This window comes from Callospermophilus lateralis, unplaced genomic scaffold (assembly GCF_048772815.1).
Source record: "Callospermophilus lateralis isolate mCalLat2 unplaced genomic scaffold, mCalLat2.hap1 Scaffold_45, whole genome shotgun sequence".
Classification (NCBI taxonomy): Eukaryota; Metazoa; Chordata; class Mammalia; order Rodentia; family Sciuridae; genus Callospermophilus; species Callospermophilus lateralis.
This window is the reverse complement of record NW_027514398.1, coordinates 2,041,594-2,113,682: the sequence shown is the minus strand read 5'-3', so window position 1 is coordinate 2,113,682 and position 72,089 is coordinate 2,041,594. Positions and strand designations below refer to the sequence as shown.

Sequence of the window (72,089 nt, the reverse complement as noted above, 5' to 3'; positions counted from 1 at the left end):
TTTATATCATTGTAAAGTATTTGTCAGCTCCATGTAGAATGGTTGTGAAAGATTTGTCATAATATCACATGCAAACTTTCCTAAATATCACCTCATTTTTTCTCACAAACATTTCTGAGATGTTATTGGGATGCATATATTGTCCACATTTAATAGACAAGGAAAGGAGGTACAGAAAATTTAGATGCTTTGCTAAAATTTGTGCAGTTAGTAAAGGATAAATTAAGATCACAGTCAGGTTTTTGTCATTTGGTAGATGTTTAGCTCATGTTTATATTGTCAGTGAAACTAGTTTACTCTCTTGAGAATCCAAAGCAGAAGGGAAATGTTGTATAGAGGAAAAAGAAAAAATAGTCACATTCAATAACTTAACATGTACTTTGCTTAGGGTCTTATTCAGTATCATGTCATATATTTTGGCAAGATCAATTAAACTGTACATACGCTTTCCGAAGAGCTTGAGAAATTCTTGTTTGCACTCCAGTGCACAAGGCATATTACTTTGCAATACATGGACATAATGTAGCTCTTTATGAAGGACAAAGTTATTTCACAGTTCCAAAGGCCACACTCTTTCTTTAGAACAGTGACTACAGATTGAAAAATGCAAAGACTTTGCTCTTCATAGTTATTTTTCCTCTCAGTTAATGGCATAAATTGCTGAACTTTTCTGAAACTCAACCCATTTCTTGACCTATGACATAGAAGTGACTCGAAAACAAGGTATCTGGAGGCTTGAATACATAACAATGTTCTTATAGAGGTGCAGACTTTAGGGCACATGCGTAGAAATCTTTCTGCACAGGTGCAATGTTTAATTTTTCAGCAAAAGCCTGAACAGGGCACATTACATTACAAGTGGTCAGGAAAAAACATATTCATAAAGAAAAAAGGCATGTTTGATGGTGGGGCTGTGTGTGTAGCAATGTTGCCAGCAAGCGTGCTTACCTACCCCTTACTGAAACTCATGTTAGCTATTCAGTGGAATCCAACTAACTGCATATGTTCGAAATAATATTTTTTAAAAGCTGTTTACACAAAAATTTTCAAGTTTCAGTTGTTTGGTTTAAAATATAATTTTATAACTTTGAAAATGCCATATTTGGTAGATTTTGGCCATCTGTGTTTCCATATCATAAATTCATATATATATACATGATTTATTATAGACACATATATACATATCAAGTCTTTCTTAAGATTATCAAAGCTTATTTGTCAGACACTTGGAAAATATGTGTCAATTCTCAAACTCAATAAGGACAAAATGGCTAAAATTACCATCACAGGCGAAATGGTATTGGCCAAAGAATGAGAAGGAAATCTCCATCCTTCAATTTTCTTTCTGCCTTCAGGGAACCTCTGATTTGATTTCAATCAAGAACATAACATTCAGAATAGACTTATTCCATGTAACAAACCTCAAATTTCCCCCTCCTATCTCTTTCACCTAGTTGTGACTAAGAATTGGGATACTATAATTGCTTTTAAAATTCTGTCTTCTCCTCTTACATATATGATCCTGAAAGTAAAGGGTATTTATCTTTAAAAGAGATCATTCTTCATCAAATGCTTCATTTCTTTGCTTCTGAATATCTGACTAAGGATGTTTTACTCTAGAATTACTCATCAGGTACAGTATGGCATACTGTTTTGGGGGAAATTAAAGCTAACAACAAAATAATTAAAATGTTTTTCTGGCCCTCCAAAAATTTAGACTTAAAAAAAAAAAACTCCCTTCTCCTTTTTTTCCTTTTGTATTTCATGTTGATCCTTAAATATTATGACTAAAATATTGAGCAAGTAAAATGAAGACATGTAAACACAAACTTCCAGAAATCTATTGATCATAGAGTGGTAAGATATGCATACTATAGAAACAGAGTGCTGTTGGCATTAAATAGAAATTTCAGTGAAAAAAAAATAGCATACTAAAAATAAAACTCTAATGATCGATCATATCTCTGCCTACCTTTCATAATTTTACAGATATACTGAGTCATTAGCATATAATGAATTACCCAATTATTATGTGTACTGCTGTTTTCAACTTTTGCAGATTGTCACTTCGCAGTTTTGAAATAAGCTGCATGATGTGAAAGGCTCTTCCTGTGACTGGTCTGCTAAACTGATATGCTTCCTGACTTACTTAGGCTTTTCTTCTGTTGCAACTCAATGCTAATAGCATGATCCATGCTTTTGCTTTTAAAAACCATTTACAGAGCAAAAGGATTCTTTCAAGTGTTTCTTTATGTATGCCAGTTTATTTATTTTCTATTTTCCATAAAGGATTTCTAATGTGCTTACACTAACATTTGCTTTTAGCCCAGAGAAAATTTTGTTTTTGTTTTGTTTTAAAAAGAGAACTGCCTTTCTTCACAATAGGATATGAATGGCACCTGATTTCATTTTGATTCAATATCCAAATATCATCTTAAAGGATTTGTTTCTAAAAGAGCAAACAAACTTCAGGATAGGAAGATATTAAATGGATGCTGTCCAGTATATCAGCCACTAGCCAAATGAATGATTCAGCTGTTGCTATTCCATACTGGGAAATTGAAGACTTAATATGAAATGAAGGATGTATAGTTTTTTTTCTTAACTTGTATATTGATTATATGATGGAAATTCACTATTTTGAACATGTTGGCTTAACTGAAATATTTTACTGAAAGTAAGTTTATCTTTTTCTTTTTATTTTTTTAAAATGTGGCTACTAGAAAATGATGTATGTGGTCTCCATTCTACTTTGATTAGATAGTTGTGTTTTGACAATAGATCAACCTATGATATCTTTTACATATATCATCTGATATTATGTTTATTTTAGATTTTTTTAGAATGATGCTATTTATTCTTTATATTTTTAATTATGAAAAACTCTTGGAATAATTTCTAGCTTTTTAAAATATGTACCACTCCAGCTGTATTAAAGTTGAAATGACATATAAAATTGTAAATTTTTATGGTGTAAAACAGTATTTTGATGTGTGTATACATTATAAGATGACTAAGTGAAGATACTTAACACATTATTTAGCTCACTCTTTTGATAAAATAATTAAGATCTACATAGCAATTTTCAGCTATACATCGCATTATCAACTATAGTCTGCATGCTGTACAATAGATTCCAGAACTTATATTCTAATAAAAACTTTTTTCTTTTGACAATATCACTCCCATTTCCCCCACCTCCTACCTTCTAGAAACAACCATCCTATTCTTTGCTTCCATGACTCTTATTATTTTATATTCCACATACAAATGAGATCATGCTGTATTTATCTTTTTTTTTTAATTTCACGTAATGTAATGTCGTCCATTTTGTTGTCACAAAAGGAAAGGGTTAGTTTATTTTTTTGAGGTCAAATAATATTCCATAGTGTGTATGTATCTTTATAGCTATTGATCTGTTTATGCCATATTTTCTGTAGCTATTTGTCCTTGTGATGAACATTTGCATTAATCTCACTTCATTTATTCTTGGGACATTTGAAAAACTATTTTGAGAATAATGACTAATAGGGAACTAATAGGCCAGGAGAGATACTATTTTGCTACATAGAATTTTTAATTAATTTTTCTTTAATAATATTTCTTTTCTCTCATTAACTTCTTCATCCTTCCTTAGATTTTTCCATATCTTCATATCCATATGCTGTATGGTCTTAAAACAAAAAAACTATATAATAGTTTAAGCATAGTAAGTATCAAAAGCAGATTCCCAGGCATATTCAATGTTCCAGCAATTAAATCCCTAAACTGTATAATCCTATTTATCTGCTGTTTCCTGCTTTTTGTCCACATGCCTGTGGGCAGAACATAACAATTACTTGGAAAGATTAATGCAAAGTTATTCCCAGGTCAGGTGTCAGGATGAGCCTGGTGACTGGAACATCATTGTAGTGCTAATAGTCTAGATTTGTATCTTTTTTTTTTCAATCAAAAATGTGCACAGAAAACTTTTCTTCTTTCTACAGAGAACACTTAGATGAATATACTATCTGTCTGTAGCCAAATTTTAATGAAAGTTTTAACTTAAAAAATAGCAAATAGACAATACCAAATAGGAAAGTATTAAGAAGGGATACTAGTCATTTATCTTTAAAATTCCCAAGACTGGGCCTGATACGTTAGAAATAGCTCAAAGAGGACAAATAATCAGTTAAATGTCTATGTTCATTATTTTCTCTAGCAGACAAATGTATTCTGTATTTCCACACAGACTCTGATCAAGAGTATAAAAGGAAGTTAGAGTCTCTCACAGAATAAATTCCATGACTCTCTGTGTACCACCCTGTCATTACATAATTGGAAAACATGACTAGGAGTATGATATCCAGGGTAGTATTATTATATGATGTGTTAAGTGGTATTTTTTGGAGAAACATGCAATTATTAATAAAATATCAACACAGGAAGGAAAACTTTATAAAAATATATGCCAAATCTTCATTTTCTCAGATCATATCCAAAGTCAGATCTATATTAAAGACATTACATCTGGTGTAGATATTTGCTTTTATAGCAAATTTTGGTCTGTGTTTGAAAGCATTGTAAATGTTTTTCCAACTTCCTAAGATTCAAAAATATACAAAATTTGCAAACCAGGAAAGGAAAGGTGCTTCAGTTAAAGGGAAAAAAGAGTTCGTGAATTATACACTTAAAATATAAAGATAAAATTGGAATTCTAGACCAGTTTCTTGAGGGGGGAAACAGAAAGGTCAAAAACTTCTGATGACACCAGAAAAAGGCAATCCTTTTTGTAAGATCTAAAAGATGATCCTTGCGTCCATGAATCTCAGTTAACAGAAAGGTCAGTGGGTAGTTTACGACTGTCTCAAGGGTTTTAGCTACATGATGGCAGACATCCACGTTTCAAGATATTTTTAGAATTGGTATAGGATAGAAAAAACTTCCAAATTAATTATAGATTATTTCTCTTTCCATCTGGATAACTGTGGCATCATGAAAACAAATATTATATAACAGACATACTTCCACCATGAGTTTTTGTACTCATATCTTTGCAAGAAAGTAAAATTATTCTGTTTCAAATAAAGTTAGTTGAGTGAAGGTTATTAATTTTAGCTTATCTTCCCAGAACACCATTCTAAATGCACAATAGAGCTAGAAGTTTATTTTTGCCCCAATTAAGTTCCTTTTAGACATTGATTACTAAGAGTTTTTTTTTTCTAAATAAAGCAAATGATGTCAAGTCATCTTATTGAAGACATTATTTGGATCCCCCAATCTAATTAACTTGCATTTTTTTGATAAACATCTTTATATCTCTCCGATATTTAAAAAGTATTTACAAAAATATTTACATATTTTGTGAATATTTGTTCAATGTACACATATTCATGATAGAATTATTCACCAATATCAAAGGGAAAATTTTGATGACTCCTCTTATATTCTTATATTTCCTAAAAGATAGTCAAGTACAAATAGCAACTAGGCCTTCTGTATATTTTCCCCAAATTTCCTTACTATTCTCTACATATTTCTGCCATGGCATTTGTTACATAATTTTATTTACTGTTAATGCCTGTTTAACTGTGAAAAATGTGTCTTATTCCATTTTATATCTTCATTGCACACCATGGTGCTCAGTAAATATTTGTAAATTGAACAATAATTACTCCATAATAAAACAGAATACTGAAGACTGAGTAGAGAAATTTTGTCTACCTCTGAGTAAGGTTCTTTGTATCTAGTAGTCTATTCTGACAGTTTTGTCTATAAATGCTGAATACTTTTTCAATTTGATGAACTCTGCTTCCTGATCCAAGTGTTAATTCATATTGATTCTTGCTACTTTCCTTACACACAAAAGAATGACCCAACCCCTAAAACAGGCTGGGACACATGTATATAAGAAATGGATTCATTTGGAAACCTTTAATTATAAAATTCTTTAGGATACCAAAAAACCAACTATACAAATTTCAACACTGTGGGTTACTATACACAACATTCTAGTGTGATAAACTGTTAAACATAGTATTTGTAATTAGCCAAATTTAAAAATTTTTAAGAATCCAAATAACTTCTTTTTTGGTGTTGTCTGAAATCATTTATTTTTATTGTTACATAAGATAATATCCTTAGAGTCAGAAGAGTAGAAACGGAATAATTAATCTTTATTGTGGAGTAGGCTCCTGAAATAACAGCAAATATGTCTGTATTTGTATCAAATGAATAGAAAAGGTAAAAAAGAGGTTTTGTGATTATAGATAAGGAGCATGTCAGATAACCTGAAGAAGATAGAGTATACAATGGTAAACAAAACTGAGACAAACTGATTTGATTTAAAATTTCCTTAATAATAAACATAGCCCTGTATTATATTATAATTATGGATCTATTAAAAGATAAAATTGACAGATAATTATTCTCTGTATTGATGATTTTGTGATTAAGATATATTTCAGTTGTCTTCTCAGATGGATTAAAAATGTGTGCTTCCATAGCATCTTAATCCCAAAGTCATTATTGTCAGATATATTTAGTAAGCATGAGAGATGTATAAGACAACAAGGAAAACTTGGTGTGAGATAGAATTTAAATGAAGACTTGATGTTGAATTTAAATGAAGACTTATAATACACAGTCCTAAACTATCCGAAACACCAGTCTTAAAGCTGAATATTTTCTTCATAATTACATTTAATAATTATTTATTGAAGTTTTAGACAGCACCAGTTGAACAGTCTTCTGCCTAATCTGATCAATTAATCCTGTGGAGTTTCTCTATACTCTGAAGAAATCTGATGATGCAGAATGTTAGATTTTGAAAATGTGGTTAGTTCTTCTAGGATGATTTTCATAGTAAGAAAGAAGTTTAAGTAAATTTGGCATTAAATTCTCTCCTCCTACAATTAAAGACTAGGCATGGTTCTCTGGAAAATCACTCCATTTTTCTCCTCTCTTGAATATTTTGCAACAGAACTACAATGAAGTATTTTGAGCATTTAAGAACTTGATACAATGCCTCATTCCTCATATCCAAGTCATTTAAATTCCTTCCTCAGTGCCTGTTTCTCACCAGATTGTGTCCAAGTTTAGCAGTTTAGTCCAAAAGTTCAGTTGGTCAACTGAACTTTTGACTCACATAAATGATTTTCAGTAAATGTAATTAAATTTATATTAGCAGATTAAACCAGGTCAGAGACATTTCCATTTCAATTAATAGAAAATAATATTTGGGTCTAATGATTGAAAAAATATTTCCACCTTTTAACTAGAACATTTTTTGGTCTTAATTGGAGTACATCAATTTACTTTTAGGCTTCCAGACTATCTGTACTGAAAACAGCTTCAGGTTTGAATTTTTAATCCCCCAAAGAAAACAGAGTAAAATAGGATAGCATGGGTTGTTCTTGCCCACAGTTCTTTTCTGTTTGTACTATGTTTATCTTCATATATTGAAACTGTTCCCTTTCCTGCATTGAAATGTTGATGTGCGAAACAAATTGAATTTCTCTTTCTTCCACGTCCCTATTGCTTGGGACTAGAGGTTTCTCCTAATTTCTGTGTTCCTGTTGTTTATAAGTACATTTTTGACTTGAGGGAATTATTTAACATTGCTAAATGCTAATATTTTAACATTTTTTTTGTTTATTTCCAAGTTTATTCCATATATATTTTGAGTTGATATTTAAGTAGATTTATGTAAAAAGTGGCTGGATATATGAGTTTATATTTTTATATTTTTAGTTCATATTTTTTAAAAATAACCTCAAAAAATTTTTCATTTTTTTTTAGTTTGCCAAATAATATATGTGGATACTTAAAAAGTCACAGTGCACGTATTCAATTAATGTGACAAATTGCTGGATGCATAAATTACATAAGTATATTTTCCAAACTTGGTTCTTTATATGCTAATACATTGCAATCTTTTAAATGCTGATTTCAGATGAGTCAAAATTGACAATGATCATTTAGAAGTGATTTTGTATTGAAAAATACAGTTCCATGTTTCTTGTTTTTGGTTTTGTTTGTCCTTGCATTTGCTTTATTGGGGGATGCTTAAGTCATAAATTAATAGTGAGCTTTTGTATACTAACAAAGAAAAGCAAAATAACTTTTGTTAGCTGGTGAGCATATTTGATTTTACTAACATCTGCCTTCATTTCTGGTCATTTCTCTGCTCTCCAACCATGTGCTCTCCTTACATTTGATCTTAGAGGACTCCACACTCAGCCTAGGGAAGCAGTATTTCTAAAATAAGGATTTACACCACTACCAGCTAATTAACCTGGGCAGCTTGTTAAAATGCAGGTTTCAGGGATAAACACAGACTTAATCAACCTACAATTCTTTTAAATCTATAGGTTACTCTTACATATATAAAGATTTAAAATACCAGTCTTTAGGCATCAAAAGGATGAGGGAGAGATTTGTTACTGGGATAACAAAGAAGTTGAGCAACAGTCAAAAATTCAATGACTTTTAAAAAGGGCACCATGAATATTTGAAGTCAAATATCCTTCACATGCAAACCTGTAAAAATATTTAATGGAAATTAAGTGATGTAGTTATATATAATTTGTGAAGAAAACCTATGGCATTATAGGAAACATATCTGTAGTTTTTAAACCTATACCACATATCAAATGTAACATGTTTTATTATATATTAAATAAAATATAGACAGCATAATAACTGAAAGTTATGTGTAAGAATTATTATGCAGAAGACTTTTAAAAGATTTCAAATATTTCAAATATTGGGTGCTATTTTGAAGATAAAAATATTCTTACTAATTTAAAGAAATTTATGTGAAATAAAATTTTAAACCATACTCTCTAAAATACACATGCTAAATTGCTTTTGAGCTTATGTATTAAAATAGATTTATTATGAACTGTTCTGAACTAAGTTACTTACTTAAAAATGAATTTTGGAAATATATGTGGAAAAAGTTTTCCCTGTGTCTGTCTTCACTGCAATCATGTTGGTTATAAGCACCTAGTCCCCCTCTACTTTTATTATTGTGTGCCTACATTTTTGCTCTCCCCATCTTTTCTATACAGTGCAATGATCTTAAACATACAAAAGACAAAAATCTTGTAAAACAGATCACATTGTATTTTATTGATTAAAATTGTTATTTTTTATTATGGTATTCTTCCAAATTTATAACTTTTACATTTTTCAAAAGACTATCTCTTTTGATATGTACATTTTTAACTATATATAAATATGTACAAATATGAACAAAAATATATACATATACACATAAATATATACAGTTGTTTTTTTAACTTTTAAATAGAGTTAAAAATATGAATTCAGTAGAAACTACACCACAAATTTTGAATATTGATATTTTTCCAATAATGTGCATCAGGATGCACTTGTGATACTATGTGTGGCAGGAAGCTTCACCTCCAGTAAGCTATACAATCATAAGGTAAACAACAGGTACTGCACAGGGGCTGTGCTGCCAGTGTGTTTTGGATACAGGTATGCAATACTTTGATATAAAATAGGCTTCCATTAGATGATTATTTCCAACTGCAGGCTAATGTAAATGTTCTTAGAATATTCAAGGTAGATTAGACAAAGCTATGGTGTTTGGTAGATTTGGTACGTTAATATGCATTTTGACATATTTTCAGATTATAATAGCTTCATTGGGATTTAGCTCTATCATAAGTTGAGGAGCATCTTTCTTGTATGCACGAATGTAAATATCTATCTCTGTCTATCATCTTTCTATCTATATTTTATGTTCACAACCATATTCTCAGCATTTAGCATTGCTATTAAAGCATGGTGACTGTCTATGTGTGAATGAATGTAAGAATTATTACTTTAGATATACAGGTGCAGAGCTATAGATAGCATATAAGTTTAACCTTATCAGTTTGGCATTTTAGTCTTTTGACTCAATGTTTTTACTTTTTCTTTCTTTTTTTTTTTTTGTAGTGTAGCTTGGTTTTATTTATGTCCACAAATATTTCAAAAAAATTACAAAATACTCAAATGGAGAGAACACAGAAGTCACGATTTCTGGGTGTCTACTCTGTATACACTGTGTTATCTCATGGCAAACTACTCATATATACATTTAGCTTCAAGATATATATAATCGTAGCAAATCAGAATATACACTCTGTTCTGCTTCTGCTGCAGTGAAATGTGAAGCTCAACCTTGACGACATTGAATAAGACACATACAAAACACAAAAAGCAAAACCGAACTTCAAATGAAAGGAAGGAAAATCCAAAAGAAAACCAAGTGGTCGGGCTTCAAAGACACCACACAGGTCTGGGGCCTCCTAAACAAACTCTAGGTGATCCGGCAAGGGCTTCAGATTGTGGGTTTTAATGGAAGAATCGCAGTGCTCCACCTTGGGATATGGGGAGAAACCCGAAACATAACAAGAAAACACCTTCAGACAGTTTTCAAGTACAGACTTCAAAGTACTTCACTCTTTCTCTTCTTTGGAAAAATGGGAAATAAAGGAGATAAACAAGTTAAACCGAATGGTAGGAGTTAGGTTCTACCAAAGAAAGGAGGGGGTGGGGGAGACAAGAGCAAAAGAGGAGTGTCAAGGGAAGGAGAGGGCACCCAGCAGGAAGAGGCCTCTCAGAGCCAGAGGAAGCCCGCAAGGCAGAGCGCCTGGGTGGTGTGTCACCCACCCAAGAAGGAATAATGCCTGCATAGCAGCCAGTCGTTTGATGGCAAAGGGTTAATTTGAGTTTGCCTCCCCCTAAGGAACTAAAATTGAGGCAGAAATGGAATGAGAGAATATGAAACAAAAAAACTACAAATATTTATCAGTTAAAACAATCCTATCTGTCCCGACTCAACACCCAACAGGGTTTTTGATAGAAACTGGAGAGGGCCTTGCTGCAAGTCTCAGTCAAGCCCCTGACTTGCCCCTTGTGGCCTGGGTTCTGGGTGCACATTGTCCACTGACCCACCGGTAATTCTGAGATGTGCACCACACAATGGGCCTCCAGAGTTTGAGAGGATGGGAAGGGGTCCTGTCCTGGCAGAGGTGTGGTCCACAGATGCAGGTCTCCCACCCTCTGTCTTGCAGGGATGGCTCTGCTTTGGAAGGGGCCAACCTCCTACCAGTGGTACCTCCAGGCAGAAGCCTACTTTCCCAGTCATATGTGAGTCACCCTGCATGGGGCCAAAAGAGGCAGGCTGCCACTCATAATCATGTTAAGGGCCCCCAGTGTTCCTCACTCAAGCAGCCTCAGTTTGCAGTAATGACGACTTGACTGGGTCCTTGCAAGGACATCCAAATGGTGATGTCACAAAAGGGCAGATTTTGAATAGATCCCATTGGGAGGCATATGTCCTGGCTCTTTCATGTGCTAAGTTATATGGAATCATTTTCTTGGATTTTTCTAGAATGTTTTTGTAATCTTCAAAGTATTAAAAAGGCAATTTATCCAAAACAAATGTGTGTGCATAGAACTCTGTAAGGAAATCTACCATCGGACACATGTAAACATGTGCTTTCTATCCCACAGAGACTGGACAATGATGACACCAGGGAACAGAAAGCCAACACAGAACTCCCACACTCCTGTACACAATGAAAGAGGCTCGCTGTCAGACATCTGCGCCGCTGGCAAAGCACGTGCGGGAAAAAGACGGAAGTGAAAATCAAAGCAGCAAAATAGTCTGTAACATTGTCCCTGCAAACCCCTGGACGCTCACTGCTGTGACCAAACCTAGTCCAAGCTTCTGCCTGTTTGTAATTAGTTAACACCCATCTGCTCCCATTAATTAAAGGGATAATTATATATAACTTTTTATTAAAAAATCAACTCTGTATTCTGTCAATTGCTGGTAGGAATTCACAATTAGTGACATGGCTGGAAAAAAATAGATCAGAATAGTAGTTTGTGGAAGGAAAAAAAGGCTTTTCTAAAATTATTTATTTACAGACATAAAAAGCCATGCTGCAGAGCTTTCTCAAATTATGAAAATTTCCTACAATGTATTAAAATAAAAGATTTTTTAAAAATTATAGCTCTTGGATTCCAAACTCATATGCCACCTGTCTGCAAGCTCCATGGGTTCTGGCACCCACGTGTCCATCGTGTCTGCACACAGTGAATGGTGTGAACGGATTCTAGCACCTACTGAGAAATCAAGGGAAGAAAACTAAAGCCAAACCCCAGGACTGCAGGGAAGCTCTCTGGACGCTCAGTCCAGTCCAGGACTCACTAAGTTAGGGGGTGCCAAACACTAGATGGCACAGCATCTCATGCTCATGGGGAGGCTGTCCCAGCAGGGGGTTGGGGAGGGTGCGGGGTGGGGGGTAGGGGAAACCAGCCAGGTGAGGGCCAGCAGTCAGGGGGTCAACCAGGGGGTGAACTGGACCTGCCGAACCTTGGTGGAGGGGGTCCTGCTGGTGGAGGTGGAGGTGGGAGTGGATGTGTGAGTGCTGGTGATGGTGTGGAGTCACATTGAACATCTGAAGTCGTGCCAGGGGGTCGCTGGTCAGTGATGCCATGCGCTCAGCATGGATGCGCTCAGCTGCCAATCTGTCAGGGTAGCTCATCTCGGGCCGCAGCTGGGGCCCTGCCAGGGCCAGTCTCTCCGGCTCCAACGGGTTCAGGCCGGGGTGGAAACAGGCAAAAGGGTGGGGACAGGCAGCAGGGGGGATGGTGAGGGCACTGTGCCGGGGGACGTGCTCCATGGGGTTGGTGGCAGGGTGCAAGGGGTCCAGCTCTGCGGGCTTCACCTCAAAGCCTGGCTTCATTCTCTCACACAACTCGCGCTCCCGGATTTCCCGATCCCGGAGCTCGCGCTCCAGGATGGTGGGGTCCACATTGTAGAGGCCGGGCATGTGGTAGGCCAGCAGCGGGTCAGTAGGGTTGAGGGGCATATAGAAGGGGTGGTTGCGGTTGGTGGGTGACATCAAGTGGGGGCGAGCATACTCGCTCAGTGTCCGGAGAGCAGGTGTGTCGGGGACCAATGTATGGGGGTCCGCAGCTATGGTAGTCGGTGGTGGTTCAAAGGAGGGCCGCATGTGGCCAGGACCACTGAGCTGGGGGTCGCCAAGGCGGCTTTCATGTGCTGAGTTGGGTGCCTTAGCAGCTCGCTCCGCCTCCCGCTCCCGTTCCCGCTCGCGCTCTCGCTCCTTCTCTTTCTCCTTCTCCTGCTCACGCTCCTCCCGGGCTTTCTGTTCAGCCTCCCTCTTGGCCTTCTCGATGGCCTCCTCCCTCTTCTTGGCCAGTTTGGACCCAGCCAGGGGCATGAAGTACAAGTCTGTCCATGCACATGAATTGTAACCTCGGTCCAGGTGTTTGTAGAACCTGGCAGACTGGCTGGCATGGCTGGGGGTGTCCACCACAGTGGGCTCAGGGGACGGACTTCTTGGGGGAGGTGGGGGGCTCTCAGGCTCCTCAGCATCATTGAGAGCCTCCTCTTTGATCTGGACAGTGGGAAGTGAGCAGGGCGCCCCTCCTGGCACACTGCCTCCTGAAGAAACTGTAGCAGGGCAGGGTGGCTGGGTGGACGTACTGGGTCCTGCAGGTGGGGTTGAGGTGGTGGGGCAGGTAGGTGGGGTAATGGGAGGAGGGCCTCCAGGGAAAAAGGGATGCTGAGCAAAGGGGGCTGGGTGGCCACCTGGTGGAGGCTGGCAGGGGGGTGAGCAGCAGCAGGAGGGGGCAAGCTCTGGCTCTGGGTCAGCCCAGGGGGCTGGGCAGGAGAAGAGGGCAAGGGCTGGCTCTGAGGCATGAACTGCAGGGGTGGGGGGGTGGGCTGAGGTTGGGTGGTGTGTGGACAAGGAGCTGAGGGGCTTCAGAGCCGGTGGTGGTGGCATGTTGGCATTCAAAGAGAAGGGTGAGGGCCCTGACAGGTGAGGTGGGTGCTTGTGGGCCTGTGGGGCTGGAAGCTAGGGGATGGTGTGGTAGGTGGGGGCTTGATGTGAGGCATGGCCAAGGGTGCTGATGGCAGAGGCTGTTCCCTTGGGGGCTGCTGAGGTTGCAGTGCTGACTGAGAGGCTGGGAGCTGCAGGGTGGTGTGAGGGTGAGCTGCTGCTGGGGAGGTCCCCAGAGGCGTTTGTCCTTGGGAGGCCTGAGGAGGGAGGCCAAAAAGCTGAGGAGGGCCTGGGTGCTGTAATAGGGATCCAGCCTGCAGGCTGTGAGGGCCAGGCGGACCCTGACTGTGCAGGGGGGGCTCGGTATGAGGTGGTGCAGAGGCCTGGCCGGCCGGCCCATCAGAGGCTGCAGTGTGGGATGTGGTGAGGGCAGCCATGGCGGGTGCAGGGAAGTTGCCTGCTGGATGTGGGCATGGGCCACAGGTGCTGCTGGAGCCTGTGGCTGGTTAGGAGGCTGCGAGGCTGCAGGGGAGCCCTGTGGAGGAAGCGCAGTGGCAGAGGGTGTGGGTCCTGTGGCAGGAAGCTGGGGTGCTCCTGGAGGGGCTGTGGGGGTGGCCCCACCAGGTGCCTGCAAGGCTGGAGGCTGAGCCTGCAGCATCTGCTGCTGGGCTGATGAGTCCGAGTCACTATCATTGTCCTGAGGGCTGGGGATGCTGGGGGACGTGCTGCGATTGTCCTGGTCGATGTCTTTGGGGTCACTGCTGCCCTCATCATTGACGCTGCGGCTGTCTGAACTCTCTCCCTCACCCTCAGAGATCGAATTAGGCCGGCTGATCTCCTGTGTTTTTGTCTTCTTGGAGCTGGTCCTCTCGGCCTCCTCCGTGTCAGAGGCCACCTTTTCCCGCTGGCGCTTGGCACTCTTCAGAGGGGACGATGCTTCTTCCTTTACCTTCTTGGCTGACTTCTTCACTGTTTCTGCTTTGCTGTCATTGCTGGAGGTGCTGGCAGCGCTGGGAGAGTTCGGGCCACTGGAGCGAATGTCTTCATTGATGGGCGAGGCACGACCATCAGGGCTGGCTGGCTGCTTCTTCCGACCACTGCGTAGTGTAGACATCGAGCCCCGACTCCGTCGCGTCCTCATGCTATGCTTCCTGCTGAGCCCATCGTCCTCCTCCTTGACGGGTTTGAACATGAATGGTGGGGGTTCCACGGGCTTCTCAATGGGTGGTAACTCACCGTACTTCTTGAAGTGGATGTGGCACTCAGTGCAGAGCAGGATGTTCTCCCGGCCCCCGTGGTGCCAATCTTTGGATGTGGTGGTGAAGCAGTGGCGGCAGGCGTATCCCTTCAGCTCCTGTTCACTGTCCTCACTGTCAAAGTCATCCTCACTGGCTGAGCTTAGGTCCAAGAATTCACTGGACGGGGGTCTGGAGGGTGTGTTGACTGGGGTGGATGCAGTGCGAGTCTTGATCCTCCTGAACACAGCCTGCCTACAGTGCCGACGATGGGCTCGGGAGCTGGCTGCTTCAGGGGTTTTCTTCCAGTAATAGTAGAAGGTGATCAGCTCCCCTGTTTCCTTATTGGGAAGCAGCTCCTTTCTAATTCTGAAGAAGTTCTTGCCTTACTGCCTGAGTCCCTTAACGAAGTGCTTCTCAGGGCTCAGAGCCGGTCCTGCGCGGCCTACCCCGGCAGCCACAGGTAAGCGCACGGGCCGGGGGCGGCGAGGGGCCCCTGCCTGTCACTCCGCAAGGCTCCACAAAGCGCAGGGCAGAGGCGGCTGCGGCCTGCTCGGCGTGTGACCGTGGAGGGGCCGCGCGGCGCGGGGCGCGGGGGGCGCGGGGGGCGCGGGTCTGGGGCCGCTGCCGCTGCCGCTGCCGCTGCCGCTGACGCCGCCACCACCACCCTTCTTTTTTTATTAAACATGTTCTCTCACTCTTTACAGATTATTTTAACAGTTTGATCTCCTTAATTCCATGTCTTCCTTTTCTACCAATGCCACTCAAGAGTGATTCAACACATAGGTGCAGTATATATTATGTCACTCATTATTTAAAATTCCTATTGTCTTCATTTTGCCTTTAAAACTAATCTATACTTTATAACATAGTCTGTATTCCAATGTTTCCTTTATGCTTCAAATTCACCCCATTATTTTCTTTCTTGAAATCTACAGTTATGTCAAGATTTATTTTCCTGTTTCATGTGAACTATGTGTAAAAAAATCACCAGACTTTTTCCAAATATGCTGTCCTCTTCCTTGTCTAACTTCTCCTTACTTTATGTGTTAGACTTTATTATGTTCCCAAATTTTCCCAGAGAAAACTCACAGGTCCAGTATTGTTGTTATATAGATCTCAACACTGTACCAGTATAGCGGTGACTATGAAATCATAGGTGCTGACTTAAACATACTTCCATCATCTCATAAGAAGCTAGATCTCAGGTGAAGGTTTAGACTTGTAGGCAGTATATCTTCACTTGGATGGTTACATTTGATGATAACTCAAATATAAACATAATTTATTTAATATTACATTAGCAATTAAAGGAATAAAAACATGTCATGTGAGTTTAGTGACTTACTGATGAAAGGGAAATCATAGACTCACATTTAGAAAAGATTTCATTTTTTAATTTCTATAAATAATGTTTCTAAGCACTTATCCCAAAGCATTACTCATATGGTGATTACAAACTCTATTAAATGAAAAATTCTGCACATCAACTATTGCATTAAGTCCTACCCCCACTAAGTTCTATTTCTATGAAGACGAAGGTGTTATTATTTTTAAAATTTGACAAGTTTTCCAGGAAGTGTTTGTTAACTTAGGTAGCCTAAGTGTTCTGGGAGAGGAGTGGATGACTGGGGAGGGTAGGAAGGAGTGCTTTACTGCAGGATGGCTGATGGGTAAAAGATTGAAGGCAAAGTAATTAGGAAAATTAGGTGGGAGGAGAGGTGCTCCTAGGGCAGTCTTGAGATGAATCTCTTAGTGCTATCCCCATTTGTACACTGCATAATGGATTTCTATTTACAATGAAATTAAAATACAATGAAGCAAATTTGATGTCTTCCAAGTTTGTTAAAATAGAGTCCCGCATTTACTCACACTTCTCACCTAAGTTGATGCAATGTAGAAATGCAAGAAAATTAGAGTAGGCTTATATTTTCTCATTGAATTTCAATAGGAAACAAAGAAATAAATTATATGTGTGTGTGGGGGTAGGGAGTATATATATATATATATATATATATATATATATATATATATATATATTCACAACTAAGTTTTTTCTAATGATTAGCATAATCTGAAGATTATAGATAATAACTAGCAATAATAATTACATAAGAAAGAATTTTAATGAGTTTAAAGCAGTGAGTTAAAGCCTAAGTTTGACTAGTAGTATTTTTCTGTCATGGCCCTAAATTAATCTCTTTCTGTTTGCCAACTATTTTATATATTTATGATTTATGTCTGTGCATACATATATACACACATAACCACATACCTGCATGTATAAAGTAGAAATAGGAGATGATAGAAATAAGTATTCCTATGGTTTATTGCAAGAAAAATGTACCAGGAAGAAAAATCAAACACTTTAAAGGAAATTTTCTTACAAATCATAGGTCAATCAGTTCATTGAATTTTCTTTAAAATCAGGGTAATTTTTAAGCTAAGATTGAGAAATATGAAGCAAGGGCAAATTAGTCAAAAAAATATTGATCAAAAATATTATTTTGAAATTTGTATTTTGCATGCAATCACTGACTTCTAGGGGTTATAGTTTGATTTTCAGAACCTTTGATGAAATGCATACGTTTGCTCACAAATATATCTAAATAATAAGATTATACTAAGTTATGCAAGGTCGGAATGCCATATTAACTGCTTTTTCAAATGTGTTATCTAGAATGCTTGCAACTAGTTGTTGACTATTGAAAGAAGGTAGTGGGGATATTCATGAACAAATGTTTTTAATGTACATCCCCTTCTAAATGTACATTTAGCCTTCTTAATGGAGATTGTTTAGAAGAAAGAAAATTGTGCAATGGGTAAAAATTAATATCTTTACAATCTATACATGATTTTCAAATAATTGTTTAAAATTTTTTATTTGTAAATGGAAAAACAGGAAAGATGGGCTTCTATTCTTTTACAATCTTGAAAAATCCAGAGATGTATGTGCCTATCAAAATTTAACACCTGCAATCATTCAAAAAGCCCTCAGTGAAACCCTCAGATATGGAGAGAAAAATGGTCTGGAGCAGGTCCAATTTTTTGGAACTGGACAGTTACATTTATTAGTTAACATAAATGAGTCCTATTTGTCTAGTAGGCTCACAAAACACCTCTATGACATTCTCTTATTGTTGTGGTTTTAAACACATAGACATCTGGAATGTTTGTATGATTTGATAAATGCTTGATAATATATTAATGACCCTTTAAAAATGACTTATGAAACTCATTACTAGGTATTATGGGGACTGAATAGTTGTCACTTGGAAGGAATTCATGGTGAAACTAGAAAAACAAAACTCTTAGAAGGATAATTTCCACAAAGCCATATTAATATGTATCTATTCACTTAATGCTTCGTTTGCTCAAGAAATTTCCTTGAAAACTCCTAATAAATTTGTTTAATACAGTTTTACAAAATAGAATGAACATACTTTTTTTCTCTAAACATATTTTACCATGCTTAGCAGACTAGTTCTTGAACACAGCTGGGAAGGCCTGGGAAGGCAGACATTATTACCTCACAGCTCCACCTACAAAATTGTACAATAATCTTATGTAGCACAATTGGGATGGATGCTTCTAAAGAATTCCCAAACTTAATGTCTCCATCATTTCAGATGGAAACTGGCTAGTAAACTTCACGCTGTCATTATTGATATAGAACTGAAAGAAGAGATATAAATGTGGATTGTTGCACATTTGTTTAATTAGATGTGTCTACCAGATGACAACTTCCTAGTCAACATTTCTAATGTTGTTCATAATAGGATATCCCATAAATTTTTATCTGATTTGTAAGTTTGGTTAAAATTCTAATTTATCTCTATTTAAATTATTAGAATATTAAATATCTATTATAATGTTAGTTCAGTGAGTTTACGTGTTTTTGAAAAAAATAATTTTATATCTTTATTACTCTATAGTAGCATAACATTCCTATCAAATATAGATATGACTCATGCAATTTTCCAGTTAAATGGATTGGTATAAATCTAAACATTTCAGTGAATACTTTCTTCCTTAAGCCATCATCTGATAATACATAATATTTATAAATCATGATCTCTACCAAGTAATATAAACTTCATATTAATTTAGTTTCACATTTACTTCACTGTATTTTTTAATATTCATATAATTTAGATTGCCACATTTTTTTCTGCTGTTACTTTTATTTCATATGTTTGGAATGATAGAAAAGATTTTTCAAAAGCTAATAGTATGCCGGTATCTTTGTGTGGAGTCTTGGTTAGATTTTAAGGAGTTTTTTAATGAATCTTTGATTTGTATGTATAGCAACAATTGGCAATTTTTGTCTTATATCAATAATCCTTCCTCCCCCAGCAGATACAAACTCCTTGTGATCTCTTCACTATCTGCTCTGTCAAATAGACATACCAGAAGGATAATCTTAAAATGGAACACTCTTTTGTCTTGTCCTTTCATCCATTTTGCCTCTTGTTATTATTTATAATAACCCCAAGTTAATAGTCCTTATGTCTTATTTTCCATTTGACGCACATAATGTCTTACTTAAAGTTTTTATAGGGAGATCCAACATGGCGGCAGGCGCGGAGAGATCAAGTCTCTGACTTCTTCAGCTGTGCGGGCATAGGGAGTCATAAACCATCTAAATGCTGTTTGTTCAACATCACTAGGCATTGCTGAGCTGACGTGGATCTGGGGCGAACAGTCTGGGCCTCTCAGAACACACACCGAGCCTGGATCCGCTGAATTCAAGCTCCTGTTCACCTGCTTCTCACAGACAAACTGCTGTGACTCAGCACTAAACAACCCCGCTGAAACAACTGGTTGGCCCTTCTGCACCCACGGAGGTAAACGCCAACCGAGCCTTCATAGGCAGTGGCCACAGGATTGAAATGGGGCTTGAGAGAGCCAGTCAGGACCCCCCATTGCATTGGTCACCTGGTATAGAGGTTCAAACCAAGGGAATGAACAACCTGTTGAATGAAATAATTAATAATTAAATAAAAAGATCAACAGAACTTTAGCCAAGCTAATGAAGAGAAGAAGAGAGAAAACTCAAATTACTAACATATGGGATGAAAAATACAATATCACAACAGATGCTACAGAAATACAGAAGACAATTAGAAATTATTTTGAAAACCTATATTCCAATAAAATAGAAGATAGTGAAGACATTGATAAATTTCTTAAGTCATATGATTTGCCCAGACTGAGTCAGGAGGATACACACAATTTGAACAGACCAATATCAATGGATGAAATACAAGAAGCAATCAAAAGACTACCAACCAAGAAAAGCCCGGGACCAGATGGGTATACAGCGGAGTTTTACAAAACCTTTAATGAAGAATTAATACCAATACTTTTCAATTTATTTCAGGAAATAGAAAAAGAGGGAGCTCTTCCAAATTCATTCTATGAGGCCAACATCATCCTGATTCTGAAACCAGAAAAAGACACCTCAAAGAAAGAAAACTATAGACCAATATCTCTAATGAACCTAGATGCAAAAATCCTCAATAAAATTCTGGTGAATCGGATACAAATCACATCAAAAAAAATGTGCACCATGATCAAGTAGGATTCATCCCTGGCATACAAGGATGGATCAATATGCGGAAATCAATAAGTGTTATTTACCACATCAATAGACTTAAAGATAAGAACCATATGATCATCTCGATAGACACAGAAAAAGGATTTGACAAACTACAGCATCCCTTTATGTTCAAAACATTAGAAAAACTAGGGATAACAGGAACTAACCTCAACATTGTAAAAGCTATCTGTGCTAAGCCTCAGGCTAGCGTCATTCTGAATGGAGAAAAATTGAAAGCATTCCCTCTAAAATCTGGAACAAGACAGGGATGACCTCTATCACCACTTCTATTCAATATAGTTCTCGAAACACTGGCCAGAGCAATTAGACAGACAAAAGAAATTAAAGGCATAAAAATAGGAAAAGAAGAACTTAAATTATCACTATTTGCAGATGACATGATTCTATACCTAGAAGACCAAAAAGGGTCTACAAAAAAATTACTAGAACTAATAAATGAATTCAGCAAAGTGACAGGATATAAAATCAACACGCATGAATCAAAGGCATTTCTGTATATCAGCGACAAAACTTCTGAAATGGAAATGAGAAAAAACACTCCAATTACAATATCCTCAAAAAAAATGAAATACTTGGGAATCAACCTAACAAAAGAGGTGAAAGATTTATACAATTGAATCTACAGAACCCTAAAAAGAGAAGTAGAAGAAGATCTTAGAAGATGGAAAAATATACCTTGTTAATGGATAGGCAGAACTAGCATCATCAAAATGGTGATATTACCAAAAGTTCTCTATAGGTTTAATGCAATGCCAATCAAAATTCCAATGGAATTTCTTGTAGAAATAGATAAAGCAATCATAAAATTCATATGGAAAAATAAAAGACCCAGAAGAGCAAAAACAATTCTAAGCAGGAAGTGTGAATCAGGCGGTATAGTGATACCAGATTTCAAACTATATTATAGAGCAATAGTAACAAAAAGAGCATGGTACTGGTACCAAAACAGGCAGGTTGACCCATGGTACAGAATAGAGGACACAGAGACTAATCCACAAAGTTACAACTATCTTATATTTGATAAAGGGGCTAAAAGCATGCAATGAAGGAAGGATAGTATCTTCAACAAATGGTGTTGGGAAAACTGGAAATCCATATGCAACAAAATGAAACTGAAGTCCCTCCTCTCGCCATGCACAAAAGTTAACTCAAATAGATCAAGGAGCTTGATATCAAATCAGAGACTCTGCATCTGATAGAAGAAATAGTTGGCTCCGATCTACATATTGTGGGGTTGGGCTCCAAATTCCTTAATAGGACACCCATAGCACAAGAGTTAATAACAAGAATCAACAAATGGGACTTACTTAAACTAAAAAGATTTTTCTCAGGAAGAGAAACAATAAGAGAGGTAAATAGGGAGCCTACATCATGGGAACAAATTTTTACTCCTCACACTTCAGATAGAGCCCTAATATCCAGAGTATACAAAGAACTCAAAAAATTAGACAATAAATTAACAAATAATCCAATCAACAAATGGGCCAAGGACCTGAACAGACACTTCTCAGAGGAGGACATACAATCAATCAAGAAGTACATGAAAAAATGCTCACCCTCTCTAGCAGTCAGAGAAATGAAAATCAAAACCACCCTAATATACCATCTCACTCCAGTAAGATTGGCAGCCATTCTGAAGTCAGACAACAACAAGTGCTGGTGAGGATGTGGGGAAAAGGCTACTCTTGTACATTGCTGGTGGGACTACAAATCGGTGCAGCCAATTTGGAAATCAGTATGGAGATTCCTGGGAAAGCTGGGAATGGAACCACCATTTGACCCACCTATTGCCCTTCTCAGACTATCCCTGAAGACCTTAAAAGAGCATACTACAGGGATACTGCCACATCATTGTTCATAGCAGCACAATTCACAATAGCTAGACTGTGGAACCAACCCAGATGCCCTTCAATAGATGAATGGACAAAAAAAAATGTGGCATTTATACACCATGGAGTATTACGCAGCACTAAAAAATGACAAAATCATGGAATTTGCAGGGAAATGGATGGCACTAGTGCAGATTATGCTAAGTGAAGCTAGCCAATCTCTAAAAAACAAATGCCAAATGTCTTCTTTCATATAATGAGAGCAACTAAGAACAGAGCAGGGAGGAAGAGCAGGAAGAAAAGATTAACATTAAACAGAGACATGAGGTGGGAGGGAAAGGGAGAGAGAAGGGAAATTGCATGGAAATGGAAGGAGACCCTCATTATTATACAAAATTACATATAAGAGGTTGTGAGGGGAATGGGAAAATAAAGAAGGAGAGAAATAAATTACAGTAGATGGGGTAGAGAGAGAAGATGGGAGGGGAGGGGAGTGGGGATAGTTGAGGATAGGAAAGGTAGCAGAATACAACAGTCACTAATATGGCATTATGTAAAATGTGGATGTGTAACCGATGTAATTCTGCAATCTGTATTTGGGATAAAAGTGGGAGTTCATAACCCACTTGAATCTAATATATGAAATATGATATGTCAAAAGCTCTGTAATGTTTTGAACAACCAATAAAAGAAATAAATAAAGTTTTTATATACAGGCTTCAGTGACAAATATTCCAACTTAGTAGAATTTAAATGGTTCCCTGGAATAAAATCACTTTTAGAAAAAAAAAGTTGGGGATATGGGACTTGTCAATAATTGAAGAATGAGTGGTCCCAAGGTGAGTATGGTGGACATGATGGGAGATCTCCCAGCACCATTGTGATCACCATTACCATTTGTGTTCATGAGAGAAGTATCTACCAGGCATTCTGTAGTGAACTTTCTGTAGCAATCTATTTTTTGTTTTAGTGAAATTATCATATTCCTAAATTCCTTATCCATCCATACTAGACATCATTTTCCAAAACACAAAATCATTTTTAGTCTAGATTTTATCCTAAATATATATATAGAGAGAGGTTAAAAGTAAGAAGAAGCCAGGCACAATTTTCATGCCTGTAATTTCAGCTACTCAGAGGCTGAGGCAAGAGGATTCAAGTTGGAGTCTAGCCTCAACAATTTAGTGACACTCTCTCAAAATAAAAACATAAAGGGCTCGTAGAGGTCTTTATGTTTCAATTCCTAGTACTATGAAGAAAAATAAACAAAAAAAATATATGACATGGGAAGAAAATTTTCAGAACGAGATCGAGGAATCTGTTAACTTCTGCAATTAATCTGCCACTCACCCAGTTCTATAACATTGTATAAGTTACTTCAACATTTTGGATAGATTTTGTTGGGGAAGGAGGTTCCTGGGGATTGAACCCAGTGGCACTTTACCATGAGCTACATACCCTGTCCTTTTGTATTTTGGGATACTTTCTCACTAAGTTGATTAGGGCCTCATTAATTTGCTGAGGCTGTCCCTGAACTTGAAACTTTCCTTCCTCAGCCTCCTAAGTCACTGAGATTATAGGTGTGTACCACCATACCCAGCTATTCATCTAAATATAGAAAACCCAAATTTGATAATCATAACTTGACCTGTTATGGAGGCAGTATTATTGAGAAGGAAGAAGCCAAACAACAAAGTAGGACACCCAGAGGCTTGCAGTTTATGAAGAAGAAAGAATCAAGTTTGACTCAGTGATTTAAAAGTCAAAGACAACAGCTGTGGTGGTACACCCCTGTAATCTCAGTGACTCAAAAGGCCGATGAAGAAGTATTACAAATTTGTGGCTAGCCTGAGCAACTTAGCCAGATGCTGTCTCAAAATAAAAAGTAAATAAAAAGGGCTAGGGATGTAGCTCAGGGGAAAAGCCCTCTAAGTTCTTGCTTCTATGCCTAAACAAACAAACAAATGAATAAATGTATGATGAAGATTCAGGCAACACAGCCCTATTGACAGAAGAAAAGTTGGGAGGGGATATTTTGGTTTGGGTTAACATTGGATAACATTTTGACCGAGACAGGATAATTCAGTTTTTGAAGATAGAGGCTTAGGTTTCTATGGTAGTGGGTTTATATCCTCAGGGACAATTGGGTTGTCTTTTGTTATCTCACCAGTGTTCCTGTCTATCACCTCATTCTGTTATGTTTCATAGGAAAGAAAGCTGGAATCCAATTTTTCAGATTTTTTCCTTGTGTGATTTCAGGATATATTGTTCTAACAGGAGGCCCTTTCATGGAGTTCAGAAGGCTAAGTACTTACTTCTCCCTGGGCAGCTACAGTCTTGAGTTCTCACTGCTGTCTTCCCTGCTGGGAGCTCTAATTTTTACACTCTATCTTCTAGACTAACTTTTGCTTCCAGATGTCCTATAGGCATGTACTCTTATAATTTCTTGTACTGAACCCCATTCTACAAAAAATTCCTAATGTGCAATGTTCTTGAATCCTGAGACTAAAGCATCTTCCATGTGAACATGATATGAATAATGATTGAGACAGTGTGTGTGTGTGTGTGTGTGTGTGTGTGTGTGTGTGTGTGAGAGAGAGAGAGAGAGAGAGAGAGAGAGAGTGTTGGAGAGTAAGTTAAACCAGTAAAAGACATAGAAGAGAAATGACCAGAAACTTAAGGGGAAAAAGGAGCAGATCCTGTAAAGCAAGGCAAATGAGTCAAACTGTGAGGCCAGAGATAATTTTTTTCAAGTAAAGGGACAAAATAGAGAAAAGGAGAATGTACATTGAATGAAAGGTATAATATTTATCATGGTGAATGACAACTTGCAGGGGTTCAGTTGTAGTGTACTGATATTCCTACACATTTAACTCCAGATGCAACTACAATGATATTACCAGAACAGTGGCCTAACATCCCAGTTGTGGGCTGGTTAGATGATCCACATTCCTGGAATTTGGTTATGACAAAGAACCAGACTTGGCAAAATCCCTGAGTTGATAGAGGGAACCCCCAAAACATTCTCTGACATATAAAGCAAATTTTTATGTGGTCTTGAGAAAAGGCATTTGCCAAATTTACTAGTGGGCATACCAGGCTTTTAGCAGGAGATAATATCTTGAATAAATGTGCAAGGCAACATCACTTACTTATAGGTGATTAAATTTATATTAATCTGCATAATTCTGTAAGATCTCTTTTTTTAAAGAGAGAGAGAGAGAGAGAGAGAGAGAGAGAGAGAGAGAGAGAAATTTTTAGTATTTATTTTTGGCAGACACAACATCTTTGTTTGTATGTGGTGATGAGGATTGAACCCAGGCCGCACGCATGCCAGGCGAGCACACTACCACTTGAGCCACATCCCCAGGCCAAGATTTATCTTTTGTGGCATAGTTACATAGTTAAATGGAGAGATGACATATTTCTACTTTTTCAAATTTGATCTCTGAAGTATTATTTTGATTTTGTAATTTTTAAATGGAGGGGCTGATATAGAAACTTTCACTTGGAAGTTCATACCTAACTGCCCTTACTCCATAGATCTAAGAGATAAAGTGGGTTTGCTTCCCATTCTTGAATGTAGTGTTTGCATCCACAGACCTCTTAGCTAATCATAGGTGTGTTTACAAACCCCCTAAGTCTACTGCAAGAGTGACTCTTACTCCCTCTGCCTTATAACATAGAGCTATTACTTTCTCAGGACCACACACCCACTCTCAGGACCATACTGAAACCATCCTGCCATGGGAACTATGGAAAGTTGTGTTAAGCTCCAAGTTAGTCTAATCATCTGTGAAGAATCCATTTTCCATATTCTGTACACAGCTACACGAGATAATGACTTTCACTGGAATTCAAAGAATAAGACTTAAATGTCCTTATTGTGGTAGTGTGTTGGAGATATTCTTGAGGCTATCTGGTCTACCTTTCATTGAGGATCTCTTGTCTGTGAAGTGGCTCAATTCATGGAACTGAGTAAGTTGTGATTCTCTACTGTATTGATAAGTTAAGACTGCTCACAAGAAAGTTTCTTGCTTTTTTAAAAAATATGATAGTCCAAATATCTAGAAATACCATAATTAATTAACTGCTAGTAGTTATATCTGTGGATAGAGCTATTTTGGTTAGTGCTCTAGTCATGCTGCCTATTCTGATAATCACCTCTAGCTCTCCCTGATAATTGGGAAATCACTGAGCCCATTTTGAAGGAATGATCTCTAAGTATCATTACTGCCCTGAAATACATTGAGCTTTTCTAAGATGTTGGCTCTTTCCTCTCAAGTAAATTTCTCAATGTACTGCTGAAAAGAGTGTTCTCTGGGCATACACAAGGGTGGGTAAGTGGGTAACTTTGATAAGAAATATATATTAGTCTTGGCCCCTAGTTCCTGAGACAGAGCTCCTAATACCCTCGTAGATAGAGACACTAGAAGAATCTTTTGTTCTAATAGTTGGTCTTGGTCCTGGTTCCGGGCATATAACTCCTCAAATCCTTGACATCGTCGAAGTGTTTTCTTTTTGTATGCTATTGAGATGACTAAGAGCCAAGGGCTCCTGGATACCTAGATGGGAGGCTGGTTGTCAGGGAACGTAACCATGTGATCAGAATTGGCAGTTTCTGTCTTACCTCTCTGTATCCTCCAGGGGAGGGCACAAGGCTGAAAGCTGAGTTCATCAACATCACTTGATGACTTAATCAATTATTCCTACATAAGAAAGCCTCCATAGAAATGCCCAAGTATTGAGTTGCGGGAGCCTCTGGATTGCTGAATATTTAAGGTGCCTGGAGGGTGTGCACTGAGACAAGGCATGGAAGCTCTGCCCTTCTCCCATATCTTGCCCTCCGAGTCTTCCATCCAGCTGAACATCTATGTCATTTGTGAGACCCTTTATAATAAACAATTAAACAGAAGGAAAGTGTTTACCTGAGTTCTATAAGCCATAGGAGGGCATTGTGGGTAACCCTGATTTATAAGCATGTGACACATCCTGGGCCTGGTGACTGGCATCTGAAATAGGGTGGTGTGTGGTACCGAGGCCCTCACTTGTAAGACTAATGCTTACTTCAACCACATTGAGGTAAAGTGTAGGGTACCCTGACAGTGCCCACTAAGAATTGTTTGGTTTCTCAAATTTTCTGTAGTTTGAAAAAGTGTGGGGATTGAAAGCCCCAAATTTAGTGCCCAGAGATAAGGTCTTCCACAGGGAGTGAGAATTTAATTTTTAAGTGTATATTTTTTCTTCAGTCTACATGATTATCTCACTCCAGATTTCTATTTCCCCAAGTCTTTAAATCCCTTCATCTATAATATACCAAAGATGTTCTGAAATTCAACTTTATTCAATTTGTATACATACGTGCATAGAAAAAATAATAAGACATACATGAAAATTATAACATAGAAATTTCAGGACAAAGTGTGCAAAAGGGAGAATGGGAAACTGGGATCAGAAAAGCTTTGGTTATAATTATGATTCTTCATTTCTGAAAATAATAGACATCTGAAACAAAGGCAGTAACATTTGTTGGATCTTGATGGTGTGAACACAAATGTTTGTTTATTCTTTGACTTTTCTATGTTTTCAAAATATTTCATATTAAAATATTTTATGATCTTAAACAATTGATGAATCTAACAGTTGTAAGTAAATATGCTCATAATATGGATCATATTACAAAATTTGCTGAAATTTGAAAAAGTCATTTTAAAAATAAATACCCTTGCAAAGATTGTTTTTTAAAAAAGGTGATTTACCACTGAGTGTAGCTCAGTGATACACCATTTGAGTAAAATGAGTGAGACCCTGAGTTTGATTTCCACCAAAACAAACAAACACACACACAAACACACACACACACACACACACACACACACAGAAACACAAATTTCTAGGAAGACAAAAACAAAGGGAAATGAAAACAAATAAATAAAATTTGTTTCTCAATTAATTATTTATTAATAGATCCTTATTATGTGGGTTTTTTGATGACTAGTTAGGCCTGCCTGATAATTTTAATCAGCTCTTTCTGGAAACCTGCAGATTCCTGAGTTTCCTTCTTCCTAACATATACTAAAAGTAGGGAGGGGAAGAAGCACAAGAATGGAAAAACTACAGTCTACCATTAAAGTTATCTCAATAACTAATATTGAGCACATATGTTTTGTTTAACAGTTTTCACTTGCAAAGGGTTTCTCAAAGCATGAGTTCTATGTCAAAAAGTCACCTCTACCTTGATCATCTTACACTGGCAGCTGTGATTAGTATTGTCCTTTTCAGTGGTTGCAATAGAGTGAAATGAGAGGAGGAGCTACTAAAGTTAAAAATGCTAGCTATCCTGATTCGGGTTCATATATTCTATGGGATTTTCTGTATCTTTACTTCAGAAAGAGTTTAAACCAAGAATCATCAAAGAGGAGAAAGGTGCAGCTCTTAATAATCACTTATATTATTAATAATAATAGAAGAATAACTGATGAGGCAAATCAGCTAGATGGAGATACCTAGGTAGTATTGTGTGGTTTGGAATCAGATGCGCTGAGTTCATACAGTATGACAGTAATTTGAAAAGGGGACATTTAGGAATGCCTGAGTAAATGCATTCTCTCCTCAAACTGAACTATTGGGCTCCACCCACTTTTCCCTTCCAGGTTCCATAAGGGAAGAAATGAACCAAGACAACCTGGGTGATGGTCCTAAAGCTTTGGAAGTTCAAAGGGCTTCAACGAGGCCTGTTTTTATTTAACCCTCTAATTCACATGCAATGTAGAACTTCATCATCGGGTGCAGATGCCAAGGCTTAACAGGATGGATACAGTTGCAAGGTCTCACAGCCAGGTAATAGAGCCTGGCCTCCAGTACCTCTCCTTGACACTTCATAGATTCTTTATTCTTTTTCTCTACATGTTCCCTTGGTCTCAACCTTATAATTCCAGGGAGCAAGGGGGAAAATCTAAGGTAATCCTCTCTTGTAATTTTTTATCAATTTAATAAATCATTAGAAATGACTTCTAGTGGTGGTTGTTTCATTACCATAAAACTAACAAAGGTTGTCTGCTTTGACTAAAGTAGCTGATTGTGGAAGATATTAACCACATATGTATCCATACCAAAAGCTCTCATTTTGTATAGAAAATAGTCATATCAATACCAGTATCTCTTAATATATAGCCAGATTTTTTTCTTTTAGGAATAAAGCAATAAGTAGAGTGGGGAAGGCTTTTTATACAAAGTTACATGACATTTTCTGTTTTTGTTATATTGATAAATTCATCATCTACTGCTTCCTAACATATCACCCCCAAAACTTAAAAGCATCAAACAACACACATTATCTCAAACTTTCTGACAGCCATTTGACTGGAAGGCTCTGACTCAGGATTGTAAGGAAGGTGTAGGGAACATTTTGAATGGGGCTGTGGTCATCGAGAGCCTAACAGATCCCCTTCAGGGTTAGTTCACTCACATGGTGAGAAAGTTGATCTTGGCTGTTAGAACCCTCAACTCTTCTCTACACAGAATATTTCTCTGTAGAGTACCTTGCTCCCCTCAGAGCAAATGATACTGGAGAGCAAGACAGAGCAAGGAAGATCTTCTGAGATGAAAGATGCAGTCTTTTTATAATGGAATCTAGAGTAATGCTTCATTCTACTGCCATATCCAGTGAGTTATAAGTGAGTCATTAAATGTAACCCACATACAATGGAAAGGAAATTGGGCTGCATTTCTTGGATGAAAGCATATCCAAGAATTTGTGGACATGGCTTTACAACCTTGCTTTGACCAAATGCTCAGCGTTTGCAAGAGAAAGCACATAAAGTGAATTTATTTCTTTTCAGAGGGTTCACACGCTGGTAAAACTGATAAAAACAGATAAAAGCTCTCTTGCTATTTCATTGATACTTCCTTCTATTTTCTTTGCAGCTCCCCCTCCTCTGCGGGCCTTGGAAGGCTGGATGTTTCCAGCTGCTCAGCCTCAACTTTATGGACACTCTTACCTTACAACTTCATCCCAAACTGTGCTTTATATACCATCTCTACTCCATCACTCTCATATTTCTATCTTCATCCCTGATCTCTCCTTTCAATTTCCATTTTATATATCCAGCTGCTCCTTGACATCTCCACACAGTCTGCATCAATTTAAAATGTACCATGGCTAACAGAGAACCCTCAGTTCCTTCCACTTCTTTCCCAGCCTTCTCATTTTTAGTAAATCTACCCACATGTTTAAACTCTTCTTATTACGTATCTAATCCCTGAGCAAGTCTTGTCAGCACTTCTTTATAAATATTTTGCTCAAATCTACCAAACTTTCTCCACCTCCACTGCCACCACTCTGGCCCAACCTACCTTTCTTTCTCACCTGGACTACTGTAATAGCCTAAAGAGAGCCTTCTTCCTGCTTCTCTCCTTCCTCTTCTCCCTTCCTCCCTCCTTTCCTTCTTTATTCCTCCATTTCTTTCTTCTTTCTTCCTAGTTCCTGTAACTATTTTTCATTACAGCAGTGGTGGTATTGTGAAAATGTTGTCAGTTCATGTTACTCCACCATTTAAAATTCCGTGTGGCTTTTTATTTCACTTAGAGCAATAAGTCTCAACTCTTTGGGCAGACTTACAATCTTTTACCTGTCCCTTGTCTTTGCCAACTTTCCACCCACATTGATCTTCACCATTAGTATATACTGTGTGTGTGTGTGTGTGTGTGTGTGTGTATGTGTGTGTGTTGGTGGGTGTTTGCATGTATACGTGTGTTATGTGCATGCTGCGTGTATTACTGTATTAGTGTGTATGTCTGGGAATGTGTCTGTGTAAATTGTGTTTGTGTGTGTGTGCACCAGGGGGTGTATCTGGCATGCTCTTGTCTACACAAGCCATCCTGATTGATTGGCAGTTTACATGGAATAGAATAGAGAGCACCCTGGAGAATACTCAGAGACCACAGACATCCTCTTTCTCAATATTAATATTTCTCTGGAGATTCATTAAGTTTAAGGGGTCTCTTGTCAATTGCATCTTGCTCTAAACAATGCATCTTGCTGTAAACTTGGGTTGTTTAATTATATTTCTGCCTGTTTAGAGTCTATGTCAACAAGTAAACTGCAAATACCACAGAAGACTGGATCTTGCTATCATTCACTTAGCTCAGTGCCAGAAATGTACAATGTACTCACAAAAAAAATGAATGAATACACCTATTTCACAGCTTGCATTTCATTGTGACCTTTTGGTGTACTGTTTTTACCATAGTCAAAGTACCATGCAATTGTCATTCCTTAAAAAGGATCTCTTTGCTTTTAGAAAATCTCTTGGAATTTGTGTAATTTTAAGCTTCAGGCATTATGCTGTCCCTTAGGGGAAGCTGTGCAATGTTCTTGTGTTGCACCTCACTGTTAAATATACAGTGTACACCGAGCATTGCCATCATGTGAGAAAGTTTTGCCTCCTTTTTCTTGGAGTGTCCCAGTTCTTCATGTGGTAGGTATAATGATTAGTATGAACCAGAAGATGTGGGTTTGTATACATCTGAGATCTTTATAAATTACAAAGCCAAAGTCAGCAGCTTAGTCCTTTGGAGAAACAGAAAAATAGATTAGAAGCTCAAACATATAGATTGAAAACAAGAATTTAAAATTCTTGGTATCCCCTTTAAGGTCATGATCAAAAAAGAAGATAGTTTTTTCACAACATCCCCATCAGACACAGTTATGTTAAGGTCTAAAACAAATTTACCTAAGAAACAAATTGCATTTGAGAAAAAAATCTATCTGTTGTTTTTTTTCAGTTGTAGTTGGATGCAATAACTTTATTTTACTTACCTATTTATATGTGATGCTGAGGATCAAACCCAGCAACCTGCATGTGCTAGGCAAGCACTCTGCCACTGAACCACAATGCCAGTCCCTCTGTTGCTTTTCTTAAGGTATCTTAAAGAAGCATAGGTTTTCAATAAATTTGTAAGTGAATTAACAATGAGTTTCTCTTTCCCATGTGAGTGCCCCAAATCACCAACTCATAGTTTACCTTTTTCTTCCTTGTGCTAGTGTGAGTTCAGTTATTCTATAGTATTTAAGCTTTAGAAACAGATAATGCTGTATGGAAATGCCAAGAATGCTACTTCTGATGATTTTCTTTAGGAAGATTTATTTAAAAACCTATATATTTCTACATTATAATTTTCTACAATCAACAAAAAGAAAAAAACAACTTGAAGTTCTAGTGATCACTGGGAAAGAAAATTTTTTGTTCTGGATTTCTTTCAAACTTTGTTTTCAACAGGGGGTAAGATAGATAGAACTTCACATTCTGCCTATCTTCAAACCTGTGTGTGGTGTGTGTATATGAGCACATCCATGTGGACAATCTTATCTCAAAATTTCTCTCCTAAGTTTGATTTGAGAGGTTTTAGTCAGATCTGGCATCACCATGACCAAAAAGCCAGAGAAAATCAAGGTAGAGAAGGACAAGTTTATTTGGGTCTCATAGTTTCAGAAGTTAAGTCCATGGTCAGCCAGTTCCATAGCTCTGAGCCCAAGATGAGGCAGGATATTATGGCAGAAGGCTGTGGCAGAGGACAGCAGCTCAGGACATAGCAATGAAGAAGCAGAGTGCTTTGCTTGCCAGGGACAAAGTGTAAACTGCCAAGTCACATCCCTGAGACCTGTCTTCTCTAGTCACACCCTACCTGCCTACCAGTTAATTCATATCAGTGGATTAATGCCCTCATCACGTCACAATTCTCATCATCTAAACATTTCACCTTGGACCATCCTTGAGTTGTCTCATACATGAGATTTTGGGGGACAACACATAACCACACCATAACAGAGATATGATAAAGATATTTAATTGCAAAACATCTACATAAGTTGTATGACAATTTATGATTACAAACACAAATGGACATAGAAGAAATTACCCAAGAACTGTGTTTTTATTGTATTGTTTTACCTGTAAATGCACTGTGTGTTTAAGTTAGTTTGTTTGGTTTTCTCTTATATTAAGAAAAAGCATTTGTTAGGGCTGAGATTTTAGGATACATTTGCGCATTGCATATATTTTCCTCTTATTTATGAGAAGACACAGAGAAATGTGGCAAATTAAACACAAATGCTAGTGATTCTAAAGCTCATTTGAGTTTAAATTTTTACTACAGTCAGGAATAATTATAAAAATATTTTATTAGAATGGGGAGTACTCCACAGAAACTGAAGATATCCTCACTTTTAAAATTGTGGTCTTATTCTTACTCTTCTAATTTAGTTCATTATACTCATTTTAGCATTCAGGATAAATTTAAGTTGAAATACTTATAATTTGGGGATGTATATGATAGGGAGAATGCCCTGAATTAATTTTGGTTAACCCTTCAAAACTCACAAGTTTATATCTAACAGAAAATAATTGCATTAAAATATAATTATATTCTCATAGTCTTTACGAATAAAGTGAATTCTAGGTAAACTAGTTATAGAAACTGACATGATGTTGAATTCTTCTGGTCTTCCAAACTTCATGTCTCCCAAATGATATCTGGTTTCCAGTTCTTCCACTCACTCATGGCTTTCTCACTCTCATTAGTTAGCTCTTGCCCATTTGGATGAATAAGCGCACTTCATTTTAGATAGTGGAGAAGTCTGTTATATAAAAACATGCTCCTTGTTCATAGTGTGGTGTGATTTTTAAATTAATTTACAAGCTATATAGTCCTAGCTTGGGAGGGAATAAAAACACCCAGAAAAACAGATTTTAATCCTTCCATGAGGCAATTTGGAGAAGTTGTATTATTTTATAATAATTCTTAAAAATTAGAACTTATCATATAAAATTAAATAAACTATAAAACTTCTGTAATTTATTATCAGGATTTGACAATAATGAGCTGTATGTAATACATTTGTGTTTTACACTTTAATTTTTCATGTAAAAGAATTTTTGTATATAACATTAATTCAGTGAATAACACATATAGTATTCAAGTCCTAGAAAGGGGAAGACTGAAGTGGAAGGTAAAGAGATATTATTAATAAAGCAGAGTTATTTTGGAGCATAAAACAAGCAAACTATGAAACCCAAAGAAGAAGTTTTATGGCAAGTAGTTATATCCCAAGTACCATTTTAAAAGGTACATTAAATTTTCTACAGTTCCATATAAATCAAATGTCGGTATTTACACCTTTATTGAAGCTTTTTATTTTGGGGGGTACAAATAAAAAATATCAATGACAGACAGAAAAAAATTTGGAATTCTTTATGAGGATGAAGAAATCCAGGAATATCTTTAATTGTACCATATTAATTTGAAATACTGAATTATGCAGTTATTTTGCCAATTTGAATCTCTCTGCACCTTATTTTGCATGTGGTATTAAATGCCAATAGACATTTTGCTGTCACTTTCTGAAATGTTTGCCTACAACAATTTAGATAGATACAAAAGATAATGAAGGACGGGAATTATGGTTACTGACATTAATTCCAAAGCATTTCTGTTCTGTTATCATTAGCCTCTAGGAGTTGAACTGTGAGTCAATTAGATATACAAGCTTAAACTATAGCCCTGGCCATCAACTTTGAAAGGTTTTGGCAGGCTTTGTTTAGATAGGGGAGTGAGACAGGGTGGATACTCTAACACACAATTCTGTCTGTTGCTGTAAAAAAAAAAAAAAAAAAAAAAAAAAAAAACTCAATGTGTATGCTGTACCAAGATGGAGTTGTTGGAAAAATCTTTGTCAATTAGCCCAGCAATATATTTCCTAGTTGTTTTCCATTTTATTTTAACTTACCAATAGTTAACCATGAAATTATTAGTACATTTTTCAAGGTAAGAAAGAAATTATGGACACAATGGGAAGACAAACTGATTGTCTTTTGTAATAACTTTGCAACCACTAGATTACGACAATAACCAGCCTCCCTCTGGGTCTCCCAACATTTCCTTTAGTTTCTGTTCTAGTCTCCAAGAAGCAATAGCATCAACATTTTTATACAATAGAATTCTATCACCTAAATACAGGATTTTATTTAAAATGTTTTATTATCTAAATTAGGAAAATCCAGACTCATTATATTTCAGTGTTCAAGTTTTCTCCAAAGAAAATGTGAAATACAATTAACAAATGGAATGGTACATGTAAAGTGATTATCACGGTGTCTGGCATATATTTAAGACCCAATAAAGTTAGCAGGAATTATTATTGTTTTTACCTTTTCATGGTTATTTTAATCATCATTATTTTGTGCTCACTGTGAATGTATTGAAGAAACTGCATACTGAAAAGGATGCAATAGGATTTTTTTTTCATGAGAAGTCAAAGCCTGTGAAATTTTATTTATACAAAAGAATAAAAATATCTATTTTAAAAGAACTGATTTTAACTTGTGTTTTTCCGCTTTTCCTGTTCCTTGAACATGAAACTGCTTTCAACTCAAAGATTTGAGATAGGTAATTTTAAAATAAACACTCTTTACCTTCCTCCTGCAAGAAAACAAAGAGCCAAGTTTCCCATTTTACTATGGTAAGCCACATTATTTTCAGTTGGAATATTGGCAACTGCATGAAATAGATTACCAGATATGTTGGCAGGAAGGTATGAGCTGTACAAAGGCATTACAAAAAATCCCCAAAGAAAATGAGATGGTAAAATAACAACAGAAAATAAAACACAACAAATTAAGAGAATGCCAGATATTTACAGCCTACATCATTGTGATTTGTGTTCTACTTAGCATAAAAGAAAACCAGAGAATATTTCTCATCAGGGATCACGGATGTGGCTGGCAGTAGCCAGTTTGGGAAAAAATGTTCATTCTAAGAAGGGAGAAATGCACAGTTAACAACTTGCTGCGATTATAACCATGTCTTGGTCTTCCTGCAGCTCTGTTACTAAAAATGACACAAAGCAAATGATGCCATGTCTTACAGAAATGACATGTTTGTCACAACATTTAGAACAAACTACTCAGAGTCACAGGCACTGGGTCTGGGAGAGCAGAGGTGGATGGCCACGCACTCAGGTGAGGGATGTTTATCTTTATCTGTATGAAGTCGGAGAAGGGAAGCAGAGCTCTACAGCCTGGAGGCTTCTGCACTAATGAATCTAATAGTCCTGTGCCGGTTTTTATTCTTCCGTTTTTTATGGCTGCTGTGATGACTCCCTGAGGAAGTAGAAGAAGCAGCCTTCTGAGGTTTCACTCCCTGCACAGATCCATCCAGATCCTCAGGGTCCTCCTGGCTGGGCTCATTTTCCTGATTGTGGAAGTCTGGAGAAGTATCACTTTCTGTCCCACTTCCTGGCTCCCTCTTTTCAATGAGCTGGTCCTGAACTCCTGCCAGTGCACTTACTGCAGCTGACGACGTAACTGAGGATTTACTGAAGAGCCGCTCAGCTTCCTTAAACTTCCGATTCCTTCTATCATTTTTGCTATTGGAGTTTTTTTGGTTGGTCAGATACCGATCCCAGCCACGAATAATATTGGCATACATCTGAGTTTCTTCCAGGTAGCTTCCTTCAAAAGCATAGATCTGTCTCTCCAAGTTTGCCAGTGTTTCCGCCAGCTCCTGCTTCCACTTCACAAGCTCTGCCAGCTCCCGCCGGGTGTCGGGGATCTGTGGTGGCGCCGCCATGTTTTGCATCGCCATGTTGGGCTGAGGTGCGCCTCCGCCGCCTGCAATAGGATTTTAATTCTATGGTTTGTACATTGGTTTCTTATCAGGTTAACTGAGGATGACACAATTATAAATTTAGATTGAGTCCTATGTAAAATTGTGATGTACATGATATTTTTACTTTTAAAAGGTTTATATCTTCTTCTTTTTAAAATATTCTTAATACCTTTTTGATTGTAGATGGACACAATATCTTTACTTTTATTTATTTATTCTTATGTGGTGCTAAGGATCAAACGCAGGGCCTCACGAATGTGAGGCAAGCGCTCTGCCACTGAGCTACAACCCCATCCCTGTTTATATCTTCTTATACAAAGTCTATAAAGTCTTCTGTCTCTCCAAGCAGGTATTTCTGATTGGGAAATTAAACAGGTTCATTTATTCAATTCACAGTCCATTCAACATCAATTCTTTGTATTTCTTTTTATCGATTCTTAGCCCTAGTTTCTTATTCTGCTGTGTTAGGGTCCTGTTCTCTGTTGTACAGGGAGTCTGAGAGATATCTGAGCAATCTAATAGTGAATGATTATTAAAAATTGATAATAGGTTAATCTACTTTTGGAGTTGCTATTCACAGCTCTAAGAAAGCAATTAAAAGGATTTAAACCATATTTTAAAATGTTTACCTGTCAATGAGAATCTCCTACTTTGTATCCCTTGTCAAGAGGTTTATCATTGTCACCCAGGGTTGCTCCAAATCTCTCTGTAGATCTTTAGCACATTCATTCAATACCCTCCTTCAACCATTCCCATGTTTTGGAATTGACATAAACCCCTAAAGCCTACTTTGTGGTGAGTGCTCCTGATAAGAAAGAAACTTACCTTTCTTCTCAGATGTACTATTTTGTTGCCTCATTCTTTCAGATATTTCAATAGAGCTTATGATGTTAGGATTCACAGATGCATTGTTACTCCTGCAAAACTATTTTAACAGCTTTCTTCACTTTCTCTCACATTGCAGTAGGAATTGTGGAGTGCATACTTGGTAAAGGTTAGTTTTTGTTTTCATTTTTTAAAAACATGTTCGACTCTTACATGTAAAGCTTTGCCTCTCTTATCTTTTGTTTTATTTTGTTTTTCCTTTCTCATTTTTCCTCCAAGATTCATTTGGTGTCTCCTCACCCCCATAATAATAGAACTATTGCTACCAGAAAGAGGATTTGAATAGCACGATGGAAAAAGTTGAGAAAACACTTTGAAGAACACTGTCCTCCTATAACACCTGTTGAAGAGATGTCTTCAGGAGACTGAGGCAGAAGACTGCCTGTCACTATGGCTGAAAGGACACTGCCTTCTAAGAGTGTGAGTAGCAGGGTGAAGCAGAGAGGACTTTGAGCTATTCTTCCATGTAACCCCTTGAGGAGGTTTGGTCTGGTTTCTTTTTTCTTTTTTTGGTGCCAGGGATTAAACTCAGGGGCACTCGACTACTGAGGCACATCCCCAGCAATATTTTGTATTTTATTTAGAGACAAGGTTTCACTGAGTTGCTTAGCACCTCGCTTTTGCTGATGCTGGCTTTGAACTCTCGATCCCCCTGCCTTGGCCTCCTGAGCCTCTGGGATTACAGACTTGTGCCACCGTGCCTGGCCTGGTCTGGTTTCTTAATCTCTGTTTCTCTAGCATCAGCACAACATCTAGCCCCTCCCAAGTATTCAATGAATGGAGTTTCATGTAGAATACACAGTGGGTACCTAATGGACTTCCACAGAGAAACCACAGTTACAAATCGTGAGGGACAAGAGGCGCCTGCCAAAGAAATTATTAGTGTTGAGGAGAAAAGAGGGTAAAGGCCACGTGACAAACCAACCATTAGAAGCCATGGATCCCACAGTATTTCAAACAGAAAACCTTTGACAACAAAATAAGTTTTAAAATTGTCTTAGGCTAACTTGTTCAAAAATTAACTCTTTGGATAAAGTTTTACTGTCTCAAACACAATTAGGTGAGGTAAAATCAGTTTAAACCCTCATTTTAAAAATAACTAGGTGTTCCTACAAAATTGTGTTGAAAATTCTGATGATATTTATACAATGCAATAAACAATGTTGTACTTGTGTGTTAATAAAACAAATACCCTAATAACATCCTATTCAAGAGAACATGCTTTTTTTTGTTAACAAGACTCTGCAGATCATCTCTCTGACATCAAGAACACTTTATATTCTTTTGAGAAATGTTGCTGGCATTGATTAATATCACTCCTGGAGGCTATTTCCAAGCCAATGTTGTAACTAAGTTAAAGGAGCAGGCAGGTGTGTTGGACCTTTTTAATGCAGGATTGACACCTCAATAAATCAAAGGCAATAAAGGAAAATAATTTAGAAGAAAATACAGAAACTATTCACTCAAAAAATCATACACAGCACTAGCTAAATCAGTTCCTATTAAACTGATTTAGATTTACTTTGTATTTTTCCTTCTTTTACTAATAAACACTTAACATTTTCTTGCTCTTTTTCTCCTCAGGGTATTAAAAAGAAACCATCAATATGTGCACATTATTAAAATGAATGTAAGCCTATAAATATATATTATTCATACATATTCATAAGCTTATATTCTTTTTTTAGAATATATATATATATATATATATATATATATATATATATACATTAAATATTCACACATATAGCTAGACAAATCTCTGTTTTCATATATAGGAAAAAAATCTTTTGAAAACTTAATGGAATTCTGATCAAAACTACTATCTCATAGCTTATATATATACATATATTTTTACTTATTTTCTTTCGTTATTTTTTTGGTAGCAGGAATTAAACCTAGGGGTGCTTAACTACTTAGCAGTCCCAGGCCCTTTTTTATTTTTTATTTTGAGACAGGGTCTCTGTAAGTTGCTTAGGGCCTCAATAAATTACCTGAGGCTGGCGTTGAACTTGAGATCCTCATGCCTCAGCAACTGGGATAACAGGCATGTGCCACCATGCCCATCTCAGAGTTTATTTTGCCCAATCCAAGTGGTAGTAATGAAGAAGTTTATAAGATTCAGGAACTGGCCTTACTTAAATGATCCTAATTTTTCTGTTGAAGTTTCTTCCTACATTCCCATTGTTGATGTAAGGCTGCTGTGTCCACCAGTTCAGACTAGGTTTAAGTGTTGAGTTCTAGTCCATACGTGTCACAGGCTTCCCCCAGGTATGAGTGCTGTGCATCTTAGATTTTGTAAAGGAATAAAGTCTAAGAAAAAAGGGCAACAGTCAACCACATTGTCCTGTTCAAGCATGCACATGTTTTATGTAAGTATGCTCCAAAGGTCTATTTTTTTCCAGCATAATGCAGGTATTATGCTATCCTTTGAAATAGGATATATGAACTTCAAACAAAATTGTCAAAACAATGACCTTAGTTACTCCATATGGTACACAGAAATAATTACATTTCACTTACAATACAGATGCACTTAACACAGCCATCAATAGTCACTCACCACCAACACAGTATATTTTTTAAATCACCTAAAACATCAAAAAGTTTTTTCTTTTCCAAATATATAAAGAAATTAATATTTTGGATAAGTGATAAATGAAAAGAGGAGGCAGAATTGTCAACTAAAATAACCTAACTGCATTTTCCTTGATATATCACCAATAACTTGAAAATAGAACTTCTTGTTGGGAATCAAAAGACATTAAGTATTCCTGATTGTAATTCCTTTGTCTAGTTTTTAAAAAGGTTCTCAATAAATGCCATCAAAGAAGTTTCACTATATATTTGCTCTAGAAGCATGAAGTGACAAGAGGCAGGTGTCAATATAATTGTTAATATTCACACTGCTGGAAGATTAGTAGCTTTTTAAAAGACATACTAGGAATAAGGCCAATTCTTCCCATGAGACAGTAGTTTATCTTACTTTCACTCAGCAAATGTTTATTAAGAGCTACTGTGTGCACAGCACGGTTCTAGAAGCTATTCTAGAAATGGGAAGTAAGAATTTCTGACTTCACTCAAAAATGATTGGATTAATTAATTTTTATAAGTTATGATAAGCATTTGAATATCTCTATAATAGAGGGATAATTATTAACTCTTTCCATGTATAGAAACTAAGCTTTATTCCTTACAGTGGTGGGTGGCTTGGAATGAACAAAACATTATTTGACATAAAACTTTTTTTACATTCACGTCTGCTGATGTATTTTAAGGGTGTAAAGTTATAAAGACTTTTCACTTAAATGTACACAGAAATCAGTCTTGCATCATCAAGCTCCTGTCCTCCCAATTTCGTGGAGAATGCAGCACCTTGCCAGGACCTTTCTGAGATAAATTGGTGCCACCTTCATGAATGGCATTGGCCGAATGTTTTCATCAAATACTGCAACATGAAGCACTCCCGTTTATCTCTGCATTCCAATTCATATTAGATATTCTCAACATGTATTCAAGATCTAAAGCAAAATAAATAATACATCAAGTAAGATTCTGAGATCGTCGATCCTGTAATATTAGTCCCAGTCAACTCTTCAGGAAACACATCCCAATATATCTAGTATCTGGGCTTTTCCATAAACAGCAAAGACATTACAGATAATTCATAGAAGTCAACTCCTTTTCTCTAGCTTTTGACAAGGGGATTGATGACAATCTACTTAGAAGATAATTTATTGGGGAATACAAAAGTAGGAAAGTCACTTGAACTACAGTGAATGCTAGTTTCTCTGATGATAATGAACCCAATACAAAGGTACCCTAGAAATAGAGAATGCACTGGGTCACAGCAATACAGTGGACCAAAGAATACTACTGAAAAACATGGATGACATGGTAGTTTGGGATTAAAAAGTCACCTAAACCTTTCAACACCAGAAGTTTTTCTATGGATGTGGCTCTTACTGTACCTATAATCTGGAAAGTACAACCACCAAAAAAACCTGATTCCTGATACAACATGTGTGCAGTGAATTATTGCAGTTGTAACAGTCACGCGGTGCAAGATTAAATGATAATACTGAACTATCTGAACACTTCAGATTTACTAGTGAGCATCCCCATGAGAAATGCTGCAGTTCTAAAAGGAGTTTATTTGCACAGCCCACCATGGAAAAATCCGCTTGTTGTAAGTGCACAGAAATTCCCCTTTATACAATTATGATTTATCATGCCTATTCTGAAGACAATATAAGGAAACAGAGATCACTGCTCCAAAGAATTCTAGCATGCATTATGATGGTTTTCTTCAGTCAATACAAATGTGTTGTATGAGTTTTTTCCCATATGTAATAATCTTCATTATAGCCAATGTTCATGGTTTTAACAGGAAACATTTTTATCAAAATGTTTTCCGTGTTTTTTTTTTTGTTTTGCATTCAACTGGAACATTTTGTTCAAAGATTTATTTTATTTGTTTTGTGCTCATTCATAAAGTCAAAGGGCCACAGAATATTCCTCTATATAACAGGTCAAACTCTGTCTAGAAATGTCATTGGTGGTTTTATTCACATCCTCGAGTTTGGAAGAATTATTTTTGTTTCACTATCAGCCTTCTTGTTTTGCTGTCTTAATCTGCAAAACGTTTATTTATTTATTTTTCTTCTTTCATCTACATTGAGATTCTTTCCACAGCCAGGGCTCAAATTCTCTTAAACCGAATACAATTGTCTTATAAGGCAGACACCCTGACAATATTTCCTCCTGAGTACTCGGGAGACTCTGGCCTGTCATCTGCTTCTGGTGTGGTTACTGGAGGTGTTGGGATGCTTATTATTGCTGTAGTCACGTAAGGTTGTTCACAGTTTAGTTTAACACAGTCTTCCATTTTGACATTTAAGCTGGATCGGCTGATGAGGAAAAAAAATAGATTTAAGAAAAGAAGATATTTATTTAATTTTTATCATAAAGCTGAAAAATGTACATTTTAATGATTGTAAGTAGCATTTTAAATGTTCAGGAAAATTATCATGTAAAAATGAAACATCAAAACGTAATATGAAACATCAAAACTTAATATATATTATCTTGAACATTAACCAGTTCATTAACATTAAAGACAATTCTTAAAGCCAGATCAACTCTTTCTCATACAAACTGCATTATAAATGTAAGGAAGAAAAAGGACCAGGTAAGATCTGGACAACCTGAACTGAGCAAAGTAAAATAACTTTAAGATAGAGACTCAGAGTTTGATAGGCCATGTGATTTCTCAATTCCTTTGTCCACAATCTCCTTTCATTATTATGTCTTTTTGAAGTATATAATGCAAATTAGCCCTCAATTTATTGATGATCATATCTTAAGAAGCCAAAAAAGTTAGCTGTTCCCATTTAGTAATTGAAGGTTTTCTCAAAAGATATTCTTTACCAGTATGTTATACTCTTTGGGAGAAGGAGGAAGGAGAAGGATCAAGAAGAGTATAAACAGGAATTAAAACTATTTTCATGGAAAATGGCTAAAATGTTTATGTCATAATATTTTCTTGTTAAAACTGTCACCGTTTTCTACTTTGTTTTATGATGGATGTAAAATATCTTAAAGACAAAAATTCTTCATTGTCCTAAATTTTAACATTGTGGTCCAATTTTTATAAATCAACATAGTCTGAATTCAGAATCTCATCTTGGTTTTCAACATAGCTTCTTTTTTTATCTTAAAATGCATTTTATTTCAGTAGCCAAAGGCCATCAATCAAAGAAAGGAAAGAACACTAACTTCATGAAGACAGACAAATCCATGGAGTGGTTTACAGGAAGTGAAGAATGAGATGGCTCATCTAAAGCAACTTGGAATCATTAGCTACAAAAACTAAATGCAAGACATATGTCAAAATGGGACATTTAAGCAGTTTTGCAAACTTTCACATCTTTTTTTAGCTTTTGTTATTTTTCAAAGTTATATGTAAAAGTTATACAAATCATAGTAACAGCTAAAAATACTAATCTATGAAAGTAGTGATTTATAGCTTAAAGTTCTAGTTTGATATTTTCCCATCTTCAAATAGGTTGACATCGTTTGGGATACTCAGTTAAGTTGTGGTTGGAACTTCCTCAACTTGACAAGAAAACTGTATGACCAGCTTGCCAATGTATAGGTCTGGCAATATAGGGAAATGATCCATATGGAAAATCAGAATGTGATCCTTCATGGTCATTCTCTTGAAAACAAATCTCACTTTCAACTCCAGTTTCCTTTTGGATATGTAATTGTAAATCTTTGTTGATTTTAGGTTCTACTTTTTTAACTAAAATTCCATTTTTTCTGTTTTGCAAGGCAAACCAACCAATCTCTGACAATGACTTCACTTATCTTTTCACATGAGAGAGAAAGTTCACAGATGCGAATTCCATCTAAAAGTTCAATAACCTGTGTGATGTTTGCTAGATATACAGCACATATACCACCCTGTTTAAGATTTGGATATAAAACAGGCAAAGCAACTTGAGGGCTTAACATATTCAAAGCTACGGCATCAAATGTTAAAGATTTGATATCTTCAGTTGCTCCAGATATATCCTTATGAATAAAATTCACATTGTCTGGCCATTCTTCAATGTGACTTAATTTCCATGAATCACGCCAGTACTTGTAATTCTTCTTGGCTAGATAATGGTGGTCTTTCCGTATCTCAAAACTTATGACTTGTCCTTGTAATCCAACTGCTTTTGATAAAACAAGCTCATTCCACCAGAACCCGAACCAGCTTCCAAAACAGTATCACCTGGGCTGATGTCCATCATTGATAGTATCATATTCATATCCTTTGGATATGTGATGGCCCTCTTTTCATCATTAATACATAATCTTCCAATGCCGGCCTCATCAGCATGAAACTCTTACCACAGGAACTCGTCAGTACCTGGCCTGGGAACTTCCCCAGGATCTCGCTGTATGGTACTGACCCCAGCTACTATTTAAGTGCCGGACATTGCTCAACCTAAATAATTTTCTATATTGTGTTTCTCTTTCCCCAGTCGCAGCTAAAATCAGCTCCCCAGCCCGAAAGGGTCCCTCTCTGGAAGTTGAGCAGGAAGAGGAGTCGTGAAGCTCTGCGGTCTCAAAAGTGGACTGAAGCACTGGGGTCAGCGGAAGATTCCCGGATTCCGAATATGAGGGACCAAATTGAGCCCGCTCTTCGCTTGATCTCGAGGGGGTGACTCGTCCCTCGGTGTCTCCAGTGACGAAAGACATGTGTTCCCAGTGCCCGGGACGCGGAGAGGGAGAGGTGGAGACGAGTCTGCGTCAGGGGCTTTTCTTCGTGTCGCCTCTGGCTCTCTGTCTTGATCTCGCACTTCTCTAGGCGAGAACTCGCAACACAGTAACCGCGCTTCTTGGAAAGGCGGTTGGCCAAGGCCGCACAGGGTCCAATCGACCCCAACCACAGAAGCCTACCCAGGCGCCGCAGCTCCAGCAAGCCCTGACTGCGAAGAACTCAACATAGCTTCTTAAATGCCAACAAAGAAGCAAGACTGAACTTATAGAGGGTCACTCTAAGAATATATGCTCTTCAAATAAAAGAATGAAGTAAAAAACATTTTGGCAGAAGTTGATCTTTCTAATGTATAATTTAAATGTATTACTTTTTATTAGACATTTATGGTAAAAAAATAGTAAATAATGAAAAGTAAAGGGAAAATGTCAGTGTAAAAGTTTCACATAAATTTTCCATAAATTAACTGGTAAACAATTTTAGAATTTAACTTATCTTTTAGAATTTAACTTATCTTTTTGATATCAGATTGACTTTTGTATTTGATGTGGCCAAAAAATATCTTTTGGATCAAAAGTATAGGTTAATAAAAGATTTGTGTAGGCATAGTTTTAATTTTTACTGTTACATTGAATATGTTAGTATATTTTAGGTACTATTGAATAACTTTCAATCATATCAATGTCAGTTTCACTTGTCTGTTTAGTAGTTTTGACTGTCATTTCAGGCTCTTTGAGTTTACATATGGGGCTCCTGGGTATAGAGGTCCTTGCTCAAACAAACAAAAAATTGTAGAGTTGAAGCAATAAAAGCATTGTTAGTCATCTTTTCTTCTTCCTGTTGTGAATACTGACATTATTACTATTTTTGACCCCAAGGGATATGCCAGTGGACTCCTTCTCCTACTTGCTGCACAGTTTTGTCCCTTTCTCAGCCCTAGGAGCTGGGACTTCCCTGCTTATAGGTGGCAATGTGACAGCAGGGACAGAGCCTGTGAACCAGTAGGTTCATCCAGGTACCTGTTAGATAGAGGAGTTCTGTCCACACACCGGATTAGAATCTTGCTGAGCTCCTGCACGCTGCCTCGATGACTCCCAGATACGTTGGCATTTGGGATGCAGAAAGTTTTTTTGTGTGTTGACATGAACAGCAAGTGCTGGTGACTCCTTGTTGTGAAGAGAGAGATGGGCTGTGACTTGAAGGACGGTTAACGGTGGTAACTTCCATGCAGCTTTCTTCAAAGACTTGTTCATCCACGAATTCATGATTCTATTTCAGAGTTGGAAGAAAACATGAAGAAAGCAGAGAAGCACATTTGAAATTAAAATAAACAAAATGTATAGCTTTCTTTTACTAACACCATTTTCCAACAGATTAGAATATTAGAACCACTTTTCTTTGACGCTTGTGTGGAAATAAAATCTCTCTAGTTAGACTGAGGGATTGATGCGTGCCAGTGGATCCAGTGTTCATTGACAAATTAACTTTATCTTAGAATATAATTTATAAATTTAAGGATAAAATAGAAAGTCAGAAATTAGAAGGGAAAAACCCTGGAAATGAATATAGATAATATCTACAGGAAATTTAAAAATTTACATTGACTTTATTTTTTAAACAAATTGAAATCATGAAGAGGTTATTTTATAGAACACCACAGTAATACTGTTAAATAGTAGCAAATACCTTCACTTGGGATTGAAAAAAATTTTAATCTGAAAATAAGATATTGAAGACACTTCTGATTTCTTTATATAATTTCTGGTATATAAGAAAATATAACTTATTAGCTAAGAAAATAAAATGTTTATCTGTTAAATGGGTCACTGTGCTTGACTCAGAATGAATGAGCACTGAACTTTCATGGCCTCTTTTCTTTGTGATATATTACAGGGAGAACTCATGACCTCAGTCTTTGTTCAGGGTGTGTGTGTGTGTGTGTGTGCGCGCGCGCACATGGATGTGCATAGTGCTGGGGATTGAACCTTGGTAGAGAGCACTGCTCTACCACTCAGCTACATTCCAGCCTTCTTATTTTTTTTATTTTGAGACAGAGTCTTGCTAAATTGCCCTTGCTGGCCTCCAACTTGCAATCCTCCTGCATTAGCTTTGGGATAAGCTGAGATTGCAGGCTTCCACCACACTACTCCAGCTGTTCTCCATCCACTACCTTCTAGCCCATAGGCAATCAGTAATGGGCATCATTTCACACACCCTATTTTACAGATGCACAGTGTCAATTTTACTTTTAAAATGTTTAGCAAAGAATTGCTTCCTAAAATGCCTATTCAAGAATTTTACCTTAGAAATAGAAGGGAAACATTTTGGTCTGATTGCTAGAGAATAACTTCAATTATTGTTTTTCCTTTGTGTGCACAGAAATGGCCTTCTAATGGAATACTTTGCACATACCGAATTTCACTTAACCATCTCTCATCCTAAAATATTAGTAAAACAATTGAAGCAATTCACTGGCTAATAGGAAATAGATTGTTTCAGTTACTCATTGGTCATCTCTTTGCTGAGAAAAGCATTTGAAACACATGAAATTTAACATTCTACTGTTTAGAGTCCAGAGAATAATTTGATTAGATAAGGCAAAATTTCATGTTAAATATTACATTTTAGAGGAAAAAAAGTGCACAAAAGATTCATAATCTGATTTCTTCTTTTACAATGTACATTTCACACACATAATGCAAGTTATCCTGAATGAGATTTTAATTTATCTCCTAGCAATTAGAATTGAAGAAGTCATTCTGTTATTGGTTACCCTATATTTTTATAGGTGGTGTTGAAAGTAATTTTTGATTTAAAAAAATAGTTTTCATTGGTAAAGTAATTGAAAAAAGGAAACAAGAGGAAAATGACAAAATGAATTCTACCATTATCATTTAAGTTCATCTAATATCATATAAGCTACAAAGTATCAGTCTTTAAAACTTAATACTAAGTAAGTACTAAGAAAGTACTAATAGGTTATAGACTTGTCCATATCTTTGTTTAAAAATTCAAATATAATCTATCAGGACACAAAAATCAAAATTGCTCACTTGACTCCAAAGACTGACATTATCCAGCCACTGTCTCTGCTTCCACTTGGGCCATGCTACACTTGCTTCTTTGAGTCACCCTCAAATTCTTTTGCCTTCCCTCAGGCCAAGTTCCTCTTTCTTCATTCCCTTGGTTTCTTTGACTACCAGCCTTCCTGCCTACCTCTCCATCTTCCGTCCTTCCTTCCTTCCTTCCTTCCTTCCTTCCTTCCTTCCTTCCTTCCCTTTCTTCCTTTTGCAACTACTATATATATATATATATATATATATATATATATATATATATATATATATATATATATATAATATCACTTTTATCATAGTCACCTATTTCATTCTTTCATTAATGAGACATGTACATTAACCAAAAATGTTACCCAGCAAAAAAAGATGACATATAGTTCTCTTCATATAATTGCAAATCTACATACAGTAGCCAATACTACTATAAAAGTGGTTCTAACCTTAGAGAAAAATAAGTTGTTTTAGAGACAGCATGGTCATTTTTGCCAGATTCATACAGTGCATTAGCAAAAGAATCTCTCATCTTTGTTCAGCCTCTTTTGTCTTACTTTGACACGATATTGTTTCATTGGTGGTACATGCCAAATATCTGTTGAATGTTTTCAAGACCCCTTTGAGGTCCTTAATTACTTTGGTTCCAGCAGGTAATTGAGAAAAATTATTTTATAAAAATACTTTAGAAAATGATTTTACTTATGACCTTTTCAGTACAACCGTCTTGGCAAGTCCAGTTTGTATAATTGAGAGGTTAAAAAAAATTCTTCCAATCCTCTTCTCTACCCTGGAAGGAAATGAGAACTTCATGTCATGGCAAATTGCCAGCAACAAAAATGGAAATCAGGGTGAAGTTTCAGTAAATAATTAACTGTGGTCGATTGGAAAGTAGAAGGTTTCCAAAGTGTTAATTAAAAATAGAGTTTGTATTGTCAGTTTTAGAATAAAAGCTAAGTAGTTATTTTTGAACTATTTATCTGCTTTAAGAAATACTGATGGTGTTTGGTAAAAGCTGTTCATCTCCTAAGCACATTTCTCCTATTCATCCCAATTTCTCAGAAATTCAGTTTTGCCTAATCCTCTAATCTCAGCAGGATTTCTCAGTCAGTTTCAAGGAATGATAAGTGTAATGCATAAAATCCAAATGAAACAAATAAAGCAAATCACTGGTTCTGTGGACAAGACAAGTTTTGGGAATGTTGAGATGTCAGGCAGGTTTTCCTCAAAGCTGGGTTCTTCATGACATATGTAAGGGTAAAAGGAGGATACAGTGTATAATTTTTCTTAAATTAATTTGACATGGAACAGACTTCTATGCAGACAAAGCATTCAGAAACTAGTATGCAGGGTAACACAATTGCTTTTAGTAAGTAGATGATTCCTAGTTATGATAAATAATATTATTTAAATTTATAATGTATTTTCTGGAACAGAGGCTAAGCACCAATCAGAGAAAGATCCCTAAAAAATACCTTTGAGTTAGCAATTCACTTAAATGAATAGCTACTTTCTATATAAGATGTGCTGCAGATTTAGGGATGTTCCTGGACCATTTTGTCATCAAATCACAAACTAGTCTATTTAATTAATTTTGAAGAATTAACGTATCCCAGGCAGCTTAAGGGAGAAAAAACAGAAAATCTCTTCACTTGGTAATCTCAGCCAATTACTTATTCCTCAGATATCAGCCCACCATACTTCCCGTAACATGTGTTCTGGAAATTTAATGTTTGGTTGTTTCTTTCATTTATGGTTTAGTAAAACGCTTCATGTGAATTTAACACATTAAGCTTTCTCAGCTTTTAAAAATTTAAAGAGTTTATTGGAATCTTTCCATTTGCTAAGGAAAGTAGCTGCCCTAAAAATGAGACAAATTTTTAGTACCAAACAATAATAAAAAAGTGAGAGTGGAAGGAAGTCAGTGGAAGTCAGTAGAATATTCTTTGCCTGGTGAATCCTGGGATGGCAGTGCTGGGCAGAAACAGTCAGGGAATTGGGTCAGCTGAAGAAATGACAGGATGGTAAGAGGACTCTGGGTAGGGAAAGGTAAGAATTGAAAGAAGATGTAGAAAGGCATCAGAAGCAAAATAATGCTTCCTATTTATTTATGTTTTGTGCCAAGTATTGAACTCAGGACCTCTCACAGATACCAGTGCTATTTTGTGCCACACATTTACTGCACTATACTTTTTATGGTGGAAGAGAGGGACAATACAGTTTAATACATGATAATAGATTATACACACTATTGTGGGAGAAAGAAGGGAGAAATTAAGGTTGCCTACAATAGCCAGAACAATTCTGATGGAAGCAGTGATATGTGACCTAAGTGTTGTACCCTGAATGGGAATTTGCCAGGTGGCTACATTAGGTAGTGTGGACAGGAGTGAAGAGCTAAGAGCAGAGGTGATTCAACAAGGCTAAACCTAGAGTAGGTAGGGAGAAGTATGTAATCCAAAATTCCTATATGAGTGATCATTAAAATATAGACAAATAACAAAACTTAGATTATCCACAGAAACTTGGGTAGAAATTGAATAAATTTGTTTTTAGTAGTGGATAATATAAATGAGATCTTTCTCAGGCTCCAACAAGGATTCATTTCTTGTCTATGTGTTATCTAGAATTATGTTTAAAAAATTTTCTGATTTGGACCTTGCTGAGTACACTTGGCAATGGTTCTTAGAGTGTGATAGCAGTAGCCGTATCACTGAGAACTTGTTGGAAATGCAAATTTTTAGGCTGCAACTGAAAACTACAGAATCAGAAGCTTTGGGAACAGGGTTCAATTTGCTTTTTAACAATAGGATCCAATTTGTGTTTTAGCAACAGGATCCAATTTGTGTTTTAACATGCTCTCCAGATGATTCAAATTAATTTAAAGTCTGAGAAGTACCATAGCAGGATGTGATAAAAGACAGAGTATCAGTAACATCTATCTGTATGAATGTAAAAAATCTTTTCCATGTGAGAATAAGATATTCATATATATTGCACAGTAGCTCATTGATTCTAAGTTTCTCACTGTATTTTAAGTTCCTTACAGGAAAATCCCTTAGGTAACAGAGACTTCACAGTATGAACAATGTAGAATTTTCTGGTCTTGGACTTTAATCAACAAATGTGTGCTTGTGTGCAAGTTAGCTGTAAAATGGAAATAACAATATCACCCTCTTTGTAAGTTGATTGTGAATATTATAAAGTACCTGGGACATACTAGACAGCCTAGAAAGAGTTTGTTGTTGTTACTAGTATTTGTAAATTACAGTTATAATCACCATTGTTTCTATTACATGATGAACAAAGGTTACCTGGTGAATCTGCAAATTATGTATGACCTCATTCATATTTCAAAGTAAGGTGTACCACTTGCTTTAAAATATCAACCCTACCACCTATTGGAAGGTATTCAATAAACACGTATTGAATAGCTGAGTGGAAAAATAAATCTATTAAAATACAATTGCACAGAGTGGGGGCATGGGAGATGTCTCATTAAAAACCTACATTTATGCACATGTCCATGTGCAGTTCAGATTATGAAGGATTGATAAAAATGGGGGTAAACAATACATTCCCTTTAAAAGGCAGCAGTGTGTAGTGAAATCAGAGAAAATATATGCTGGGGGGAAAGAGCATAGAAAGAAAGTATTCCTGACAGTGAAGGTGGAATTTTCTCAAAGGCTTGATATTATGCACATTCAAGATTTTTCTAGAGTTTGGAGCTGGCAATTGGACTAAATGCCAAAAAATTTGATCTAAGAAACCATCTTACCATATTAAGTTAATTGGTCAGCTTGAATAATGTTTCTATTGAGCAGACTGCTTGCTTGACTGAATCAACTGGTTAGTTTTGCCTAATCTTAATATCTGTCAAATCACTCCAGCCCAGATAAATGCAAACTTTCTTAACCTAATGAATTCATTTCTTTTCTTTTCTTTTTTTTTATCTTCTGGGAAGGAAAGTAGGAAATGTCCCTTGTTAAATTATTTTGTTGAATACCTAAGTTCTTAGAGGATTATGCTTAGCTTATTGGGCATAGACTATTAACTGAATATATTATATTAGGTTATTATATTTGGCTTATTAGGCCAATTTTTCTAGTGCTCATATGTAAAATTCAATGTATTGTTACAGAAATTTAAAATACAGATGATACTTTTTAAATGCCAAAGTCATTCTTAAAACACACCTTTTAATTTGTATACTTTATAACATCACTTTTACTTTGGCTCTTAAAATTTAGTTAACCAAAAGGCTTCTAAAATATTCTAAGACTTTCTTTATTGTTGTACATGACAAATTACAAAAAAAAAAAACAGATATTTTGGGAATTGGATATTTGATAATCACATTTGTGCTTCTTATAGTTTTCATACAGTGGTTCTTACGTTTAAAGAAAACATTCCTAGAATGGAGATTGGTGGGTGGTGCAAGGTAGCTTTCATGGGAGACATGTGATATTTCAGAGACATGTGATATTTCAGAGGATGTATTCCCAGTAGGGGATCAAAGTATGGCAGGACCAAGAATCCTACACAAAGTGCCCTGGAAGAGTGGCCTTAAGTCCTCCTAATGCTGCTCTGAAGGTGTGTCCTGAATCCTGCATAAGGTCACCATCGTCCAGAGGGTGCCTTTTAAATTTCTCCCTGTTTATTGGATGATCAGTTCTCTGCATTCATGTTATCTGGGATATTTATTATTCTTATCATTAGGAGTTAAAACTAGTTATTAGTCCAAAAATGGGATAGAGTGGGAGATTTATCTATTAAGTAATCAACTCCAAAGTTGAAACAGTGATCTTTGCTGAAGGAAGAGGACCACTGACAATAGACATAAAACGAATTCTCTGGACAACACACTGTATGACCATAGTGATTAACCTGAACTTTACAAAGAGTTCACACTATATGAGATTTTATACTTTACTAAAGAGACAAAAAATTGCTCAAAAGTAGATTTAAAATTCATTCTGTAATTACCTATAAAGCCAGTTATGAACTGCACCAAATCACTCATGATATTTTATAGTTATACCACATTATCCAAATTGTGCATCTGCTTTAGAAAATGTTTATAAACGGTTTCTAAAAGATATTTTTGAAGGACAAAGATACAGTGATCATGAAGGATACTGGAAATAGAGCAGTGTTGGTATTGAGAAAACTACAGAAGAGACTTCTATCTTTATTTTAATTTTTGGTACTGAGGATTGAACCCAGGGGTGCTTATCTGCTGAGTCTCATCCTTAGCTCTTTTTATTTTTTTTATTTTGAGATAGGGTATTGCTAAGTTATCTAGGGCCTTGCTAAACTGGTGAGGCTGGATTTGAACTTGTGATCCTCCTCCCTCAGCCTCCTGAGTCACTGTGCCCAAACCTAGAATTATTTTCAAGCTGAAAGGGCCCTGCCTTTCCAGGTTACTATTTTTACACAGAATGGGGAAGAGGAGTATGCTAATAATCAATCAGTGTTTCTGAGACACAACTGATGGTAATGTTTAAGTTGTGTGAAACTGAGAGCCAGCCTGGCTTGGGTTGAATGGTGGCTCTCCAACTCATCAGGTATGTGACCTTAGAATTGCTCAATTCCTGAATACCTTAGGATTCCCATCCATAAAGTTGAAAGAATAAAGTAACCAACTTCTAGAGATGCTGTGAAGATTCTATTAGTTATATTTCTAAAAATGTTAGTCCAATGCCTGGAATAATCTTAATATTATTGTTTTCCCATTTTACAAATAGGTATGTGGTGTGTACTTAGGAGAATTAAGTAACTGGCAAAAAGATCAGAGAAACAGGAAACTGCTGGGTCCGAAGTAAAAATCAGTTACAAATCATAATATATATCCTACTTTCTGTGTTGTCAAATAAACAAAATGTCTGTGACACACTTTATTCAAGCTAGTGGAACCAGCTTTATCCCTCATAGAGATTAAATAAATCAGATCTAGAAACTCGATTTTAATAAAATTTGCCAAAAATCTTTCTTTGAATTTACTGCTGTAATTGGTGCTCTCCATCAATTATTACTTACTTTCTGCATCCAGCCCCATAGTAGGTTTGTTTCCTGCTGATTTTGAAGTTAGACATGGTTATGTGACTTGTTTTGGATAATTCAATAGTCATGGGCCACTTCCAGGAAAGGCTTGGGGAGGCAGTGGTTGATCATGATAGTCTTTACCAGGCTTGAACGACTGGAAGTACATTGTCAAGATGAAGTTTCATCTCTAAACCAGTAATGAACCTGTAGCATATTCATTTCAGAAATATTCCTTGCTTTGAGTCACTGATGTTCAATTTCTCTTTAGCATAGAACAATTTGGCACTGAATAGCAAATAGGAAATTCTGAAGCTCATTAGAAATAGCAAGAGATGCCAGTTCATGGTTTCTCAGAGCTGAATACACACCTTTTGTGCCCTTCATTTGTCTGCTTATTGATTCTGGTGGTAGATATGATTGAAGTTGGAAACAATCACCGGAGCAGGTAGAGCAATGACCAAGACACCACTCAGTGAACAGATGGAACAAAAATTATTCCCTGCTATGGTTTTTGGCACCATGTCACCATTCCTGAAGTAGAGGGGAAAAAAAGTCTATCATTTCAAGTCATGGGAAAGACACTTACACCTGTTACAAATAGATTTTTGATTTAAGTTAAATGATTTTTGGGGATACCTCTCTATTTGTACTTCATAACTATAATGCACATGGATTGGTTATGAAATTGATGTAAAAAAAGTAGGACAAGAATAATGTTGTTTGTTTTTAAGCTTTTGCTGTTTCCTCATTAACATAATCTTTAGATTATTATAACTTCCCAGTTAGAATACAGAAAAAAAAACTTGTTTAATATGGACCCCATATTCTGGTTCTTAAGTTATTATTATTATAGCAGTACCATCATTAAAGCAGTACCATCATTCTCTGTCCAAAATCTTGTGGAAATTATAGTTACAGAGTGGAATATTACTCAGCCATAAAGAAACCTAGAAAGTGAGTTAAAAGGATTCAAGGACATTCTTACAATGGAGATATGTCTGTGGGCTTTAGAAGGTCAGCTCCTTCTTATACAATACTGTGTGCCCATGAGCATCTACTTTCTCTTTTCACTGACTGTGTAATAGACCCTAGAGAAGATGTGCCCCACTCTACTCCCAACTTTAAGAGAAGGGATTTGATTTGAATGCCTACCAATTAAATTTTAGGAAGTATTTATCAAAATACTTTATCAAAAGAAAAGTAAATAAAACCCATTTATTTGTCATAGGCAGAGAAGACAAGCAATAAAGTCCATGTGATCCAAGTTAACCTTTAAAAATATAAATATATAAAACAAAGAGATAAAATGAATAGTAACAAATGCATTCCATAGTTTCTCCTACCCATCTCTATAAGATTATTTTAAATTAGTTTTTTACTAACTTGTTTTGTAATCTATGTGCATTATGTCATAGAGTAGGCAAACCCAGAAAACCTGTTAATTATTTTGGCAAATTTTACAAAGTAAAAAGAAGTCATGGTTTAGATGTGAGGTGTCTCCCAAGAGCTCATATGTGAGACAATGCAAGAAAGTTTGTAGGTGAAATGATTGGGTTATGAGGACCTTAATCTAATCAGTGCATTAATGCACTAACCAGGATTAATTGGACAGTAAGTATGCAGGTAGGGTGTGACTATAGAAGGCAGATCACTGGTTGCATGACTTTTGAGGTTTATACTTTGTTCTTATGAGTGGAACTCTCTGCTTCCTGATTATTGTGAATAGATGCATTCATCTTTGATTCTCTTCCACCATGATGTTCTGCTTACTTTGGGCCCAGAGTAATGGAGTTGGCCATCTATGGACTTTGACCCCTGAAACCCTGAGCCGCAAATCAACTTTTCTGTGATAATTGTTCTTTTCTGATCTTTTGGTTACAGTGAAAATAAAGCTGACTAAAACAGGAAATGATGCAGTTTGTTAAAAAGCAGCCAATTTATGGGCCCCAAAAATCCATAAAGGAAAAACAGATGATGAATATACAGGGATGGTTTAGGTAATAAAGCTATGCTAATCTGAAACAAATAAAATGATATTTCTAATATACCTTTACCATATCTGTTTTGCAATCCAAATTCCTTTGGCATCCAGAAAGTGTTGGTAAGCATTTGAGATGACTGGGTGGGAAATGAGAAATAGTGGGAAGAGGAGGGAACACATTGATCATTGGTGGGTAAATCTCTCATCTTTTGACTCCAGTAGAGAGACAGAATGTTCCCACATGGTAGCCAACTCGTGTGATCCCTAAGGCTCTGCTGTTGTGTGACAGGCCAGTGGGAGATGGTGCAAGAGCACAGGAAGTAGAGCAGACAGGGTGCAAGATAGTCCAGGTTGTCCTGTGATTACTGACATGTGAGGACAGCCTGTGTTGGTGCCCTCTCCTAAGGTGCATCAGCTGCCTCCTTCTGCACCCCCTCCATATTGCACAGAAGGCCAACAGGTTCTTCTTGCTGCTTCCTTTGCTTTCTAGAGACTGGAGTGCTGTTGATGTTTGTAAGATGTTAAGTATGTTTTGCTCATTTGAATATGTTGGAGGATAAATGAAAAAAATATAGTGTGATTTCCATTTTGTCTCTCTCCTCAGTTAGGACTGATCTGGAGAAATGGAAATCGGGAGTTTTTTTCTGAAAAAACTTGTCATTGGGCATAGAATCTGCTAGGGATGAGAAATATCTTTCTGACAAAAACAGCTGCTGTCCTTTGTTTAGCAAAGGATTTGTTATTTAAAACCAATATTCAGACTCATAGCAAGAAGCACAATAGCCTTATCCACTTCTGGAATTAGATCCCTCTAAAACTCAGTGAAGGACATGCTTGGAACACAATGCTTTATCATGAGAAGTGACACTTATGTTAAAAGGATCATTTAAAGTTTAAAGCGTTCCTGAAATATCACCATCTTTTAATGATTAATTTCTACCTTAGGCAACTTAGCTACCTATTGATATATTATTCTTTATATTCCATAAAGCACATGTCAATTTTTTTCCTGACTTAAAATTAGACTAAGCCTGCTGTTATTATACATTTCATTTTTTCCTGTTTTTCTTCAGAACTTAATATTATATCTTTAGCCTTCAAAAATTCTCCAAAGCATTACACTAAAATATTAGGTGGATGTGTTTATTTTAATATATTTAACAAAATTAATTATAAGACTAGACATAGTCCCAAAGATCAAAAAAATATAAATATTGAGTTGTTAAAAAATAGAAGGAAGTAAGAAGATGATACTATAATGAGAGAAAAACTATCCAAAAGTTTTACATAATAAAGCGACTTGCACTTTGTTATTGAAATAAAGCTCTTCACATCCCCTTACTTTTCTTTGCTTCTTCTACATTCTTCCTCCTGTAGTCCCAATGTTGCCCAGGTTTCTTTCTGCTCCTTCCCACACTGGACATCTGTCAGCTTATTGCTCTTTATCTTCCTCATATAAGTGAAAAGTTACACTATGAAGTCGTGTTTCACAAAACTAAATGTTAATTCTAAATTTGCATGTTCAAATACACTTGGCTACAATAAAAACTTTTGCTCTACATTAAAAATCATATTTGTGGAAGACCAAATCCTCAGAAAATGATTTCTGTTTTTTTGAAGAGTTCAATTTCAAATATTGTTCAAAGATTTCATGCAAAAATCCTTAAATTCTGGCATGTACTCTACTTACTTAATGCCAAAAAAGTAGTACAAACTGGTTAACTCAGGCAAACAACTTAAAGTGAATTTATCTATCTATCTAATTTATCCATCTGTTCATTCATTCATCCATCTATCTATCCATCTTCCCAATTTATTAAGTAATATAAAAATAGGAAATATGCCTAGTTTTTAAACATATTCCAAACCAAATTTTATAAATACCTACTCAATTTCCCTATTTACAAATTCTTCCGAGATCATATGGCTAGAGTGTGGTTGTCTTTAGATCTCAAGCAGAAATATTGCCTTGAATTTTCTTCCATAGTCTATGAAGTCAGTACTGTTAGATTCCTGGCTTTTTTTTCATACATGTTCATTTTTCTACTCTTATTATTTGAAGAATTTGTAGGTTCATCTGATAAAGGAGAAATGTTATATACAATAAACCTCCCCAGCTAAGGCATGACTTTCCATCTATAAAATTATTTCCCATGGATTCTCAGAGAGGAAAAAAAATAATGTATTTTATAAACAATCACAAAGTTGCAAGAAATTCACATATAGCAGGAAGAAAATGTGATGTTATAATAAACCTTGATGCTTAGTGTAACTCAATCTCTCTCTCTCTCTCTCTCTCTCTCTCTCTCTCTCTCTCTCTCTCTCCAATGAAAAGTCATAAATTGCCACATATAAGAAATAAAATGGATGGATCCTGTGTGGGTGCACAGAAGCCTCAGAGCATCCTGAAGGTTATATGGGGCAGGTGCTGAGTCCATACTGTAACTCAACATGTATAATAGTTAAAAAAAAAAAAAACTTCAGATGGGTCATAAATCAGTATTGGATGGTATATCTGAAAAGCAGGTACCCTTAAAAAAGTCAGATGAAGGCAAGTAGGTGCACAATATCCTGGGGAAAGTCATTAGCTGATAGTGTGTGTTTATGTACTTTAATTATTGATTTTGTGTTATAATCTTCTTTTGGACCAGAGTGTTAGTCCAAGAATTCTAAGAAACAATTTTTTCTGACCTGGAAACTGGATCACTTCTTAACCAATAATTCTACCCCTTAGGGTCTCATGGATTTTCTGCCATCAGTTTGTTATTCTAGAAGGATCAGGGTTTGATGAATAATTTTTATAGTAGATGCAATGTATGCAAATAGCAAATGACTCTTTTAAGTGTTTCTGTATGACACCTGCCTGTGGTATAAAACTTGTTTGCCAGAGGTGTGCTGGTTTTACTTCCATAAGACAGATTCCTTTTTGACATTTAAAATAAGTGTTTGCCTAAAAACTGCCAGATTTTGTATCTGTCTCCTTTGCCTGGAGGATCAATTCTAGAATTTGTTGACCAAATGGCGATTTTTCCTATTAACTATGATAAACATATGTAAAGAGGCCTTATGTTCATTGCTCTACCTGTGAATTTCTGCACTGTCAGAAGTCTGTAAATGCTCTTATGGTTGCCCTCTGATTGTATCTATATAAAAACACTATTGCAAAACAAAAACATAACTTGCATTTGTTCATATGTGAATACAAGACCAGTGAAACTCCATATCATGTACAACTAAAAGAATGGGATCATAATTAGAATAAGGAATACTCCATGTATGTATAATTTGTCAAAACACACTCGACTATCACATATATCTAAAAAGAACAAATAAAATCAACCAAAAAGAAGCACACCTGTTTGTACATAAACCAACTGAAAAAAAAGAATCTTCTACAAAAATTATTTTCCTCAGATTTCATTTTAAGGAAAAAGAGGAGAAAGGTTATGTGAAAGCTAGAAATTATTATTTTTTTTAAACCCTGAATATATCTTAAGCAAATTCAATGTATATGTTTCACATGTCTTTGCATGTTCCTATCTACACAAAATGTTCTGGAAATGAGATTAAAAAATAAGCACCTTACTTTTAAAATAATAAAGTTTGTGTTCAGGGTCTGGGCAGGAATACAGAAACCACTTCAAGCACTTTCACAGAATGAATTTACTGTACAGAATTTTCATCACTCAGGCAATGGAGTTGCTGAGGCTTTGGGATAAACCAGGAGTTACCAATAGCTAGAAACCACCACCCATCAGGAGGCTGGAGGGAAGAGAGATGAGGAAATTGGGGGGCTCAAGAGAAGAATGAAAGGTGGAACTATTCCAAGACTTTACTATGGAAAGAACTAGAATCACAAAGCAGGGTTAGCAATGGCCTTGGGAGATGCTACAGTCTGGCTGCAGCAAAATAACCGGGGAGGGGGAGGGGTGACGAGCAACTTGTGTAGATTGATACAGCAGGAGTGGGAGCCATTTATTGTAGGGCAGGAGGAGTATATATACATTCCACACAGTTTATCTTAATTAACATAAACTAGATACAGCAGTCAACCAATAAGTAATCTCCACACTTAATGGCTCACTGGCGTTACTTCACAAACCACTCCCTCTAGCAAAATGCCAGGCACCATCTTGACTTGTTTATAGACCCTAACATTTCCCCCTTTTGTTTAATTTAAATAACGACAACAGGTGTTTTTACACAAACACCACAAACAATCTGCTACAAGCAGAAGGGGAGGATACAAAATGCCACAATACCAAGCCAATTGATGGCTCCATGCCAGAAGACCTTGGAAAAATTATTTCAGCAATGACACCGTTAGCAAAGATGCCGAGTTACAATTTGTTGTAGATTACATTTTGTTGTCTCAGTCAGGTAAAGCAGTGTCTCAATAGATTAACTCACAGTCCAGGTAAATCACAGTCCTGGTAAATTCTGCAGGCAGCTAGCTTAAATCACAGTCCAGGTAAGTTCTGCAGGCAGCTAGCTTGATGTGAAGTTTTGTCTGGTTCTCAGCAACACTGGAAATTCTTCCACCCTCATCCTCACTGGCACTGGGATGAAGGCAGGAACTCCAGCAGTGATGCTAAAGAAAATCCTACAGCATTCCACTAAGTAAACAACCTTCTGAATAATTTAGTTCATTATCTCAAGGTTTTTTATATTTGAAATAAGCCTTAATAGTGCTCACTACTCATTAGCTTCCAGGTGTGGGAGAACCATTGTAGTTACTGGCCTTGGAAATGATCAAACTTTAGGGACACAGCCATCTTCCACCCGCAGCATCCCAGGCAGCCCCAGATGGGCCTGAGGTGAGTCCGGGGAGTGTTCCGGACTCAAACTGCCACTGGGCACAGGGAGCAAGAGCCTGCGAGACTGTGCCTCTGGGTCAGCTTTGGATTTGGGCTCTCGCAGTGTCATCCTGCTCCCCAGGCAGGGGGCGAGAAAGAGCCCACTGCCGCTGCTTGGAAAGTCTTTGCTGCGCCATGACTGGCTCACACAAGCGGCAGCAGCCGATTCACACACCCTCCTGTAATGAAAAGTATTCAGTAATAGCCTTATGCTCCAACTTTTTTCCTGATAATCCTTCCTCCTCTGAACTTTCATTTTCTTTCTGACTACAGTTCCTAGGCTTCCATCAACACATGCCCTAACTATTCTTGGTTCCACTGGGGTGCCTTCTTCCCTTAGTAATTTACTTCTCACCCCTTCCATATTTTCATCACAAAGACAATACAATACACTGAGACAAAATAAGACACAAACATACTGTATCAATCTTTTCCATTTTTCTCAAAATGGCCATTTTTTCTCTCACCCTATCTGCCTAGAGACAAGCAGATTTTCTCCCATCCTATCTAGGGAGAGGCAGCTTCTTTTTATCACTTACCCCTGAGTGTCCCAGGGCTCCACGGATGGGCCACCATCTGCCACAGTTTCCAACTGCAGCAAAATAACCGGGGGTTGACGAACAACTTTTGTACATTGATACCGCAGGAGTGGGAGCCACTTACTGTAGGACAGGAGGGGTATGTATACATTCCACAGAGCTTATCTTAATTAACATAAACTATAAACAGCAGTCAATCAATAAGGAATCTCCACACTTACTGGCTTGCTGGCATTACTTCACAAACCACTCCCTCTAGCAAAATGCCAGGTGTCATCCTGACTTGTTTACTGAACCTAACAGGGAGATGCAAAGGAATCCTCTAACTGGTTCCTCCTCTAACCCCTTTCCCATCTCCTGCCAATGCCTTCCATTGACAGAACTAGCAGAAAATCAGGATATGCCTGCCCTGGAAAAGCAGCCAGATGGCATCTGGACAGCTAGTAAGAGGCACAGTGCATTTGGAACCCCGAGGCACTTCCTCCAAAGCTGTGCTCTGCCTACCTCACCACAGCTCATGGCTTAGGTCCACCCTGATTCCAAGATGTTAGGGCCCAGACAGAAAGCTGTTATTTATCTTGTTGATTCCAACCTTCCTACCCTAAAAGGCAGAAAATTCTGTTTTCCCAGCATTAGAGACTGATAGGCCTTCTCTGGATACCAGCATTCTATGTCACTCCACCCTGTTCTTAAACTATTAAAAGCAATCCAGCCCTTCCACCCAAAAAAATGAAGGGAAGGTCAGACATCATATTAGGACAGGCTTGAGTCTTTTCAGTTTTTGTCAAACATGTCCATCTCAATCAAAGATCGAGCTAAAGAACCAAAATATCTGTTTTGACAGACTGTATGGGGGTGGGGCTGGGGGGCAGAGTTAAACACAAAGCAATATTATTGAGATGTAAATGAACTCTGATGATTATAAAATGTTCCACTTGTATCTAGTGTTTAATGAGAACTGGTCCCTGGGGCTTCCATGCCTCCTGGAGACTAGGTGTCCACAGGGCCTCTGCATAGAGGAAGGTCATCCCTAGTAACTTAGAGCCTTTGCTTAAGAGCAGGTGAATATATGTGAAACCAAGTCACCATTAAAAAAATACAGTTCTACAATTAGTTCAGTTGCTCATGAGTCTTTTTATTGCAGAAGTTTTGTTTGGTATGTTGTTATTTTTGTTGTTGGTTTTTATTATGGTGATGAAAGTCTATAGCTAAACATGCCAGGGACTGGCTGTCAGTTATAAATTTAAATAAAAACAAAATATTCCTATGTTTAAAGGAGAATCTAAAAGATTGCTGATGAGGGTTTTTGCAATAAAATAAAAATATAAGATATGCACTTTAAATTAAATACAAGAAAGAACATAATGATTCTATTATAGGTGTCATTAACACGAATAGCTAGAATACCCGTAAATTATGTTTGACAACGTGATGTTTCTACCACTAATGAGGGCTTATGAAAATGGTTTATTTACAGTTGTTGGGTAAAGCCTATTGGGTTTTTTAGTACTTCACTAACCTCTGATCAATGGGATCAAAATGATTGATGTCCCCATGGAATCAGTGGTGGTTGATTTTCATTATGAGAATAGGGTTCTAAAACGTAAAACAATAAATGTGTGTCTCTTGAAATGTATGCTAGTGGCTTTACAAATATAATAAAATTATCTGCTTATGTGAATTGCACCTGAATTTATGAACTTCCACAAACAAGAAGATAAAATACAATAAAACAAATATTTCTTAAGTATATTTTTCTCTCTTCTTTTCCACCCTCAAAAATTTATTTAGTTCCTATAAGGAGTAGGTTCCTTGATAATGATAAATTATACACTTGGTTCTTCCTTTAACAAAAAATCTCCTACCTTCTTTCAAGTTAAAACAATACACAAGTAATTGAACTCTGATTTTTTGGTCTCTAAATGTTGATATAAATTTTTTCTTACACCTTTAAGATACAAGGTCATTGCTTGCATTCTGGGCTACACTGGGTCTAACTTCTGCAGGAACCAGTTGTTAATGATTTCATGTACACCTCTGCTATTCACGCTGAAGAGAACCTGCACAATGACTTTCTCTCAAGTCTCAGCAAGCCACTTTTTCTAATTCTCAGTTTTTTCTCAACTATGTTTTAAAATATGTAAACAATGTCATTAGAATGCCTACATTGTTCCTAATACCCTAATTTAGAGCTCTCTTTTTATAAAGGTCAAGGTGTTATGGTTTTGACTCACTGCTTTTGCTATAAGTACTCACCTTTATTATTATAGAAGAGGAAAACAACCTACATAATCCATAGATGAATAGGGGTGATCCTAATCTAGTAAACCTTTATGGACACTACCATTTGAATTCCATATTAATTTTAAATGTCCAGAGATCCAACATGGCGGCGGGCGCGGAGATATCAAGTCTCTGACCTCTGCAGCTGCACAGGCATAGGGAGTCGTAAACTGTCTAAATGATGTTTGCTCAGGATCACTAGGCAATGCTGAGCTGACATGGATCTGGGGTGAACAGTCTGGGCCTCTCAGAACACACACCAAGCCCGGATCTGCTGCATTCAAGCTTCGGTTCACCTGCTTCCCGTGACTCAGCACCAATGATCCCGATGAAATGACTGATCGGCCCCTCTGAACTTACAGAGGTAGAAGCCAACCCAGCCTTCATAGGCTGTGGCCACAGGATTGAAATGGGGCTTGGGAGAGACAGTCAGGACCCACCCGTTGCATTGGTCACCCGGCAAAGGTCACCATTTGCGTGGGATACCACCATGGCAGAGAACTGACGTCACTCGGTGGAGGAGATAACTTCATTGAGAACAGTGGCGACAGGTGTGTAATCCCCTAGCCATCACTCTCCACTCAGAGGGGAAAGCTTAAGGGCCCCTCACAGCTCTCCCGTGAGTGCAATAGCCAGACCCAGGGAATCAGGAGTGGCGCGGGACTCGCGGCGGGGAACTCCCGGCTACCGCTTCCACCAGTGCTGACAATTGAGGTCTCTTGCACCAGCTACCGGGGGTGTGGCTACGGGAGGGCAAGCAAATTCGCTGGGGGGTTCTCAGCCCCAAGCTCTACAAACTTAGGGTCTGAGGGAGGCAAACAGGGAGACTGTGCCCAGGCGTTCATGAAAACAGGACTCCCAGAAGCAGCAGACCTGGCATGTAGCCAGTATTGTGGTGAGCATCACAGGTGAGTGGGGCCTGGCTTGAGGAAACACAAGAGAAGGCCCTAGGCACTCAGGACTGGAGACCCGCCCAGTCTGGGAGGAAGAGCTGCTGCACAGTGATTGGCTCCCACTTACTGAGAGAAGAAGCTTGGCCTAGTGGGCACAGCTCCACCTACTGGAAAAGAAGTTAATCGAACTCCATGACTGCAATTATTATTATTATTATTATTATTATTATTATTTTTTTTTTTTAATTTGGGTTTTTTTTCATTCCTTTTCATTTTTTTTGTTGTTGTTCTTTAACCCTTTTTTAATGTTTTTAATTTTTTAAATTTTATTATTATTATTATTATTATTATTTTAAATTTCAATTTTCTTTTTTTATCATTATTATTTTTTAATTTTTTTTCTTTCTTTCTTAATTTTCTATTTTTTTTCTTTTGTCTTTTCATTTCTTTTCAATTTTCTTATTCCCCCATCCTTGAATTCTAACTGCCTACTCTCATTCTCTTTAGTGACTTCTTCCCTTACCTTCTAATATCTTTCCTCCCAAGCATCAAATAAATTTATAAGAGTAAACAGTAACTCAGCAGTCAAACAGAACAAGAAGTAACATGAGCAGCATAAAAAAGCAAGGAAGAAAAGGAGTACAAACAAAGAAGGACAGCCTAAATATTCAGGAGGAACTAGAGTCATCAGAAAAATGGTCATATAAAGAACTCAAGTAATACCTTAGACACATGGAATGGAATCTTAAAGAGGATACGAGACAGCAAATCCAAACAGTGAAAAACACATTGAAAATGAATTACATAAACAGATAAAAGAAGAAGTTAAGCATCTTTATCAGGAGATAGAGATTATTAAAAAATCAAACAATAATTCTAGAAATGAAGGAAACGATAAACCAAATTAAAAACTCCATTGAGAGTATCACTAACAGAGTGGAGCAAGTAGAAGCCAGAATGTCAGATAATGAAGACAAAATATATCATCTTGAAAAGAGTCTAGCCAACTAAGAAAGACTGGTAAAAAATCACAAGAAAAAAATCCAAGAGATATGGGATAACATAAAAAAAAGCAAACTTACGAGTCATCGGGATAGAGAAAGGTACAGAGATTCAAACCAAGGGAATGAGTTACCTGCTGAAGAAAATAATTACAGAAAACCTACCAGAAATAAAAAAGGAAACGGATATACAAATTGTAGATGCATACAGGACACCGAGCACACAAAATCACAGTAGACCAATGCCAAGACACATTGTTATGAAGATATCCAATATACAGAACAAAGAGAAAATATTAAAAGCTACAAGAGAAAGGAGACAGATTACATTCAGGGGTAAACCAATAAGGTTAACAACGGATTTTTCATCATAGACACTGAAAGCGAGAAGATCCTGGAATAATGTATTTCAAACACTGAAAGACAATGGATGCCAACCAAGAATTCTGTATCCAGCAAAATTAAGCTTCAGGTATGAAAATGAAATAAAAATCTTTCATGATTAACAAAAGCTAAAAGAATTTGCAGCCAGAAAACCAGCATTGCAAAGCGTCTTGAGCAAAACACCACACGAGGAAGAAATGAAAAACAACAACCAAAACCATCAGTGGGAAGTGCCTCAGTAATGACAGAGGGTGGGGGGAAAGCTAATCATGGAGAAACAAACTAATTTAAAATAAAAAAAGATAAATAATCAAACATGGCAGGAAGTACAAACCATATATCAATAGTAACTCTAAACGTTAATAGCTTAAACTCTCCAATAAAGTGACCTAGGCTGGTAACATGGATTAAAAAAACAAATCCAACAATATGCTGCCTCCCGGAGACACATCTGATTGTAAAAGACATACACAGGATGACGGTGAAAGGTTGGGAAAAAATATACCACACACACGGTCCTCGTAAGCAAGCATGGGTGGCCATTCTCATATCGAATAAAATCAACTTCAAGACTAAGTTAATCAAAAGGGATAATAAAGGACATTATATACTGTTAAAAGGAACCATTCACCAACAAGACATAACAATTATCAATATTGATGCACCAAATAATGGTGCTGTGACGTTCATAAAACAAATTCTCCTCAAGGTCAAGAATCAAAGAGACCACAACACAATAATTATGGGTGACTTCACCACACCTCTCTCACCATTGGACAGATACTCCAAACAAAATTTGAATACAGAAACTATAGAACTCAATATCACAATCAATAACCTACACTTAACTGACATATATAGAATATATCAACCATCATCAAGTGGATATACTGGGCAGCACATAGATCCTTCTCAAAAATAGACCATATATTATGCCATAGGGCAACCTTCAGTAAATATAAAGGGGTGGAGATATTACCATGCATTTTATCTGACCATAATGGAATGAAACTGGAAATCAATGATAAAAGAAGGAAGGAAAAATCCTACATCACATGGAAAATGAACAATCTGTTACTGAATGATCAATGGGTTACAGAAGACATAAAGGAGGAAATCAAAAAATTCTTAGAGATAAATGAAAATACAGACACAACATATCAGAATCTATGGTACACAATGAAAGCAGTTTTAAGAGGGAAATTCATTGCCTGGAAGTCATTCCTCAAAAAAAGGAAAAACCAACAAATAAATGAGCTCACACTTCATCTCAACGCCCTAGAAAAGGAAGAGCAAAACAACAGCAAATGTAGCAGAAGGCAAAAAATAATTAAAATCAGAGCGGAAATCAACGAAATTGAAACAAAAGAAACTATTGAAAAAATTAACAAAACTAAAAGTTGGTTCTTTGAAAAAATAAATAAGATTGACAGACCCTTAGCCATGCTAATGAAGAGAAGAAGAGAGAGAAATCAAATTACTAACATATGGGATGAAAAAGGCAATATCACAACAGATGCTACAGAAATACAGAAGACAATTAGAAATTATTTTCAAAAACTATATTCCAATAAAATAGAAGATAGTGAAGACATCGATAAATTTCTTAAGTCATATGATTTGCCCAGACTGAGTCAGGAGGATACACACAATTTGAACAGACCAATATCAGTGGATGAAATAGAAGAAACAATCAAAAGACTACCAACCAAGAAAAGCCCAGGACCGGATGGTTATACAGCGGAGTTTTACAAAACCTTTAAAGAAAAATTAATACCAATACTTTTCAAGTTATTTCAGGAAATAGGAAAAGAGGGAGCTCTTCCAAATTCATTCTATGAGGTCAACATCTCCCTGATTCTGAAACCAGACAAAGACACCTCAAAGACAGAAAACCACAGACCAATATCTCTGATGAACCTAGATGCAAAAATCCTCAATAAAATTCTGGCGAATCAGATTCAAAGGCACATCAAAAAAGAAATTGTGCATGATGATCAAGTAGAATTCATCCCTGGGATGCAAGGATGGTTCAATATACGAACATCAATAAATGTTATTCACCACATCAATAGACTTAAAGATAAGAACCATATGATCATCTTGATAGACGCAGAAAAAGCATTCGACAAAGTACAGCATCCCTTTATGTTCAAAACATTAGAAAAACTAGGGATAATAGGAACTTAGCTCAACATTGTAAAAGCTATCTATGCTAAGCCTCAGGCTAGCATCATTCTGAATAAAGAAAAATTGAAGGCATTCCCTCTAAAATCTGGAACAAGACAGGGATGCCCTCTATCACCACTTCTATTCACTATAATTCTCAAAACGCTGGCCAGAGCAATTAGACAGATGAAAGAAATTAAAGGCATAAAAATAAAAAAAGAAGAACTTAAATTATCACTATTTGCAGATGACATGATTCTATACATAGAAGACCCAAAAGGGTCTACAAAAAAATTACTAGAACTAATAAATGAATTCAGCAAAGTAGCAGGATATAAAATCAACACACATGAATCAATGGCATTTCTGTATATCAGCGACAAAACTTCTGAAACGGAAATGAAGAAAAACACTCCACTCACAATATCCTCAAAAAAATAAAATACTTGGGAATCAACCTAAAAAAAGAGGTAAAAAATTTATACAATGAAAACTACAGAACCCTAAAAAGAGAAGTGGAAGAAGATCTTAGAAGATGGAAAAATATACCCTGTTCACGGATAGGCAGAACTAACACCATCAAAATGGCGATATTACCAAAAGTTCTCTATAGGTTTAATGCAATGTCAATCAAAATCCCAATGGCATTTCTTGTAGAACTAGATAAAGCAATCATGAAATTCATATGGAAAAATAAAAGACCCAGAATAGCAAAAGTGACTCTAAGCAGGAAGTATGAATCAGGAGGTATAGCGATACCAGATTTCAAACTATATTACTGAGCAATAGTAACGAAAACAGCATGGTACTGGTACCAAAAAAGGCGGGTGGACCAATGGTACAGAATAGAGGAAACAGAGACTAATCCACATAGCTACAACTATCTTATATTTGATAAAGGAGCTAAAAGCATGCAATGGAGGAAGGATAGCATCTTCAACAAATGGCGTTGGGAAAATTAGAAATCCATATGCAACAAAATGAAACTGAATCCCCTCCTATCATCATGCAAAAAGTTAACTCAAAGTGGATCAAGGAGCTAGATATCAAATCAGAGACTCTGCATCTGATAGAAGAAAAAGTTGGCTCCGATCTACCCATTGTGGGGTCGGGCTCCAAATTCCTTAATAGGACACCCATAGCACAAGAGTTAATAACAAGAATCAACAAATGGGACTTACTTATACTGAAAAGTTTTTTGTCATCAAGAGAAACAATAAGAGAGGTAAATAGGGAGCCTACATCATGGGAACAAATTTTTACTCCTCACACTTCAGATAGGGCCCTAATATCCAGAGTATACAAAGAACTCAAAAAACTAGACAATAAGATAACAAATAACCCAATCAACAGATGGGCCAAGGACCTGAATAGACACTTCTCAGAGGAGGACATACAATCAATCAACAAGTACATGAAAAAATGCTCACCATCTCTAGCAGTCAGAGAAATGAAAATCAAAACCACCCTAAGATACGATCTCACTCCAGTAAGATTGGCAGCCATTCTGAAGTCAAACAACAACAAGTGCTGGCGAGGATGTGGGGGAAAGGGTACTCTTGTACATTGATGGTGGGACTGCAAACTGGTGCGGCCAATTTGGAAAGCAGTATGGAGATTCCTGGGAAAGCTGGGAATGGAATCACCATTTGACCCAGCCATTGCCCTTCTCAGACTATTCCCTGAATAACTTAAAAGAGCATACTACAGGGATACTGCCACATGAATGTTCATAGCAGCACAATTCACAAATTGTAGACTGTGGAGCCAACCCAGATGCCCTTCAATAGATGAATGGATAAAAAGAATGTGGCATTTATACACCATGGAGTATTATGCAGCACTAAAAATGACAAAATCATGGAATTTGCAGGGAAATGGATGGCACTAGTCCAGATTATGCTTAGTGAAGCTAGCCAATCCCTAAAAAACAAATATCAAATGTCTTCTTTGATATAATGAGAGCAGCTAAGAACAGAGCAGGGAGGAAGAGCAGGAAGAAAAGATTAACATTAAACAGAGACACGAGGTGGGAGGGGAAAGGGAGAGAAAAGGGAAATTGCATGGAAATGGAGGGAGACCCTCATTGTTATACAAAATTACATATAAGAGGTTGTGAGGGGAATGGAAAATAAACAAGGAGAGAAATGAACTACAGTAGATGGGGTAGAGAGAGAAGATGGGAGGGGAGTGGAGGGGGGATTGTAGAGTATAGGAAAGGTAGCAGAATACAACAGTTACTAATAGGGAATTATGTAAAAATGTGGATGTGTAACCGATGTGATTCTACAATCTGTATTTGTGTAAAAATGTGAGTGCATAACCCACTTGAATCTAATGTATGAAATATAATATGTCAAGAGCTTTGTAATGTTTTGAACAACCAATAAAAAAATTTAAAAAAAATTTAAATGTCCAGAAATATTATTCTTCTTTTGACATTTTTCCAACCATTTAAATGTAAAAATTTTTTCTAAGTTTTCAAGCAGCATGGAAACAGTAGGTGGGCTGCACTTGATCTGTGGGCCACAGTTGGCCTAACCTTGACTTCAAAGAGCTATTCTTTGTGTAATCAACTTTGGAAGATTAAGCACTATTTCTTCTAGAAGGGTTAAAAACCATGCAGTGAAATAAGGTTCGATAGTGTTAAACATTTTTTCCCAGACATTTTCTGTTTCTTGACTTTAAGAAATGAACATTTTGTGAAAATAGAATGGAGGTACCTACATATCCCACTTATCTGTCTCTTCCCATTATTGCCCTGATCCACCATTACTGGAGGCCTTCTGTGAACAGGTTTGCCTCTGATGAATGGGACAATAAGCTGTCTGCCCTGCTTGCTCTCTTGTATTTATCTAACACTGATGCAGAAGGTAGGGGGAGGCAGTATCATGTTCCAAACTCTGTGCTAAGTATGAGAAGGCAGAAATTAACAGCAACAGTCCTTGTTCTTAGTGACCTCTAGAAGGGAGAGAGGAAGTGCAAGAAATAAAAAAGACAGTGTAATAACTGCTGTAATAGACATTATTGTGGATTTTTTGAGAGTTGAGTGCACTTGGAAAATGCTCTATGAGAAGGCAAGATTTGAATTGAATCTAGAAAAAAAGAGCTAGTTGAGCAATAAATAGAAGGGCTATGTTGTTGAGAGGCTTCTGGGCAACTCCTAGAAACAGGTTGTCTTCTGTCCAAGTGGAGTGCCTTGCTCTATGATACAGAGATGGCTTCTATTCAGGTTTATCTCAGATGCCTGTTTGGACTACTTAAATTCAAGAATAAGAGACTTATTCTAAGAATTCTATTAATAAAAAATACAATTGTTCTTAAGAGCAGTAGCACATTCAGCCTTTGAATTCATATGTGCATCTCTGAGATTTGATCTGTGCATCAGTTTGTTTTTTGAAGACAGGTTTTTAATGAGTAGAAGTTAGAGAAAATCAAAGATGAGGAGGACAGGCCCAGAAATGAAGCTTGGAACACAGAAATTCAAACTTGTGTTATTTGAAAGTTTTAGCCAGGGCTGGTTGTGCCTAGAAAAAGCTTC

The 72,089-nt window shown here is 36.8% G+C and overlaps 3 pseudogenes; all 3 read right to left on the bottom strand.

The window, feature by feature from the left end:
- Positions 1 to 12,221: 12,221 nt before the first annotated feature.
- On the bottom strand, positions 12,222 to 15,468 carry LOC143388845 (arginine-glutamic acid dipeptide repeats protein pseudogene; annotated as a pseudogene).
- A 20,802-nt stretch (positions 15,469 to 36,270) lies between these two features.
- On the bottom strand, positions 36,271 to 37,147 carry LOC143388908 (chromatin modification-related protein MEAF6 pseudogene; annotated as a pseudogene).
- Positions 37,148 to 44,143: 6,996 nt separating this feature from the next.
- LOC143388907 (tRNA (adenine(58)-N(1))-methyltransferase, mitochondrial pseudogene) lies at positions 44,144 to 46,582 on the bottom strand (annotated as a pseudogene).
- Between the last annotated feature and the right edge of the window lie 25,507 nt (positions 46,583 to 72,089).